The sequence below is a fragment of the Puccinia triticina genome, chromosome 17A, assembly GCF_026914185.1.
Source record: "Puccinia triticina chromosome 17A, complete sequence".
Classification (NCBI taxonomy): domain Eukaryota; kingdom Fungi; phylum Basidiomycota; class Pucciniomycetes; order Pucciniales; family Pucciniaceae; genus Puccinia; species Puccinia triticina.
The window spans coordinates 1,515,674-1,587,762 of NC_070574.1; the positions used below are offsets into that span (position 1 = coordinate 1,515,674).

Here is a 72,089-nt window from a genome sequence, read left to right on the forward strand (position 1 = left end):
AATCAATAAGAAGTTTGAAAGGAAATAACAGAGATAAAAGAAAGCTCACCCAATATGATCTGATAGATAATGTAAATAAACAACTTGGGATAAGGATTGGACACAAGATGGGATAACTGAATGAGAGTGAGGATTAGCTCAAGGACACAAGGATAAGAATAAGAAAAAAGATGAAGTAGAAAAACCCTATATGTAATAGGTAACACTATGACAGGATAAGAAGATGAGCAAAGAGAGATCAGGCAGACTAGGACTAAAGAAGGAGACTGAGTTAGTTTGATGATCAATTGGGGAATGAGTCGGAAATGCGTTGATGAATTTCTCACCAAGTTGGAAGCAAGAAAGGCGGTCTGAGTTAATGCTTTGCGGACTTGTTGACGAAGGCATGAGCAGGTAGAGGTGAGCCTTGATGAGTTAGTCTTGATCTTGATGCAATTCTGAGGAGCGTTGACCGGAGATATGAGTTCCCTAAGGAGTCAAGGAATTGGGTGGTGATCCAGTGAGGTGATAGCAAGAGCCGGAGAGCCAATACAAGTTATTGATGATTAGGTTCAAGAAGATGAGATCAGATTTGCGCGAGCATGAACTGCATGGAGCGCACGAAGCACGAAGTGCGGAAAGCGCCGGGCAAGATGAGTTGACCGCGAGTTTCAACACAGGTGCCACAGAGCTTCAGCCTAACCCAGGTCACACGCAACAACCAACAGGAATACAACTGATATCAATCTTGGCCTGTCAGAAGAACCAACCCAGTCCAACCACTCAAGCCTTAGCCTCATTTGGGACTCATGACTGCAACACTGGGCCGACCATAAAAGGACCAACACGTCCTTATTGCCCAATAATCATAAGTACAAACCATAAATCATCCCCACCTCTCACCCCAAAATAATGTATTCACAAACTGCTCAAAAAAGTTTTGTCTTGACCATTGATAACCTACCTAGTCACAAGCTTTGATTTGAAGGCGCACTCAAACTCACGGACGCCGTAAGCATCATAATTATCAAACATTACGGTCATACCTGGTTTATGTAGCTAACCAACCCAATATTAGTGTGATAGTTATTCATGGGAGGGCTTTCTGGAAAAGCATTATCTTGTGGATGTAAAATTGCCACCGACTATACGCGATCTTTATGTTGGGGCATCTGGCGCTTGGGAAAAGGTTCCCATTGAATTAATTGCTCCATGTCTCAAGGAATTTGGCCATCACTTAGAGGCTGGTAAGACCTATATTATAAGAGGTACAGTGGACAATGATCATTTTACTGGAGTCACTTGGCAGATCAACCTGTTGCTAGCTCCCTTGCGATCCCCGGTTATCTCTGATTATTCAGTAAACAGGGTGATCATTGACGGTGCGGGACTTGTCACAGATGTCTTTGAGTTATGCGACAAGACTAAAGGAATCATCTTCCAACACAAAGTTACCGTGAACATATCATATGACGTGAGTTATCTTCACAAGCGACATAATACACAACTGCTGACAACCACCAATGTAGAACTCCCCGTTAGGAATGAATGTGCAAGTCGTTATGCATCCTTCCATTGCGCCAACTGGTTTGAGAGGAGGCTTTGCCCCAGGCGTTCACATTTGATTTTGCGGCTATCTCACAAATAGTCAAAGTGACGAAGGCATGATGCGAGTTGAGGTACGCATCACCATGCAGATTTGGACTTTGAATAAACCAACAAGACAACTGACCGCCAATCCATTAGATCCTGACTCATGAACAGGTACGACAAGGCTAAGCCGCAAGCCACATTTTCAAAAATATCTCCTCACCTGTATTCAGCTTCTTGTAATATCCACTTTACAATTTAATCTCAGGCAGATCATCATTGTTGTCCCAATGTACATTAATTACACAAGCCAAGCCCCGTGCTATGAATTATGTCATTTAGACAATAAGTGCTCGCCCGCCAGACGCCTCATGAAATTTATGTGACTTCTAACAATAATTAAGACCATTGATTTTGATCCAGGGTGTAAGCACAACAAGAATGCTAACCAAAACCTTAAAACAAAGACTACGGCTCATTCTAAACCGTAAACTGGACAACACTTAAGGCAATATTGGCTCAGCAACATGCAAAGGAATAAGACGGTTGGGATATCTTGCCTATTCGTTGTCACCCACAAACTTCAAGTGGGACTCAAGCTGCTCACGGCCTGTCTTCCCATAAATTATCAGATTCAATTTTGAGAGCGCATTGGGAGGCACATTAGTTTATGACAAACCACTCACTACAATTAAGACTCAAAAATAGACTCATGCACAACATTGATTATGCCTGACCAATTTGCTGGCTTGACAACAAGCAGGTCATCAACATTTGTCACTTGCAATACGGCAACGTACAGCTGGCCGTGGGAGAAAACGTTGGTCTTGAGATAGACCCTAACTCTCCTCGAGGTCTGCCCTTGACTTTTATTCACCAACATTGCATAGGCGGGGGCGACTGGAAATTGGTACCTGTAGAATGATAATCCCAACCGACCGCCTGCCTTGTTGTGCAATTTTGTCCGCGGCAAAGTCACAACGTTATCGGAAAACGGGCCGGTCATCAGCCTGCCTATGATGTACAATTGTCTTACGTTGTCAACAACTATCCTTGACCCATTACACAGCCCCTTCTTGATTGCCATGTTTCGGATGACAAACAAAGGCATCCCAAGTTTTATTTCTATTTCATGTTCTGGAACACCGGATATTGAAATTTTGTTCAGGCACTCTTTGGGGAGTGTGCTGAACAAATCAGGATCCGGGGTATCCAACAACTTGATGAAAATAGACTGTCCGCGGCACATTCCTAATATTTCGGCGTTGATCTTCCGTACGTTGCGGTTGAGCGGAGTTAGTATACATCTTTTGTTCAGGTAAGTAACAGCCAAGGATTCACTACCAAGATGGATGAATTTGCGATATCGTATATTAATCAATATAGCGTATATTGATCAATTTATATTGATCAATTTTCTTTGTTATTCCTCTTGATACCTTTGTCTGTGCTCCATGTCTCCTTAATAATCTTCTATAATCTCTCTCCTTCCCCCTGTATTTGCTTCAAGCCACAGGAATTTTTTTTTGTCTGATAAAATTCATAAATTTTTACATACACCATTCAATTCTTCATGAAAAAAAGACATTGCAAGTTTTAGGATTAATCCAGAGTGGCTGAGGGGTCTCAATTTTTTTTTCTTTTTTTTTTACTTCAACACTTGATGTTATCAGGAGTCTCCAAATCTACTTTTTTTCAAAAAAGGAAAAACATTGACCCCTGACCTCTCTCATGATACCATCCTGCACACATTTTTAATTTTGTTGGTCAAACTTCCTGAAGATATTGCACATCATACTTGAAGTGCTAAATGCATAGGAGGCCTTTTTGGAATTAGTTTACCATGGTTTAGCATATTTTTGTCAGGGTTTTTTTTTATCTACTTTTGTTGTCAACCACAGATTAATGGGGAATATTTCCACATAAAATTTCTTGGGAAAATTGTTCTTCATATAAAACCCATAAATATTGTGTTTGGGGTCACATCCATCATGCAGCAGCTACAATCTGATCAGTTGCCAAATATCACTACTTTGGTAGTTTCTTGGTGTTTTTGCCACTATATCTCATCACAGCGTGGGAATTCAGCTGCCATATGGTTACCAAAATTCTTATAGACCCCCAAAGATTCATTATGTACCTTTAATGACCACAAAAACCCCAAATGTAGAAGCTAAAGTCTGATCAGTTCCCAAATATCACTACTTTGGTAGTTTCTTGGTGTTTCTGCCACTATATCTCATCCCAGCGTGGGAATCCTTCTGCCATATGGCTACCAAAATATTTGACGTCCCCAAAATATTCATTATGTACTTTTATGACCACAAAACCCCCAAATGTAGCAGCTACCACCAGGAAAAAAAAGTAGTCACTTGATGGCAAGTGACATGAGACAGCTTTGTTTTCAGCTCCAACACTGCTCCAATGCTGCTCCTCTCCAACAGAACATCTAGGGCTTGCATGACAGGTGTCAGGATCAAAGCACTCAATGTGACAAAACCAGATGATGCTCAGCTTTGGCCCTGGCCCAGCTGATGCTCAGCTTTAACCCTGGCTCAGCTGATGCTCAGCTTTAACCCTGGCTCAGCTTATGCTCAGTTTTTGCCCTGGCCCAGCTGATGCTCAGCTTTGGCACCAGCCACCTGATGATCATCTTTGACCCTGGCACAGCTGATTCTCAGCCTTGGACGTGGCTCAGCTGATGCTCAGCTTTGCCCCTAGCCTGGCTGATTTTCAGCTCTGTTCCTGTCCAAGCTAATTCCCATGTTTTTCCCTGGCCTGGCTCAGCTGACAATCAGCAAGCTGAGCAGCAGCTGGCCAACTGGCCCAGGATTGGATTAAAGCTGAGCATCAGCTGGGACAGAACCAGGAAAAGGCTGAGCAAGGACTGGTACAAAGCTGAGCATCAGCTGTGCCAGGACTAGTACAAAGCTGAGCATCAGCTAGGCAAGGACTGGTAAAAATGTTTTATTCCAATTCTGAGAGTGAGCTGAGTGAAAAAGCTGAGTATGAACTGAGCAAAAAAGCTGAGTATGATCTGGGTACCAAAGCTCAATATCAGCTGGATAGAACTGAGGATCAGTTGGGCTCATCAAAAGCTGAACAGGACCTTCTTGGTAAATTTTGGAAGTTAAGGAGACAGTTGGGAGATTGGGGTAGATAGTGGATAGATATTGGATAGATGTTGGGTGGCTGGCTGGAGCTGGTGTGATGTCACTTGTCATCAACTGAATATTTTATTTTCCTGGTCTACAGTGTGATCAGCTTCCAAATATCACTACTTTGGTAGTTTCTTGGTGTTTCTGCCACTATATCTCATCCTAGAGTGTAAATCCTTCTGCCATATGTTTACCAAAATGTTGATAAGCCCCCAAAGATTCATTGTGTACCTTCAATGACCACAAAACCCCCAAATGTAGAAGCTACAGTCTGATCAGTTCCCAAATATTGCTACTTTGGTAGTTTCTTGGTGTTTCTGCCACTATATCTCATCCCAGCGTGGGAATCCTTCTGCCACATGGTTACCAAAATGTTTACAGGCCCCCAAGGATTCATTACATACCCTTAATGACCAGTACAAAAACCCCAAATGTAAAAGCTACAGTCTGGTCAGTTTCCAAATATTGCTACTTTGGTAGTTTCTTGGTGTTTCTGCCACTATATCTCATCCCAGCGTGGGAATCCTTCTGCCATATGGTTACCAAAATGTTTAAAGGCCCCCAAAGATTCATAATGTACCCTTAATGATCACAAAACCCCCAAATGTAGCAGCTACAGTGTGATCAGTTTACAAACATCACTGCTTTGGTAGTTTCTGGGTGTTTCTGCCACTATATCTCATTCTTGTGTGGGAATCCTTCTGCCATTTGGTTACCAAAATGTTTACAAGCCCCCCAAGATTCATTATGTACCTTTAACAACCCCAAAACCCCCAAATGTAGCAGCTACAGTCTGATCAGTTCCCAAATATCACTACTTTGGTAGTTTCTTGGTGTTTCTGCCACTATATCTCATCCCAGCGTTGGAATCCTTCTGCCATATGGTTACCAAAATGTTTACAGGTCCCCAAAGTTTTCATATGTACCTTCACCAACCACAAAACCCCCAATTGTAGCAGCTACAGTCTGATCAGTTCCCAAATATCACTACTTTGGTAGTTTCTTTTTGGTGTTGGTTTTTTTTTGTTTTTTTGTTTGGGTTATTCATAGGGGGAAACCCTGGATTTTTGTTTTTGTGTTTGTCTGTCTTTAATAAACTTAAATAAACCTACCACTTTTAACAAATCAACTTCATCAACTTCTTCAGAACAATACATCAGGCTATCTACTTTTAACAACCATATCATCAGCTTACAGAACAACTCCCCAACTCCTTCTATCCACTCACTTAACAATCAACCCTTAACCATGCCTAAACCTGCCAGAAGTAGCTCCCACACTGGATTAATCATCAAGACCCTGGAAGAAATGATCATCCCTCCATTTAGAATAAAAAGTCAACAACCTGGACCTGACTTGGAATCCAATACTGGAGGAGTCTTCAATCAGCCCAATCCCACCCACTTTGGAGGAAACAACTTACCTCAAAACTTCGGACCAACTCAACAACCTGAAGCCCATACTGGAGGATTTTTCAATCATCCTAATCCCACACACTTTGGAGGAAACAACATACCTGCAAACCCTGGACCTATGAGAACTGGAAGTCCCTCTACTACTGGAAGCCCTGCTTTGGATCCTCTTCCTGATCTTTTCTTGCCCAGACACTCCGAATCAACTCCCATAAATCAACCATCTTATCGTAGATCAGCTATACCTACTACTAGTCATTACCTGGAAGGAGAACCTGCTATGCCAAGGTACTCCGGGGGAAATCACAAAGCAATCAAAATTCAACCACTGGATAAGGATCTTTGCTTTGATGGATCCAACATGCCCATAGAAAAAATTTATCAGAAGATATGAAGCAGCTGGAAGAACTGATGGAGCCACTCACTTAGACCTGGTCACCCAAATTTCTCCTTTTATCAAAGGCATGGATCTGAAGGATGAAGTTGAAGAAATGACTGGCTATGAGGATCAAGACTGGGAATTGCTAAAAAAGGAGTTACTCAACAGGTTTGGATCTTAACTTCCTTTAGTCAGATATACCAGACATGATCTTAAGGACCTAGTACACTCTGCCATTAAGGGAGGGGGTATTAGTACTACTGAACACTTTAAAATTTTTAGGACCAAGTTTGCAGCAATCACTAACTACCTGGTAAGAATGGGGTACAGTTCCAGTATTGAGGAATTCAGAGATAACCTGCTAGAAGCCCTTAGTGAGGAAATAGGGCAAGCTGTCACAAAGGAGCTGGTCAGAAACAATATGACCCTTACCTCCAGGGATGGTGGTGACATTCTGCCTGAAACTGAAGTTCTGCTCTCATATATCCATAAGGAAGTCCATCAGAAATCAGTAATGTCTAGGAGGAAGGTTTGGAAAGGGCATTGACTATGTCACTCCTACTACTAACAATGCTTCTCCCAAATACAAAACACAGGAAAAAGAAGTTGAGGAACTCACTAAAACCCTATCTAGCTGGCATACCCAGAAACCTTCCCCCTTCTTCATGAAAAGTCATGTACCATACAAACCAGCCCAGCAGGATAAGGAGTGGACAACTGTCAAGTGCAATTACTGCCACCAAATGGGCCACTCTTTTTCTAGGTGCAACCTGGCCAATCTGGATGAACTGAATGGAAAATTCAAGAAAGAAGGTAATAATGTAAGACTGCCTGATGAAAATATAGTCTCCTGGGAAAGGAACAGAGCTTACAAGTTTGCTGTAGACCAATACCACCAGGAACAGAAACAACCTGGGATACTAAACTTACCTGCTGGAACCCTCAAAGCTGGCAACTCTACTGAGCCTCAAGCCTCCTTTGGACAACTGGAAGAAATAGACCCAACTGAAGACCTATCCACCTATGACTATGACATTGGGAAAAGTACTAGAAGTGGTAAGGAATACCCAGAAGAGGTAGTTACCAACAAGAAGGTCAGGAAGGAAAAGGAAGACCACATGGACTTAGACATGGACCAACCTCTGGAATATGCCAAAAGGGACCCCATTCCCCTTCCTACTCTTCCAACCTCCCAAGGAAAAAACTCAGCCAAGAAAGTCCAGAAAGACTCCCAAACTCCCAAGGAAAAACCAACTAGGAAGACCTATGTAGAGAAACTATTAGCTAAGGAATACCCTGAGGCAGAAGAAAGGGTAGTTGGCAGGATGCTCACTGATGGCACATTGGAATTATTGTATGCTGAACTTTTGGCCATTTCCCCTGGAGCTGTGGATGTCTTAAAGAAGAAGATCAGCCCTAGAAGGATACCTCTGGAAAATCCTGCCAAGACAACCACCTCTAGAGATGTAGAAGAAGACCAGGACCAAGAAGAAGAACTGGAGCCAGAATCACCCCACTATGCTTGCCCTCTTGGATATGTAGATGCCACTATAAATGGAAAAAACTTTCAGGACCTCTTGGATAATGGATCACAAGTCAACTTACTTCCCAGGAATCTTGCAGCAAGAATGGGATTAATAGTCGCCCAAAGGAACATGAACTTAGAAGGAATTGGAGGCCATAAGAGTGAAATCCTTGGAATTGCAGAAGGAGTCACCATCAAATTAGGTAATACTAGAGCCCAAGGCGGCTAAGCCGCCGCAACTCCCGGGAGGAACGTACAAAGAGCAACCACCGCAAGTTTATCATCATGTACTTAGACTCCTGAAACGAGCTAGATAAGGAAATTCAGATCACCTGTCTCCCTTGTCAACATTTGAGACATAAAATGGATGTGCTGTGTCTTCCCTCTTCTTCTATTTCCACTGTTGATTGAGAGTTTCAAATTTTACTCCGCATACAACATTGAAAATAAAGAGCCTTAAATTCCTCAGTCAGCTGAATCCGACAATCTTCGACGGATATTCTATGCTGCCTCATCAAAAAGGCCCCCACCAAGCAAGCCCCCAGCAGAAACGGGACCTAAAAAGCCAAAGGTTCCGCCCGCCTGCAACGCGCAACACCCCTTGCGCGTTTTGTGCGTCACAAATAACACGCTTCTCCTCAAAGGTCAACTGGCGGCTACTTTTTTGTTCCATATCAACTCTAAGCAGATTGTCTGTGAGAGCTTTGAGATGTTTGTCAAACAGAGATTTTAGATCCAATGGAGGTGAATGAACACACATAATGGCAAACATCTGAGTCAACTGGTAACCTGACTTAACCAAACCAGCCTCAGCCAACGCAATGTTGTATAGAGTGTTGTTTGCAAGAAGACCCCGGGCGTTGCACGCGTCCTGGTAGCTTTCCAACAGATTCCCTTTGACTCGCCGGAAATTGTTGAAGTTCTGCGCCCCCTTCACATGTAGGAGTAAAAGACGGAGATAGAACTTTTCCCCCGCTAGGTAAGACACAGCGTAAATCCGGCCAACACATTCTGTCCTAGATTTTCAAGGCTTCCATTCTTTCTCCCCTTTGTCCCACCAAAAGAAAATTGGTATGTCGCTGTAGAGGAGTGATCTTGCCTGTCTCCCCTCCGCTCCAACGGCATTGGTCCGATTGAGTTCCAAAAATCCCATCAAGCATGTGCGGGCGGCCTTTCCGCTTTTGACTTGGCCCTTGGCCCCTTTGTCTTCGTTAAAGTAAACAACGTTCTTTTTCTCCTTGTGAATTGCTAACTGAGTCACCGCAGGTGACCTGTCAGAGAGGGGAAATTTGAATAGCCGCCAGGCAGCTGCAGTGGATGTCAGTTGTGATATTGGAGAAATAAAATTGAATGGGCTCACACCTTCCGGAGGAGATATGTATCTGGCATCAATGTCTGACCTTGTCTCATCATCAACGTCCAACGCCATGTAACTTCTGTTGTGGCCCTTTGTAATATACTTGTACAGATATTTGATTGCAGTTGTATTTACCGGTATTTCAACATTGATATGACACTGGAACATGAGTGTCAGGAACTTGTTGAACGGAACAACTGAACCGTTGTTGAACCTAGATGCTTGCTTTTGCACAAATCGTCCATCGTCTTGACGCAAGTAAACTGGATAAGCCCCATCAACGGTCACCGTCCTCGGAGAAAAAGGTTTTGGGTACCCCAGCTTACAACCATTCTCTCAGTAGCAACTTTTTCCCTTGCACAGCCTGTAAGGGTCCGGTGGACCCTCACTGGAGACAATGAGGAAAGCGGGCGAGTGGGACGAGGCCGGAGCCTTTTGAGCTTCTAGTTCCAACCGGTGGGGCTTTGGATTGCAGAAGGCTAGCCAGGAGAGATGTAGGGGGAAAGATCTCTGTGGTAAGTACAACTAGAAATAGAGGAGAAAAGGAGGAAAAGGAGGAATGCTTACCTAGCCGGGAGAGATGTAGGGGGCAAGATCTCTACCAGCTAGGATGTGGAAGGAGGCGTGGGCTAAATACTGGATTCTGTGATACTCTTTGTGAAAGCTTTGTGAGACCCCAAAGGAGGGGGCTTACACTCTCCCCTCCTATAAAAGAAAAGAGCTTAAGAGAGGGGGAATCATAACTGAAGATAGGGAAGGGAGGCAAGAGTTGATGAAGTCGAGATGTCACAATTGATAAGGTGTGAGGCTGAGGTTGAGGTTGAGGTTGAGGTCAAGGATAAGGTCAAGGGTGAGGTTGGTAGTGGGGTAGGTGTGGGGGACAGAGGATGACGGTATCAAACATAAAATAAAACCGGGTTGTTGGGAGTTGAAGTAGTGTTAGGTGACTTCTTCTTCTTCTTCTTCTTTTTTTTCTTTGAAGTGTTTGTGGTACTGGCAGGTGGGGAAGTGGGGATGTTGGCAGTGCAAATTTTCAACATTTCTTTGTCGACTTCTTCATAGCATAACTCTTCAGCATTATACTCTTTGAGGAGTTTGAGATACTCAGCGATGTTGTCCTTGTAGAAGCGGATTGTCCTTGCATCTTCAGATTTTTCAATTCCAACTGGTGAAATATCATCATCATCCACTATGGATATGCCTCCCATGGCAACTGTCTCCAGATAAGAAGTTTGAGAAGGAGCGGGCGACAAAGAAGATATTTTTGGAGAGATCGGGGGCGATTTGGGTGATGGAGCGGATTGTGGCGGAGATGATAAGGAGCAAGGCAAAATTGGCGAGGGCGATACGGTAGGCGGTGGGTGGTCCAAAGGCGGTGAGCAGGTAGCCGTGCGGTTTGACGAGCTAGGGGTAGAGACGGAAGATGGCCGTTTGGCGAGGGCGGGCTTGGGTTTTGGAGTTGGAGGCGGTGAGGGCGCTGAGCGGGAAAGCAAACCAGATCGTGCAGATGGTGCCAATGAGGATGTTGATGGGAGTGGTAACAAGGGCCGAGAAGGCCTGCTTAAAGACAGGGAGCTGGGCGAGGGCGATGAGTACCTTGACAAAGGCAAGGGTGAAAAGGAGGAGTTCGGCGGCCAGAGGGGCTGCGCGCAGGTTGTTGCAAGGCTGTCTGAGCAGGGAGGATTCTCTGATTGTGCTGGCGTGGAGATGGAGGGACAGGAGGGTGTCGATGGCGGTTACGAGCAGGCGCCGGGTGGTTGGAGGTGCAGGACGCGGCCGCAGAGGCGAACGGAGAAGGTGGTGAGTCTTGAGGGGCGGAGGAGCGCGGAGAGGGGCGGGAGAAGAGGGGGTTACTGGCTAGGCGGGACGGCGTCGATGACGAGGCTGGGAGGACGGGCAGGTCGGAGGGAAGGAGCGAGGCAGGGATGAGCGCGGCCAGCGGGCCGAGTTCGATGGATACATGTCCTAGTGTCGACGCCGGGGCTGCATGAGAGGCTAGCAGGGGATGGGTGACGTCCGAGAGCAACGGCACCAATGGAGGCGACAAGGGCGGCACCGGACGCTCAGGAAGCACTGCAGAAAGCGGTGTTGGCCCCGGCGGTAAACGAACCGAGGGCAGTGAGTTGGGGGATGGGGCCGACCGCGGCGGTAAGGCTGGGGATTGCGGCCAAAAGCTGGGCAGGGTGCTGGCAGGGGTTGTCGGAGCTGCGGACAACACTTTGGATGGGCTGTCAGGAACAGGACGGCCAGGAGAGACCGGAATGGAACGGCAAGCGGCGCATGTAGGAGATGGAGAAGGCTTCGGGCCAAGGGTATCAGCGACTCTGTTGTCAAAGGGGTCGGTTTTGGTAGCTGGATGGAGAGTGGTGGGCGGTAGATTGACCACAGATAAAGCATGACGACCAGCCGGGACCTTTGGTGGGATTTTCAGCCTGATTCCTTGCCAGTTGTCCTCCATAGAGTCCGCTGTTGCTTTGGGGAGTACTGGTACCAGACCCCGATCCTTTGAGTATTGGAACGATCCGACACGGGGAATCGTGGAGACGAGCGGAGATGTGTGGGTGGTGAACAGTTTGGTTCTAGCCATCAAAAGGCGTACGATGTCCTTGAGATGCCTGATGCGCGCTTCGTAGCTGTTAGTTGGATGGTTAATGGGCCTGTCGGAGCGGGACCCTTCTTTCCAGGGGGACCCCATTGACCCCCCCGAGGAAGAAGAACGCTGGGATTGCCTCATGTTGAATTCGCGGCCGGTTGATGCGATGCGATGATGGTGATGGTTTTGGAGAGAGGAGAGAAATTTCTAGGGATTTGGACGGATTCGGAACAGAATGGACGGATTTGGACGGAAGTTTCCGGAATGGAACCAAACAGGCGGGCAGGCGGAACGGGACAGAATCAGGCGGGCGGAGGGTTATTGGGCAGGCGGAATGGTAAAAAAAGCAGGGAGTTTGGGACTAGAAAAAAAAGTGTAAGGGTCCGGTGGACCCTCACTGGAGACAATGAGGAAAGCGGGCGAGTGGGACGAGGCCGGAGCCTTCTGAGCTTCTAGTTCCAACCGGTGGGGCTTTGGATTGCAGAAGGCTAGCCGGGAGAGATGTAGGGGGCAAGATCTCTGTGGTAAGTACAACTAGAAATAGAGGAGGAATGCTTACCTAGCCGGGAGAGATGTAGGGGGAAAGATCTCTACCGGCTAGGATGTGGAAGGAGGCATGGGCTAAATACTGGATTCTGTGATACTCTTTGTGAAAGCTTTGTGAGACCCCAAAGGAGGGGGCTTACACGGCCCATGCAGCATGAACTGTGAAACAAGTGCGTCAAGCTTAGGTTCTTCTGTTTTGTCTGGGATTTCCGCCGACACAAGGAGATCAATCTTTTCCGGTGTGGTTGGTTTGTCTTTCTTGTCCAGGGTTACCATCAAGTGCGCATGTGGAAGGCCTCTTTTTTGGAATTCAATTGTGTATACATAAGCAACAACGCGGCCAAGACGACCCATTTTCACAATTTTGTGGATGAGGCCTTTGAATTTCAATTGGAATACTCAAGCAACAATTGTAGGATGATCAAATGCCTTCTCTCCCTCTGGAATCATGGCTGCTATGGCGACCCAATCGGGGTTGGCCGTCATAGTTATAAAGAGCAAAGCCGGTCCGTATTTATTGCAGATTGCCATAGAGTCGTAGTAAAGCTGGCTCATTCCACAAGGGCTTACGATGAAAGTGGCGGGCAAGATAACCCTCCGACCTGTGTAAGCCTTTTGATTTTTGAGCCCTTTGATTAACTGGCTATATTGGCTTGCTTTCATCTTCACCTGGTTGTCTCTGATAAACTGCAGCCTCTGACGTTCAAAGCAGATGTACATATCAAGGACAAATTCCTGAAGCAATGACCTTCCGCGGAGAATTGGGGAGAAACGGCCCAGCCGCTCAAACAGTAGGTGCGCGTACCATTTGAGAGAACCAACCTTCCTGTTTTTGACTTTAAATGATGTCAGCTGGGAAATATCACATTGACAAAGAGGTCTCTCACCCCTTTCCGTCAAGCATCTGTACAATTTATGCCACTGCTGTTCACCCCTCGGAAAGAACAGCGGATAACGAAGGGGGAATTATGACAAATGTGTGTCCAAAATTGAAATCAACTTTTCATCCTTTCAGTGGAGCAAAATGTCTCTTTCTTCAAGAATTTCTCCGTCACCCGCGACAACTGCCGCAACTTTTCTGAGAGTGGGATCATTGTAACGTTTTGGATCCGCCCCTGGCCGCAAGATCCCTTTAAGCTTTAGCGTTTTTGCGTTCCTTTCTTCCAAAATTCCACGGGCCAATTTGAAAAGTTTTGCGTAGGGGTTATGTTCATACATATAGGTCATGATGGTCGACACAGTTGATGGCAGAATTTTCCCATTACTGAGGCTGACCCCCCCCCCCCCCCCCCCCCCGCCTTGTTGGTCCCGTGATCCCCCAGGACAAAAATTTGGGCAAAGCCTGGGTCTGCCGGCCTGACAGGCTCAATGCTTGACATCAAATGCGCAAGGCCACTGCTCATCCGGAAGAAGTTTACACCCAATGGTCCCTGAACAGAAGCGTTGACGTTGGCCCGGAGCAAGGTGAATGAGACGGCGTTGTTGTACATTTGCGTCAGCTTTTGGAAATTGCGGGCAGCTTTCAAGTTCTTGTGTCAGAAAAATAAATCAGTTCAACAAATTGAGGAGGTACTCACCTGTTGTGGAGAGTGTAAACAAGTTCTGAAGAACTTTAGGGTAGCACTTTGCACTTTTGTCAAATATCGGAAGCCTCACTTTGTTCTTACCGCAGCACATCGTATAATCTATTGCCGGTTTATGCTTGTCGGCAACGGCACACTTACCTGCCCAATGTAATGCCCTGCAAGAAGCGCACAGCCGATTGCACTGCTCAATGTTATACGGAATACTGACAAAATCAAAAGCAAGAATTTTCTTCTTGCAGTTCTTCGAGGGATTGTCAATTGCTTTACCTTGATCAACTCCACCATTGCGATTGAGGCAAACCGGAAGTGATAATGTTTTGAGTGTTTGATTGAAGTCGGACTTGATGAGGGGTATTAATCTCTTCTATTATAGCAAAGAAACTCACAAACCCACTGACCTGAGTGTCTCAAGCGTGAGTACCAGTTAAGACTGATCCTGGACAGTCAGTTTTAAAATATATCTAAGCAGGAACTAACTTGGTTTGAACTGTCATAGTTCAACCGATCCCCCCTAGCGCAGTCAAGAAGAGAACATAAATACGAACAATTAAAACCAACTGGTGCAGAACTGTCAAAGCGGCCAAATCATTGTCACCAAGTTTTTGTTTGTCCCATCAACCCAAAATGGCGTGCAGAAACTAAGCGGGATGCAAGACAATTGCTCGAGTTCAACTCAACCAGCCACTGCCGCCCATAAAAACTATAAGGGAGTAGCGGCTTGAGTACCTATTTAACCTCTTAAAGGAGCAAAGAAGTAACGCATCCCTCAACTTACCAGAGGTTGTCACACATGAGACCCTGCATGGTGCCGCTTTTGTCACATGGAGTGCCCGTTTTGAATCACGCAAGGGGTTCGCGCGTGTCCTTTGATCTGGTCAATGCTCAATTGTGCAGCTCTTTGGGCCTGAAGGCCGCAAATCAGAATATGAGACATTTTGTAACAAGATCAATTTCCCACAATGATTAAATTTTGACAAACAATCTCTCAAAAATGGAACCAATGTTCCAAGTATTCACAATGAAAATCAGGGAGAAATTGAAAAAAGGAGACAAGACAAAAAGGAACTTGCAGTTTGAGCGATGCAACATTTTGAAGAACGCTTTGCCAAAACACCCGTTGTGGTTGCTGTGGGGATGTAGCTGAACCGCCTCAAAGCTATTGATACCAGGGGCCACACAAGCTCTGAAGATGCCCAACAACTCACTTCCCTGTCATAATGACCACGGAGGCACCGGGAGACCCAATGTGAGACAAGGTAAGATTCTACGCGCTGGAATCAAAGCGGACAGACTTACAGAAAATTCAAAGTTTCTTGAGCTGCTTTGCCGCGTCCTTAAGGATTGCCTTACAAGGTCTACCGCGGGCAGGCTTAGCTCTCACTTCTTCATCTTTCTCTTCTCCCTCCGACTCAACTTCCTCGTTATCCCCAGCTTCTTCGGCGGATCCGTCTTCTTCGACGGCTTTCTTTTTGCCCTTTGGGTTGGAGCACCCCTGCTTGGGGACCGCGGGTGACATTTTTGTGAAAGTTCTCTTGGCGGGAGAGACAGTTGGCGTAGTCATTGGCGAGCAGAGCTCCTCTGAGCCCAATTTCAATTGATGCAATCAAACCGTCAACTCAGTGGGAAGGTCTGCTGATTGATCTTCAACCAAAGGAGGATGGCTCACATATTTCTTCCCTTGCCGTTAGAGCCAAACTTGGCTGGTGAAGTCGAACCACTGGTGCGGCTCATCTGGTGCCCACTGGTGATGCTGCAGTCGTTCACCTAAATAATAAAGTAAAGTGAGCAACAAATTATCAATATCAATTGAGGACGGCTTACAAGGACAACAGCCATCTTTTTATCAAGCTCAAAATCAGCAAGCACACCACTGATCTTGCACTCCCTCCCAATAACATAGAGGGAGTAGGTTTTTATGAAGTTCTTTGATCCTGGGATCACGTACTTCACCTTGAATATTTTGTGGCAACGCTCCTAAAAAAGAGTCAAAAAAAGCTTAGTACATTTGTCCGGCTGCGTGTCTAAGATTAATGCTCACTTGAGAGTCCCAATCACTGTGTTCCATGGTGACTTCAAGTTGGCTCTCATTTCCTACTGTGACTTCTTCACGACCAATGACAATGCCAAGGCCTATGATCGCAGATTTGTTGTAGAATTCAAAGGCTTCATCCCCAATGTCCCAAACGCGGGCTACGGAGTGTTGATTGTATGTTATGACGGGATTCTTGCCGTCGTTTTTGGCGATCATCTTGCTGGCCATTGAGTAGACCGTGTTAACCAACAAAATATTCCTGAGGGCTGTGTTCGTCGTAAGGGTGACCTCAAAGTCCCGCCGGGCACTGCTATCAAGCCCGGCGCACTGAACAAACAAGGCAGTTGTGAAATTGCCGTACTGATTGGCACGCACATTTTCCGGAACCAACTGCAATGGAAATAAGGACAATAATGTAAGCAAAAGGGAGAGTCAAGCAACAGCATGACAACACACTTCCTTGAGCTGCTCGTAGAGGCTCATCATGTGAACTGGATGGTTGGGGTTACGGTTTGACACCATTGGTAGTGGACGCTGTCGGACGATAATGGAAAAATTGGGAGAGTAGTGGAGCGATTGAACCTGTTGAATGATAACAAGTTATAATGGAATGTGAACAATGGGTTGGTGCTGATGGAGGTATTCCGCCGAATGGGAGTGTCAGCCTGCGTGATGCCAAGGACAATAATCCTTCTAGCTACACGAGCTGCAAAGTGAAATACTAGAGTTTTAAGGACTCTGGGGATGATACCCAAGGCTTTGGAGAGGTTGTGTGGCGTAAAAAATAGAGAAATAGTAGTTTAATTATATTAATAAAATTAATATAATTAAAATAAGAGGGGCCTGCAAGCAGGGGTGGTTTAGATCCCTCTAAGGTATCGTGCAAAAGCAGAAGATTTAGGTACCTGTTAGTACTGGGGCCTGCAAGCAGGGGTGGTTTAGATCCCAGCAAGAATGAAGCGGAGAATCTCAAGAGAAAGGGGTTAAACTTACTAGAATTAAGCCCTTAAAGTCTTGAGGTTCTTCAGGGGAGAATCTGAGCAGATTCAGACGAAGGAATTGAGCTAAAGTCAGCAACTAAGGATCTTACCAGGCAGAGAACAGGTGTTGAGCACGTGTTGGAAGCGGGTAATGATCAGAGTAGGTGTAATAGCATGAGAGAGGGTCTTTGGAGCGCACAGAGGGCCCTTTAAATAGTCATGAAAGCCCTCAGGGAGCGCTCAGGGAGCCATATAGCTGCTGGCCAACTTGTGGGCGTAATTCTGGCTCAATTTGGCGGTTGGCCAACTTGTGGGCGTGATTTTAGACCAATTTGGCAACGCTACAGGAGGACTATTCCTTTTTGGGGCGTGCAAATGGCTGCAAAAGTAATATTTGGCCGTATCAGGACTAGTCTAAAACACTTCTAACTAGTAGGGGTTGTTACGTGTGTCCTATCTTCTAGATTGGGCCACTTATGATGCTCCTGTATCATAATTAGTCTGAAACACATGGTAATTGTTTCAGGCTAATTTACAGGTTACATAATAGTAATTACTGTTTGGGACATGCAGACTGTCACGTGTGGCCAATTGTTCTGCTTTGGTCTACATAATGACATCACATGTACCAATTGGTTGGTACTTCTTATCTTTGTGCGTCAAGAATGTTTTATTTACATCATTACATATGTAATGGAACATTCTAGGCGCTCATGGGACTCAGAAGGTGTCATATCTTCATAGTATGGCGTGATCACGGCCTTTTTGGGTGTCTGTGGCGCTTACAAGCATATGTACATGAGCATATAAGCATGAGCGCTACCTTATCCGTGGTAACTGGGTATATTTTCATGTGTAATTTACACAGGGAAGGAGTAAGAGTTTAGGGTACGTTGCAGTGAGGTACCCTAGTTTATTTTAGGCGTAGATTAGGAATCTGAAGTAATATTCTACAATTTACATATGTAAGAGTGCGTAATAATGTCTCTTTCATAGGTAATATTTATACTTTTTATAGTGTTACATATGTAGGAGATTAGTAATAATGTCTCTAACATATGTAACAATTTATTATTTTTCTGTGATATTATGTCACGGTGGCTCTGACATAGTAGCCAGCTGACAGGGAGAGCCTACCTGCTTTTAAGCACGTCCAGCAGCCTTCAACTTCTGGGGAGAGAATGCAAAGAGTTGCCCCAAGAAGATGTTGCTGGGGCTGAGTCGACCCTGTGCCATGACAACTTTATTTGACCCTGGAAGCAGAAAGGCCTCGGCACAAACAACCATCAGTATCTAAAGCAGGGGAAACTCCTGGGCAAGAGGAAACTGACCCTAGTGATGCCAATGCCCAGAGGATGGGCTTGATCCCATGTTTCAGCAAAGCAAGATTTCCGCCAACACAAGAACAGAAACATTTGTCATGCGGCGCGTCTAAAAGTCCCAAGGCAAAGTGCACATGGCGTCGAGACTGCCAAAAATGACACAGGGTTGCCTCAGAGTTGGAATATATAACCATGTATGAGCAACGGGCGGGCTTCAAAGTGCAAGGTTGATATTGACGGAGAGGGAGACATACATGGTAAGTCAGACAAAGTGTAGCCTGCGGATTGGGAAAAAAGAGCTCCGGATTCGGTGAGTAACTCAACAACATGTCAACAAGTCAAAACAGTGTCAGTAGCTGATCATGTATTGAGTGTGGAAAGCTCAAAGGAGATGGAGCATAAAACACAAGCGTCACAAACTCTAGCCATCTCAATGGGAAAAAAAGGCGTCCAATTTCGGACACTGATTCAACAACACAACAAAAAGTAAAAAGGTTGATCTCCCCAATACGCGGCGAACAGAACTGGCTGAAACGAGTCTGAACTGAGAGTTGACTGGACTGACCGAAACAAGTCTGAACTGAGAGTTGATGGAGCCCAAACTATCCACGCATAGTGAGATAAACTGTAGCCTGATAAAAAGGGAAACAACGCGGCCGTACCGGTCAGTAACGTCGCAACATCATGAAGCGCCACAATATCAATTTCCCAAGTAGGGGGTGACCTGGAATCATAAATAGAAGGGAGCTGACCGCTTGGTCGGGCCTCACGGCTTGAAATCCCCTTTGCGGTTGCAAAAGTTGAGCAAGTCTGTTGCGGCCCCTCCGCTCCTGCACTTGCAGTAAGCCCGAGGGGCTTCACCCACAAAGTATCCAAGCCCTGTTGCGGTTGCGCAGGCTGAAAGTCCCCACTTTGCAATTGCGGTGTTTGGACACCCTCAACTCCCCCGTCGCAGTTGTGCAGGTTGAAACTACTGTACTTTATTGAATGGTTGAACTTCTGCCAAGTGGCAATTTTTGCCTCCCTTTGAGCTCTCGCACTTGCAACAGGCCCAAGGGGGTTGATTCCGGCTCTTTTTCATCCATGATTCATGGACTGGAGGGTCAGTCCAAGGCATTTATGTTTGGGGACTTCATAATTTTTTTGTGGTAGAAAGTCAAACGTACTCATACCTGAAAAAATGTGGGCATGGAGTTTGGGGATTGGACTCTTGATAACCAATCTCAATTTTTTGGCTTTTTGAGAAAAATGCAGGGGAAACCCTTGATTGCAATTTCCGCAAAAGCGTGGATTTAATATACTTGGATAAAACCACTGCGGTTTTTTTAGGAGCGCCCCGCTGCGCTGAAATTCAGCGGGGAAAGCGCTGCGCTAAATGCTGATTAAGTTCAAGGGAAAAAACTGATAAATCAGTGGTCATACATTGACCTTTGACAGCCGCTGACTGCTTTTTCAGCATCAGAGCGCTGATTTTGAGGCGCTCCAACATGGTCATAAGGACCAATTGAGGTCCCATGGGGGGCAAAGGGGTGGTGGGAAGGTTGATTGTGTGGATGAAACTCTGTAGTGAGTGCGCTGGCAGCGCCGCTGTCACTGCAGCCATGTTCAATTACCAACAGGGTGTGGAAAAATCAGCGCGCTGATGCTGAAAAAGAGGTCAGCGGCCATTCAGCAGTCATTCTGCTGCGCTGCACTGATTTTCATTGTTAGCGCCCTTCAGTGGCGCTGCGCTAATGCTGATTGACAGCAGGCATCCATGGCAAACCGCTGAATTCAGCGTTGTGAGACTCAAAAGTGGTTGTGAAACACTTTTGCTGAATGGAGAAGGGGATGACGGAGGTGAAAACTCTGCCCTTCTATAATACCAGCTACAAGATCCACCAAGGGCATGTTTCAAAAAGGTGATAGGAGTCAAGGCTGAAACTCTGCGCTGCGCTACAAAAAAGCGGTCTTTTAGCGCAGCGCAGCGGGGAACCGCTGCGCAGTCAGCCCAAAAAGCGGTAGCGCAGCGCCAGTCCCGCTGCGCTACCGCTGAAAATAGCGGGGGCCCGCTTTTTCCCCAACCCAAAAAGCGGTAGCGCAGCGGACAGGGCCTCTCCTTTCAGCACCGCGCAGCGGCCACCAAAACAGTTGCGCTTTGCGCTGCGCTGCACTTTTTTGGCTGGCAGCGGGGGAGCGCTATCACCAGGAAAAAAAAATGATCACTTGCCTACAAGTGACATGAAATAGTGAAAAGGGCCCTTTTTACTTTGCTGTGTCACCTGCAGACAAGTGATCATTTTTTTTTCCTGGTGTATGCGGCCAGGTCAAAGAGCGGTAGCGCAGCAATGGTTTTGCTGCGCTACCGCTGAAAATAGCGGGTCTCTGCTTCTTGCGAGACCCAAAAAGCGGTAGCGCAGCGGGCGGGGCCGCTACTTTCAGCGCAGCGCAGCGGCCACCAAAACCGCTGCGCTTTCACCCTTGTAGGAGTTGAATGCTCAAGATGAGTCTGTTCAAGACATATTATAATGATATATTGCTATGTAAGGGTTGTTATGAGTGTAGTAGTAGGTTGTAAGTATTGTGAGTACAAGCAGTGAGTAAATCACTGATGAGTAGTACACTGGGGAACAAAAATGGGGGGGGGGGGGGGGAGAGCTCCTTATATAGACAAATGTGAGGGAGTTTTGCTCCAGGGGGGGCTGTTCAAATACAGGAGTGGCTGTGTACAATTTATGCAAGGAGTGCGTGCATGAGTGAGGCTGTGCTTAATTTATGCAAGGAGGTGCATAAATGAGGCGGGGAACAATGGGGTTGCGGGGCACAGCCTGCAGGGGCAGTGCTACATGATGTAATGCAGATGGCAAACAAATACAAACTAATATATGCAGTGGAGCTAGAGTGGAGCGGAGAATATATGGGAATGTATGTGTAAGTGCGGGAAAGGTGGATTGAGATGCATGACAGGGGTTTGACAGGATGCTACAGATTGTCCAAAAGGGCTAACTTCCAGTGTAGTGGCTCTGGTTGTGCTCCCAGTGGTGAATAGGGGTGAGTTTGGCCTTAGATTCCATTTCTGGGGTCCATATGGCTTTACTGTGAGGCCTTCTATGACTAATTACGCAAATGAGAGAAAAACTTTTGATTTTTCTCATTTTCATCTACCACACCTGGGGGGGAAAAATATGTTAGCAGTTAATCTGCTACAATACTGAGGGGAAATAATCTGTTAGCGGTGAATCCGCTACGCTAACAGTTAGTGTTGCAATGTTTTTTCTGTGCTAACGCTGAAAAAGTGTTAGCACGGAAAAAACAAGTTACACTACGTGATTAGTTTAGCAGTGTAGAATCCCACTAATGCTGCAAGTTTTTGCTCAAAAAGGATTGCTCTACGCTAACGCGTAGCGGCCCTGTAGCGTTGTGGTGATTTATATAGGCAAGTGTGGTAGAATGTTCACTCTGGGATAACGCGGGCGGGAATGCACAGAGCGGCTCAGGTAGAGTGCATTCCGGTGACATAAGCACTGTGGATGATGTCAGGAAAAGCACACTAGGAAAGCTTACGGAAAGTCACGCGCAGACCAGAATGCACGAATTGTGTATTGCGGATTTCGGATTGGGTATTTGGATCTGAACGGAAAAAGACAGGGCTGGACTGCGGCGTGTTGAATTCTAGCGGTTTACCTTGCGGTATTTCTTTTTCGCAATGAGAGTGTGCGCCATGACGTCAAGGTCTCCAGTGTCAATACTTCATTCTTGGAGCTGTTGACCATCCCTCTTCTGGAGCTGTTGACCGTTGTGGTGAGCCTAATCAAAACCTTATTACATCACTCAGACACTCACCAGGAAGGGATCACCGCCCAACGCCCTCTAGAAATCACTCTGGTACATGTAATCCACGCCCACAGACACTTTATAATAGCCTAGAATCATCTCTACAAGGCGCCTCAACTTCTCAGTATTCACTTTCATGGATGGCCCTCCACAATGGGTAATAAAATATGTACAAAATCAGGTTCAAAGTGGGAGAAAGTCCACCATCAAACAGAGCCAGACTATTAGGAAGGACCCTGAGTGTTCACTAGAATTAACTCCTCTATATTCCAGCAAGGCGTAACTCTTTCTCAGATGCATGGCGGCTGATGCGCCATGGTTATTGTTTTCCTCTTATGTCATCCCAAGCCATGTAGTAGATGCCTTGTTGGTTTGTTGCCTTGTCACCTTGTTGGAGGCTTTTTGTACTCTGTTCCCATCTTTCTCTTTGTCTCAGAACCACCTGTTGTCCCCTCACTATAAATGTAGAGCCTTTTTGGCCCATTCTGTTTGTCCCCCATCAGATTGTCACTTTGCATCCCTGGTCACAGAATAAGAATTACGTAGCCTATTTTACCACATATTTTACAGTATATTTTCCCCCTTGATTTCGTCTAGAAAGCACTATTCTCAATACTTCATCAGCCACACTTTTCTTTAAGAGTCCATACTCTTATTCTTGTCCCATATTACTCTCCCAACCTGAGAGGCAGCTTTTCACGCACTCATCCCTCTCTAAACTCTATTCCCCCAAATAGTAGTTCCACACCGTTCATCCAAGTTCTTTTCCTCATCTCAACAACTCCATCAATTCCTGCGGCTCATCAACTTTTCATCTTTGATCTTAATCCGCGGATCCTTTGTTGAGGTCACCAATCTAGGCTGGCTAATCACTAGGTTCTTATCCTCATGTTTCCCTTTCTTTTTTGTCTTGTTGATCATTGTTTCAGAAAGTCTAACCCTATTTATTCATTTACTTAGCCCCAGTCCTAGTGTTTGTGATTGTGGTGGATATTTTATTTTTTCTTTATTGTTCTCATCAGGATTTGTTCCTGTTCTATTTAGGTGAATCTCTTTTTGTTGTTCTTCTTATTCTTATTTTCATGTTTTCCATTGTTTTCACTACAAACATGGATGAATTTGGGAAGGCATATATTGATCAATATGGCATATATTGATCAAATTATATTGATCATTTTTTTTTTTTTTTTTTGAAATTTCACCTTAATTTTTTTCCTTCCTGCAACATCATCACCCTTCTATCCCCTCTCTTTCTCTTGATTTCCCCCTGTCTTAGTTTTCAACCATAGTAAAAGCTTCATTTTGTTGCCAGATCAAATAGGTCATTTTTACATACTCATATGAATTATTCCTGGGAAAAAATAGCCTGTTAAGTCAGGCAGGGAGGGGGAGGGGGGGCAAGAGCAAGGTGTATATATGACTCATCAGATCCAATATCCAGAATTTCTACTAGGCCTGAGATTGATTTAACGTTTGTACCAGATTTGAGTAAGGTGTCTTGTGCTTCTGTTGTTCAATTAAAGACTAATGGAATGTGTTTCCCCAATATATTCAATGAGTAAACTGATTTTATCTCAGAATCTGAGGGTCAAAATTTTTTGAATCTAAAGAGATTGATTGAGTCTGGTTGGTTTGAAACTATCCCCTAAAATTATCAGGCAGTGTTTTTTGTGCTTCTGTCACTGTGTCTCAACCAGGGCTAGAATTTATTTCATGATATTGGAACCATGAGGATCAGCAATATCTGAACAATAATTTGAGAAATTTTTGGTCTATGAAAGTCCCAAAATGTTGCAGTTACAGTCTGATCAGTGTGAAATATTGCCTAATTGGTTGGTTTTGTTGTGTTTCTACAACTATATCTCAACAAACAATGGGGATGACTTCATGATATTGGTACCATAATGATGTGAACATTTGAAAGATTAATTTAGGAAAGCTTTTTGCTAATGAAAATCTCCCAATGTAGCAGCCCCATTTGATCAGTCACAAACTATTGCCTCATTTTTTGTGTTTCTGCCACTATATCTCAACCAGGAATGATGATCATTTCATGATATTGGTACCAGAATATTGATAAATTTCCAAAGATTATTTTGGTAGAGAGTTCATGGATTGAAATCCCACAAAGGAGCTGCTATATTAGTCTAATTGGTCTCAAAATATTGCTTAACTGGGCATTTTGTGGTGTTTCTGCGACTGTATGTGAAATGGGGCTAACAATTATTTCATGATATTGATACCATTATAATAGGAGATGTTGAGGGAGTAATTTGGGTCAGCTATTGACCATAGAAATCCCACAATGTGGCAGCTACAGTCTCATGAGTGTCAAAATATCACCAAATTGGGCTTTTCTTTCTGTTTCTGCCACCATATCTCAACCTGGAATGGTGATTATTTAATGATATTGGTACCAGAATATTCATCCATTTCCAAAGATTATTTTGGTATAGCTTTCATGTATGGAAATGCCCAACAGGAGCCGCTATAGTCTGATTAGTCTCAAAATATTGCCTAATTGGGTATTTTTTGGTGTTTCTGCCACTGTAATTGAACTGGGGCTAACATTAATTTCATGATATTGATACCATCATAATGAGACATGTTGAGGGAGTAATTTGGGTCAGCTCTTGACCATAGAAATCCCAGAATGTGGCAGCTACAGTCTCACAAGTGTCAAAATATCACCAAATTGGGCTTTTCTTTCTGTTTCTGCCACCATATCTCAACCTGGAATGGTGATCATTTCATGATATTGGTACCAGATTATTCATACATTTCCAAAGATTATTTTGGTATAGCTTTCATGTATGGAAATGCCCAAAAGGAGCTGCTATAGTCTGATTAGTCCCAAAATATTGCCTAATTGGGTATTGTTTGGTGTTTCTGCCACTGTATCTCAACCTGCAAGGGTAATGATTCAATGATACTAGAGGAAAAAGCGGCTCCACGGCTGCAGGAATCAGGGGTGCAGCTCAACTCTTTTACTCTGGGGCAGTAGTTCATGTGTTCATGTTTTTAAATTCTGAATTTATAGAAGGTTTCAAGATAAATATCATCATGGAGAATTTGTATGTGGTGCAAAAACCAATACCTTGACCATCAAAAAATTTCATTATCTATCATTTGCCCATTTGAGAGGTTCATCATTAAATTTAGGACCCATTTTGAGCTGTTTATGAACATTATTTTAAGTCAATAAGCTGCATAGATTCATTGGAAATACTCAATCGTGGGGGACATTCCAAAATTTCACACTTTTTTCAGATTTTCCATGAAGGCCTTTAACTCAACTGCAAAGTTTTGTAAAATTCAATTATATAATTGAACCCATTATTTAAAGATTGGAGTACTTCCCTCCAGATTAGAAGATGAGCTTCATGCTATTAAACCTGCAATAAAATACAAAGATAAACAATAAGAAACCTAGTGGACAAATGTAGAAAGGTAACAAAAAGAGTATTGGGCTTAATCTATGGCGTTTGGATATGTATAATCAATGTGCAGGGAGTGGTTAGCTTGCCTGTGTGTGTGGAAAACAGTTTTTTTGAAAATATTTCAGCCAAAGCACATTGATGAGTGATCAGTCTATCAGTACAGCCCCGTTAATCCATCTGTGTTTCCTCTCAATTCTGCATAAAGCAGTTCACCAACATTGGTATCAGGATTGTGAATACTCTTTCCCCATGCAAGCAAGCCATTGTAGCACCTGCAAGTCAACCACATAACACAAGTAAAGTTGTGCAAGTGGCATCTCATTGCGTCTCTGGAGACCACAGGTTCTGGTTCATAAACTCTTAGGTCAGGAGACACTCATCATCATCAGGCGCCGCGCACAAAGATCGTTGCCAGACAACAAAAGGCAATCAGTAAGGATCAAAAAGCCAAGCTCCAAAACAAAGCAATTGAGCTGGTGATTGCTCGCAAGGTTGAAGTCATAACTGCCCAGTACAAGTTGGCAAGTCTGGAGAGGGAGATGGAGGCTCTTGCAAGCATGAAGTTGCCGGCGAGGACGGCTAGCTTGCTGCCTGACTCCCGCAGGAGGGAGGGCTGGCCACTGCGCCTCTCGGCCTGGTCGATGATGATGTCGTGGGGCAGAGAGGAGAGACAGACAAGCTCAGCGATATCGAGCGCAAGCCAGCGTTGGTTGGGCAGGATTGGGCCGGCTCCAGGCAGTGATGACAAGTGTGACGGTAGGGGATGGGTGGGGTTGATGTCTTTGAGAATGTGGCATGAAGAAAGGGAGAAACTGACTGACAGAATACATTAATTATGTATGCAGTACTTGGGTTTTTCTTCACTCACAATCAATTTCCTGACATTCTTCAATTTGATAGGTTTTTCAATGAGGATGGGATAGCCTCAAGACACACGTCCAAAAAATAAAAGAATGAGTTTTCTGGTGGGACTGGGAGAATACTTAGATAAGAGAAGACATACATACTTGCATACCAGAGGAGGATGGTAGCATTTTTGAGCTGGTCGATATTCCAGAACTGATTGATAATTTTATGGGAAATGTTTGGGTAGAAGATGAAGGGACCTTTGCCGAGTCACTTGCAATGACTGAGCCCAGCTTTGATGGAGGGATGAACGGCAGCGGAGGGGGACTGGATGGTCTCGAGCTTCTGGTGCCATTATTTTAGGTGAAGATGTTGTTCACCCGGCGGATTTTCTTGGAGTAGATCCGACCATTAGGGTTGTCCTGAGCCAAGGAGGAGAGGATTGAGTGTGGAGAGGGTGACGGTCCTGACGGTGGACAGGAGGGTGTTTGTGGGCAGATTTTTGCTGGTCGGGGCGCGGGCTTGCCGGTCCAAGACTGTTGAGACTGCTCCTGCTGACTGGCTGGGGGGCGAATATAGCCAGCTGACATGGCGCTGCATGTGGCTATGTAGAGTTGGCTGGGGCTTTCTTCATCTTGCCTGGATGCCAGTGACAGTTGAGAAGCCAACTGCTTGATCAAAGAAGAATGGCCGAGGCGGCCAAACGTATCTAAGCCCTCATCCCCACTGCAGCCGGCTTGGCAGTGCCGTGGGCTTTGTTACGCTCAGGAGGCGGCGGAGACTGTGCGTGGTGGCTGGTTTGGTCAGTGGTGTTGAACTGAGCTGGAAACAGCATAGCTGTGGTTACCAGTACTTACTACTGGGGCTGGAACAATAACGTGGCAAGAGCTTGAGTGGATATATAGTGAGGCCACCATGTCAAGCAAGAATGTCCCCCAGGGGTTCCGGTTTCGTCCGCCCCCTCCCTGGAAGCCCCCTAGTTGCTTGATTAGGCCCCTCCTTGATGGCTCTTTTGCAGAGTCTTTTACAACCGGCCCTTTTTTGCTTGTTGCTCTGGCACAGCTGAAGGGTCATCCATAGGGCCTTTGGGTCTTTGGGGATATTTTCAACTTCTGTGTGTATTGTCCAAATTGTGTGCTCTTCTGTTGTGTTCTTTATAAATTAAAAATACGCCAAAACTTAGATCTGGGCTTTCACGTTTGTGTGGATTTAATGAACTTGGATTGATACCATTATGATAAGTCATGTTGAGGAATTATTTTAGTCAGCTCTTGACCATGAAAATCCCAAAATATGGCAGCTACACTCTCATGAGTCTCAGAATATCACTAAATTGGGGTTTTCTTTGTGTTTCTACCACTATATCTCAACCAGGAATGGTGATTATTTCATGATATTGGAACCAGAATATTCATCCATTTCCAAAGATTATTTTGGTATAGCTTTCATGTATGGAAATGCCCAAAAGGAGCTGCTGTAGTCTGATTGGTCTCAAAATATCACCTAATTGGGTTTTTTTTTGGTGTTTCTGCCACTGTATCTCAGACTGCAATGGGAATTATTTCATGATATCGATACCATTATGATAAGAGATTTTGAAAGATCAATTTGGGTCAGCTCTTGACCATGAAAATCCCAAAATATGGCAGCTACATTCTCATGAGTCTCAAAATATCACTAAATTGGGGTTTTCTTTGTGATTCTGCCACTATATCTCAACCGGGAATGGTGATTATTTCATGATATTGGAACCAGAATATTCATCCATTTCCAAACATTATTTTGGTATAGCTTCCATGTATGGAAATGCCCAAAAGGAACTGCTATAGTCTGATTAGTCTCAAAATATTGCCTAATTGGGTATTTAGTGTGTGTTTCTGCCACTGTATCTGAGCCAGGGCTATCAATTATTTCATGATGTTGATACCAAAATAATACAAGATGTTGAGGGAGTAATTTGGGTCAGCTTTTGACTATAGAAATCCCAAAATGTGGCAGCTACAGTCTCATGAGTGTCAAAATATCACCAAATTGGGCTTTTCTTTCTGTTTCTGCCACCATATCTTAGCTGGGATGGTGATTATTTCATGATATTGGTACCAGAATATTCATCCATTTTGAAAGATTATTTTGGTATAGCTTTCATGTATTTAAATGCCCAAAAGGAGCTGCTATAGTCTGATTCGTCTCAAAATATTGCCTAATTGGTTTTTTGTTGTTGTTTCTGCCACTGTATCTCAACTCAAAATGGGAATGATTTCATGATATTGAAATCATTATAATAAGAAATGTTGAGGGATAAATTTTGGTCAGCTCTTGCCCATGAAAAACCCAAAATGTGGCAGCTACGGCCTCTGAGTCTCAAAATATTACCAAATTGGGCTTTCCTTTCTGTTTCTGCCACCATATCTCAACCGGGAATGGTGATTGTTTCATGATATTGGGAGCAGAATATTAATCCATAGCCAATGATTATTTTGGCATAGCTTTCATGTAAGAAAATGCCCAAAAGGAGCTGCTATAGTCTGATTAGTCTCAAGATGTTGCCTAATTGAGTAATTTTTGATGTTTCTGCCACTGTATCTCAACCCGGAATGGGAATGATTTCATGATATTGATATCATCATCATCAGAGATTTTGAGAGATTAATTTTGGTCAGATCTTTCCCATGAAAAACCCAAAATGTGGCAGCTACAGTCTCATGGGTCTCAAACAATCACCAAATTAGGTTTTTGTTTGTGTTTCTGCCACTATATCCCAACCCGGAATGGTGATCATTTTATGATATTGGTACCAGAATATTCATCCATTCCCAAAGATCATTTTGGTATAGCTTCCATGTATGGAAATGCTCAAGTGGAGCTGCTATAGTCTGATTAGTCTCAAAATATTGCCTAATTGGGTAATTTTTGATTTTTCTACCACTGTATCTCAAACTGCAATGCAAATTAATTCATTATATTGATACCATTATAATAATAAATGTTGAGAGATTAAGTTGGGTCAGCTCTTGACCATGAAGATCCCAAAATTAGGCAGCTACAGTCTCATGAGTCTCAAAATATCACCAAATTGGGCTTTTCTTTCTGTTTCTGCCACCATATCTCTGTGGAAATGCCCAAAAGGAGCTGCTATAGTCCAATCAACGGTGGGCCAGCTACGCTAACCATAACGTTAGCGTGACGTAGCGTAACGGAATTCCGCTGAATTTTTGCGTAGCGTTAGCGGAATTGCGCCTTCTCTGCGCTAACGCTACGCGCAAAGGGTGCGCAGCTAATCTAGCTGTTAGCGTAGTGTTAGCGCAGATGCGCGCAATTGGGCTAACGCTACACACACAGGGCGCAAAAGAGCGCGCGCTACGGTGCGCCACAGTGCTTTTAGCTGAAAAAAAGGCCTTTTTTCCCGCTAAAATTGCTGTAGCGCAGCGTAGCATAGCGTAGTGACTGTAGCGGCGCGCTAACACTAACAAACAATTGGCGCGCTGTTAGCGCCAATGAAACGTAGCGCAGCGTAGCAGCGCTAACAGCGCGCTAACACGACTCAAAATGGGCGGGCCCTTTTTGCCGCGACGCTAACGCTAAGTGGCCCTGTAGCGTAGTGCAGCTTAGCGGCCCACCCTTGGTCTGATTAGTCTCAACATATCACCTAATTGGATATTTTTTTGTGTTTCTGCCACTGTATCTCAAACCTGCAATGGGAATGATTCTTCATGTTTATACCATTATGATAAGACATGTTGAGATATCAATTTGGATCAGCTCTTGACCATGAAAACCCCAAAATTTGGGAGCTACATTCTCATGAGTCTCAAAATATCACCAAATTGGGGTTGCATTTGTGTTTCTGCCACTATATCTCAACTGGGAATGCTAATTATTTTATGATATTGGGACCAGAATATTCATCCATTTCCAAAGATTATTTTGGTATAGCTTTCATGTATGGAAATGCCCAAAAGGAGGTGCAATAGTCTGATTGGTCTCAAAATATTGCCTAATTGAGTATCTTTTGGTGTTTCTGCCAGTGTATCTTGAACTGCAATGGGAATGATCTCATGATATTGATCAAAACACTATACCATAATAATCTTTGGAAATGTATGAATATTCTGGTACCAATATCATGAAATAATCACCATTCCTGGTTGAGATATGGTGGCAGAAACAGAAAGAAAAGCCCAATTTGGTGATATTTTGAGACTCATGAGGCTGTAGCTGCCTCATTTGGGGAATTCCATGGTCAAGAGCTGACCCAAATTAATCTATCAACATGTCTTATTATGATGGTTGCAATATCATAAAATGAATGTTAGCCCCGGTTCAGATACAGTTGCAGAAACACCATAAAATACCCAAGTAGGCAATATTTTGAGACTAATTAGACTGTAGCAGCTCCTTTTTGGGATTTCAATCCATGAACTCTATACCCAAAGATATTTTGGACATTTATCAATATTCTAGTACCAATATCATGAAATGATCAACATTCCTGGTTGAGATATAATGGCAGAAAAACAAAGAAAAACCTAATTTCCCATGAGACTGTAGCTGCCACATTTTAGGTTTTTCATGGTCAATAGCTGACCCAAATTAATCTCTCAAAATTTCTTATTATAATGGTATCAATATCATGAAATCATTCCCATTAGGGGGGTTCACAATAGGATAAAAATAAAACTTTAGAGCTAATTTTAAGGCCTTTATGAACAACTTTTTAAAAAATAAAGATGTTGCTCTGATTCTCAGGGGATATCCAGTCTTGTACACCTTGCCAGATTTTTAAAAATTTGTTGATAAAGACCTTAAAATGGACTGTAAAATTTTACTTTTATCCTATTATGAACCCCCCTATTGCAGGTTGTGATACAGTGGCAGAAACACCAAATAATACCCAATTAGGCAATATTTTAAGACTAATCTGACTATAGCAGCTCCTTTTGGGCATTTCCATACATGAAAGCTATACCAAGATAATCTTTGGAAATGGATGAATATTCTGGGCCCAATATCATGAAATAATCACCATTCCCTGTTGAGATATAGTGGCAGAAACACAAAGTAAACCCCAATTTGGTGGTATTTTGAGACCCATGAGACTGTAGCTGCCTCATTGTGGGAATTTCATGGTCAAGAAATGACCCAAATTGATCTCTCAATATTTCCTATTATAATGGTATCAATATCATGAAAAAAATGTTAGCCTTGGTTCAGATACAGTGGCAGAAACACCACAGAATACCCAATTAGGCAATATCTTGAGACTAATCAGCCTATAGCAGCTCCTTTTGGGCATTTCCATACATGAAACCTATACCAAAATAATCTTTGGAAATGCATGAATATTCTGGTCCCAATATCATGAAATAATCACCATTCCCGGTTGACATACAGTGGCAGAAACACAAAGAAACCCCCAATTTGGTGATATTTTGAGACCCATGAGACTGTAGCTGTCAAAATTTAGGTTTTTCATGGGCAAGAGCTGACCCAATTTAATCCCTCAACATTTATTATTATAATGGTATCAATATCAAGAAATCATTCCCATTGCGGGTTGAGATACAGTGGCAGAAACACCAAAGTATATCCAATTAGGTGATATTTTGAGACTAATCAGACTATAGCAGCTCCTTTTGGGCATTTCCATACATGAAAGCTATGCCAAAATAATTTCTGGAAATGGATGAGTATTCTGGTACTATTTTCATGAAATAATCACCATTCCTGGTTGAGATATGGTGGCAGAAACAGAAAGAAAACCCCAATTTGGTAATATTTTGAGACTCATGACACTGTAACTCCCTCATTTTGGGATTTTCATGGTCAAGAGCTGACCCAAATTAATCTCTCAACATGTCCTATCATCCGAGTTTCTTAAATCCACACAAACGTGGAAACTTTTGGCATATTTCTAATTTAAAAATAACCCAAAAGAAGAGCACACAATTTAGACAATACACACAGCAGTTGAAAATATCCCCAAAGACCCAAAGGCCCTATGGATGAACCTCCAGCTGTGCCAGAGCAACAAGCAAAAAAGGGCCAGTTGTGAGAAAATCTGTGAAAGAGCTGTCAAGGAGGGGCCTAATCAAGCAACTAGGGGGCTTCCAGGGAGAGGGCGAAGGAAACCAGATCCCCTGGGGGGACAATAGACACCAGCCCCTCCCTCCTTAAATATTCAAGCTCAGCCCATCCATAGGCGCCAGGCGATGAGTTGTGACTCTAGCAGCATCCAGCGGCATGGCCACCGTATCCTTGCCAACGCCACGCCACCCAGTTCCACCCAACCAAAACCCTCGCATCAAACTTATACTGGGCACTATGATGATACCGTCTCACTATCCTGGTTGCCTCGCTCAAATTATCTCCTGACAACCGTCTAGACAAGGTGAGGATGTAAATTTCCAATCTGGTCAAGGGCTACTGGCCACAACAATACCGTCCTTAAAAACTGGCTCATTGGCAACCTCACAGACCCAACCAATGAGCCCCGGGTGATCACTGTCAATAAAGATGGAGCATGTTTTGTGTGGATGAACAAAGATAGGCTCAATCCAGGCAATGAATCAGATGGTGAGTAGGAACGGAGGGCAAGTATTCCAGGCTAGAGCAATCATTGGTCCCAGACGTAGTTGAGTCGTTAAAGATCATCACCGGGAAGAAGTGCAAGCGGATCACCCGCTTTGCCTTTGACTTTGCCCTCAAGAACCACTGCAAACACGTCACCTGTGTCCACAAGGCTAACATTATGAAGCTCGCTGACGGCCTCTTCCTCGAGACTTGTCGTCAAGTCGCCAAGGAATACGAGCGCTCCGGAATCAATTTCAGTGACATGATTGTCAAAAATGCCTCCATGCAATTCGTCGCTAAACCCCAACAGTTCGACGTCATGGTCATGCCCAACCTGTTTGTCCCTCCTACGCTCTCCCTCTCTCCCACTTACGTCCACCAACACACTTACAATCTTTTTTTCTTATGATGTTCCCCAGGTATGGAGCTATTGTTGCCAACATTGGTGCGGCTCTTGTCCAATGACCAGGGATTGTTCCGGGGGCAAACAACGCCGGGAGTTTGCGTTATTTGAGCCAGGTTGTTGGCACGTAGCCAAGGACATCATGGTAAGCCCGGCGGCATTTAACTGCGTCTGACCCGTCTCCGGCCGACTGAAGCTGTGGGATTGACAGGGCCAAGATGTGGCAAACCCGATCGCTCCTGTTTGGGCCAGGTGTTCCCGCTGGTAAACAACCTGAAGGCCGCCAGCGCCAATGCGCCGCTTGTGGTCGTCACAGTTGGTCCTAATCTAAGAGCAAAAATTGCTAGCAATCCTCGAGTGGCACCGGGCAAAGCAGAACCTGCTGACAACAATGCTTTGAAAGCAGTACAGGAAGGCAAGCTGCCCAATATCTGTCCTCCCTGCTTGCTCCGACAGACAGAGAGAGAGACTAAACCCTACTAAACCGGGCTGCTGCTTGATCTTTCTGACTTGAAAGGTCCTGGGCTGAGCCTTGCATTCTACAACACCAGTACTCAGAGGGCTTCAGGTGAGCAGCCCGAATTCCAGTCCACCTGAAACTCTCAGCGGAGCAATCAAACATGCGGAATGCGCCGGAGGTGCTGTTCCTACTGAGCTTATCCCATGAGCATGAGCTGATGCTCGCGCAAGCGCTCAACCCAGCTTCTCAGCAGCCGCCTCCAATAAGCATCTTTTCATTGGACTCCAAGAGGCCATGTCCTGTTGGCTTTCCATTGTTGCCATCAACTCCAGCAGACCACATGAGATGGTCAGCCATCAGTGCACCGGCTTTGTCATCCCCCTGATCCCCAGAAACAGGCCCACCAAGTCCACAACATTCCTCAAATGGACAACCAACAATGACAAAAATTGAAAATGCTGACTGCAGCTGTATCCTTGAGCTCTTCAATGAAATCATGGGTAAACATGTTGAACTTGTGATCCACAATATCCTGAACCATATCTGTCAAACCAAGTTTGTTTGAAATTAATAAAGACAATAAGATTCACTAAAAATAGAACTCTTTTGATATGAGATTGATGCCTGTGGTGTGATGGCCACAAATAGAGTCAGCTGTCTGTTTCTCAAAAGGAATTAAGAGAAAAACATTTGTACATTCATCAATATCTGGATTATCAAAAGGCTGCTTTCATTGGTAAATATCTTGAGTAACAAGCAGGTTAGTAAACATCCTCATTGATCTAATTGTTTGCAATCTTGTTGTTTTCCATCAAGCAATTTTTTTTGAGTTGAATTGAATTACAATTTATCCTATCTCATCCCTTATTAGTTACATATGATGTGTGACTTGGAGTACCAATGTGTCAAGAAAGAATGCACAAAAAATCATTTGATGAGAACAGATTGTATCAAAATGGCTTGTTGTGTGGTGAATTGGGCCCTGCACTGCAAGAAAAACTCTAGAAGATGCAGCAAGCTTGAATCAAGCCTCAGCTCAAGCTGGAGTCAAGCACCCAAATTCCATGCTGGTCTTGTTCAGCATCTCAATGCTTAACATGCTGTAGAGCTCATGCAGTAGGCTGAGACAAATGTTCAACCTTGTAAATGAGCATCCCCCTGAGCACCCTTTTATTTTATTTTAGAAAACACTCCATGTGCCATTGAATTCAGCCAGAATAACATAAAAAGGGTATGTACACATGAAAGGGATATGTACATATGAAAGGAATATGTACACATGAAAGGGGAATTTGAAAAGATGCATTAACACATAGAAGGGATATGTACACATGATGAAAGGGGGATGTATGCATGAAAGGGGTATGTATTCATGAAAGGGGTATGTATGCATGAAAGGGGTATGTGCAGTGAGGGGTATTTGCACATGAAAGGGATATGTAAACATCAAAGTGGTTTGTAAACCTGAATGATGAAAGGGTTGAAAAGGATGTAAGAAACTCAAAGGGGACATGTAAACATGAAAGGGTCATGAAAGCATGATGAAAGGGGTATGTACACATTGTGAAAGGGATACACGCACATGAAAGGGATACAAGCACATGATAGGGATACACGCACATGAAAGGGATACACACATATGAAAGGGATACACGCACATGATAGGGGTATGTGCACATGTACACATTATGAAAGGGGTCAATACATACAAAAGGGATATATGCACATGAAAGGGGTATGTGCACATGAAAGGGGTATGTGCACATGAAAGGGGAATTTTCACATGAAAGGAGAATTTGCACAGGTATCAACTCCGTATTTTGGAGCCTGTACTCAGTTTTTTGTACCTTAGACTCCCTCTTGCGTAAATTATGCAATGTGCATGGAAATTGAGTCAACCAGTGCTTGATTCTTGCATGAGGCACAGCTTGCCTTGAGCTCTTGCATCTCAACTGCAAGCAGTTTCTAGAGTTTTCGTTGCAGTGCTGGGTATTACTATGGAGGCAGTTGGACCATGCCTTAGAAAACATAACAGAAGCGCAAAAATGTGCTGTAATTCCTCTTGTGCAGATGTACATCTAATTTTGCAGATTGGTTTTCAAGAAAGTTGTTGGCCAAAACAAATCATGCTGACCAGAGGATGCAGTGCAATGTGGCTTGCATGTGCCTTTGACACTTGGTGTTTCAGAAAAAACTTCAACAAAAACAACTTCAACAAAAACTCACAAAAGTGGATGTGAGGGGCATAAAAACACTTGAAACTGTGCTCATGGATTTGGTTCACTTTATTTTGCTTCTTCCTATTATTGCACATTTCACCCCCAATTTGCAGCGGCAAAGCCGCCTTGGCCTCTGGTAATCCAAGTTTATTAAAGCCTCTGAATCACAAAACAAAACTTCAAGGTTTTCCCCTATAAATCTCCAAAAATCACAAAAAATTGCAGGGTTTCCCCTCTACAACTTCCAGCAAAAGACATGAAGGGTTTTCCCTCTACAAATGCCAAAATCAACAAAAAAAAAAAACACAATTTTACAACAACCTGCAACCAGCCACTTAACATCAGCAAGCTGATGCACCGTGGCACACCGTCCATCCCTGTCTAGCAGGGTTAAAAAACGGTGAGAGGATGACCCTCAGCGCGCCGCATTTAAGGCATTATGCAAAGGGGGGCCAACAAGTTTGACCCCTCAAACTGCACAAGTGCAACAGCGGAGGGGGTGAGGACAAACTGCACACTGGAAGTACAGTGGCAGAGGACGCCTGGGGGATTATCCAAACACAAGAGCACCCCCCCTTTTATACACCATCAACCAGCAGTGCCAAGCTTGCCTCAAGCCTTCCCCTTGAATCCTACTGCATGTATCCTTGACAAAAAATCCTCCGCCACGCCACCACTGTATTTGACCCGCAAGGCATTAGCTACATCTGTGTTGCAAGGGCTCTCGCACCAACGACTATTCTCCCTCTCTTGCCTGCGAAAGGGACAGAGGAGTGCGCAAACAAATGCTCAGCAATCCCAAGAGCCTGCTCCTTGCTTTGCTCTCAATTACCTCCTCTTCAACACCATTAATGCCGTCAACTTCAAAGAGGCTGGCGGTCGAGGTGGACAATACCATGATCAGAGATACCCAAGAAGAAGAAGGTGATCCAGAAGAAAACAACAGTCGGTTTGGGATGGAGATGACGCAACCGGACCCCTTTGCTGCTCCATTCTCCACCCCACCTTGTCGAGGCGGGATCTTCTTTTCTCCCCCGAGGAGCTTGGACACGCTTACCGCCAAGCAAACCCAATCTGAAGACCTGACTCACACCATTCATTGTGTTTGACACAAGGACAAGACTGAGACCATGCTGAGCGCGGACAGCCACCTTCGCTTCTTATCCGCCTTCTTGCGGGTGGTCAACCGCGGCAATATGTGTCTTGATCTTGAGTCAGTGTCTCCTTGCTTCTTCTTTTGCACGTCTCTATTTCCATCCGGGGTTATGATAGCTGACCTCGAGCGCGTTTGCCCAGCTCGGCCGGATCTGCTATTTCCAAGGCCTGCAGAATCTCAGTCTCCGCTCGAACCAGCTCACCAAACTGCCGTCCGAGATTGGCAATCTGCAGATCTTGAGGGTCCTCAAGCTGGCGTACAACCGGCTTGAGTTCCTGCCCGCCTCAATCCTCCAACTTGTTGATTGCAAGCTGTTCCTGAACAGAAATCCCTGGCTCAAGCCCCCCTCTTGTTGCCACCTTCTTTGTCCCGAACATGATGATGACGGCGGACAACCGCCAGTTCCAATGGTTCTTGCAGTCCCGGGGCGTCTTTTACTTTGCCCTGCCCGCCAGGACGCTTGTCCCAGTCAACAATAAGTTGACGTCACCGCTGCCCAGCTTGCTCGAAACCTGTATCTGGAAGATGTGCATAATCAAGGATCTCAAGGGCAAAGAGGAGAGCCTGATTGGGGACAACGACGGCCTCCAACACCCACTTCTCCAGGCCGTCTTTTCCCACTCATGACTCCCACACCCCTCGCCATCAGGCTCCGGATCCGGCAGCGCTCCTGCCCGTACAGCTCCAGAAGATCCTCGCAGACCCGGGCGCATACTTCTATTGCTACGACTTGTGCATCTCCAGACTGGCCTTGAAGCCCGGCGCGCTTCCCCAGACCCGGCCCCATCCAAGACACGCTTTCCAGTTCATTGACCAACACGCCGGCCTTGTGCCCCTCAATGAGTGAATTGTCTTGAACCGTGCTGCTACCCTTTTCCAGCAATCAAACCGCTTGCTTTATCTCTGCACCAGCCAATCTCAGCATTGGATGGCGCGAGCAACATAGCTGTTGAGGATATTTGTGGAGCTGAACATATTGCTGATCATTTTTAAGCCCGCTCACACAGCCAAGGCTGAAACGCTGCGCTGCGCTACAAAAAAGCGGTCTTTTAGCGCAGCGCAGCGGGGAACCGCTGCGCAGTCAGCCCAAAAAGCGGTAGCGCAACGCCAGTCCCGCTGCCCTACCGCTGAAAATAGCGGGGTCCCGCTTTTTTCCCAACCCAAAAAGCGGTAGCGCAGCCGGCGGGGCCACTCCTTTCAGCACCGCGCAGCGGCCTCCCAAACAGCTGCACTTTGCGCTGCGCTGCACTTTTTCGGCTGGCAGCGGGGGAGCGCTACGCGGCCAGCTCAAAAAGCGGTAGCGCAGCAATGGTTCCGCTGCCCTCCCGCTGAAAGTAGCGGGTCCCTGCTTCTTGCCAGACCCAAAAAGCGGTAGCGCAGCGGGCGGGGCCGCTACTTTCAGCGCAGTGCAGCGGCCACCAAAACCGCTGCGCTGCGCTTTTTGAAGCGCAGCGCTTTTTGAAGCGCAGCGCTTTTTGAAGCGCAGCGCTTTTTGAAGCGCAGCGCTTTCACCCTTGACACAGCGCAAAACCACCAGGGCGGACTTAACCCACCTTCATTTTGCTTCATTCCTTTCCAAGCTTGATTTTTGGTGATTACAGCGCCTTTGGCATTGCTCTCAATGCTCTCATGAGCAGAAGAACCGCAAGTTGGGCCAATATTGACAGTAAGTGGGATATCTGAGCATCTTATCCCAAGGAGTGTATACTGAATCAAGGCCCATCCCCTTGTCATAGAATCATATTGCAACCAACTAGGTACTTCCCTCATCTCTGTCAGTGCAAAAACCATGAACTAATATGAAATAATCTTGCCTCACAAACAGCTGTTCTAGGCGGCCAACTTGGGAGCCTCAACAATGACTTGAAATACGCCTTCGCTACAGTGGTTGGGAACACCGGTGACCGTATCAATAGCTTACTCAAAACCCTCACAACACTTGTGAGTCCAGAGCTTGGAATTGAAAGGCCGGGCCAATTAATCTGAGAGCTTTGGATGTGACTTTTGCTCATTTCAAATTACAAGAAATTCACTTTTTCCAGCCAAGTTTGGATATTTTTAGTCAGTTTCTCCCTGAATTTTTCTGTATTGCTTAACTCCTGAGCCAAACCAATGAATCATCATGAGCAGATTTGAACTCAACAAAGCCCCTCTCTGCAGTGGGCATGTGATCTTCCCAAGCAAGCCCATGACAGCCCTTGGCAGGAGGTAATTGCGCTCTACAACACAGGTCTGTTACATTTACCCATGACTTTAACATATCATAAAATCATATAAAATAAAATAGTCAGCTAATGGTAGACTTGAGGGATAAAAGAATACCCTTGCCAACAGCAGTTACAGGTTGGTTTCTTCAAACACAGCCTGAAACACATTGTAAGGTATTGTGAAGTACTGTAGAATTGATGATTTTTTTTATCTTATAACAGGAGAAGAATTGAATTATAAGTGATATGCTGTAGGATTAGAAGGAAAATGACTGCTAAGATGTATGAACAATGTTTTACACACCCAAACAGTCCAAAACTCTCAGTAATTCTTCAATGTTGCATATTATTTGAGCTGTGAAACTAGGCAATGATTTTTTTTCACCAGAGAATGAAATTTAAGGGGCGGGCAGAGGGCTCATTGGGCAAATGACTGCCAACTGGATACATTTTTCCATAAAGAAGCAAGTAATATGGGGAAAGAAATTTCATCAATTGTGCTGATTCAGGAGGTATTATTGATTTTCCGATGGTTTCGCCAATTAGATACCGGTGCAGCAAGACAACCAGTTTTCTTAAGCTCTGCAGCGGCACAGCCGCCTTGGCCTCTAGTTGTATCAATATCATGAAAGAATTTGCATTGCGGTTGAGATACAGTGGCAGAAACACCAAAAGATACCCAATTAGGTGATATTTTGAGACCAATCAGACTATAGCAGCTCCTTTTGGGCATTTCCATACATGAAAGCTTTACCAAAATAATCTTTTGAAATGGATGTATATTATGGTACCAATATCATGAAATAATCACCATTCCTGGTTGAGATATGGTGGCAGACACAAAAAGAAAAGCCCAATTTGGTGATATTTTGAGACTCATGAGACTGTGGCTGCCTCCTTTTAGGATTTTCATGGTCAAGAGCTGAACCAAATTGATCTCTCAACATGTCTTCTTATAATGGTATATATTTTAGCCCCGGTTCAGACACAGTGGCAGAAACACCATAAAATACCAATTAGGCAATATTTTGAGACTAATTAGACTATAGCAGCTCCTTTTTGGGATTTCAATCCATGAACTCTATACCAAAATATTCTTTGGACATGTATCAATATTCTGGTACCATTATCATGAAATGATCACCATTACTGGTTGAGATATGGTGGCAGAAACAGAAAGAAAAGCCCAATTTGGTGATATCTTGAGACCCATGAGAATGTAGCTGCCACATTTTGGGTTTTTCATGGGCAAGGGCTGACCCAAATCAATCTCTCAAAATCTGTTATCATAAAGGTATCAATATCACAAAATCATTCCCATTGCGGGTTGAGATACAGTGGCAGAAACACCAAAAAATACCCAATTAGGCAATTTTTTGAGATTAATCAGACTGTAGCAGCTCCTTTTGGACATTTCAATCCATGAACGCTATACAAAAATAATCTTTGGAAATGGATGAATATTCTGGTACCAATATCATGAAATAATCACCATTCCCACTAGATATATAGTGGCAGAAACAGCAAGGTAACCCCATTTTGATGATATTTTGAGGCACATCGGACTGTAGCTGCCACATTTTGTGATTTTGATTGTCAAGAGCTGGCCCCAAGTAATCTCTCGGCATCTCCTATCATAATGGTATCAATATCATGAAATCATTCCCATTGCGGGTTGAGATACAGTGGCAGAAACACCAAAAAAAAAACCAATTAGGCAATATTTCAAGGCTAATCAGACTATAGCAGCTCCTTTTGGGCATTTACATACATGAAAGCTATACCAAAATAATCTGTCAAAATGGATGAATATTCTGGTACCAATATCATGAAACAATCACCTTTCCCGGTGTGGTGGCCCATTTGGTTGACCGCTGGTCAGAAGCATTCTTGCTGCTGCTGCAAGCAAGATCAGCAAGTCTCAGATTCATTCTCACCCTTCAAGATTTTCAAGATTCAAGACTTCACACCTCAAGACCCAAGATCCTCACTCATTCCTCAAGATCCTCAAAGTTTCATCTTATAGACCCTCAAGATTTCATCCTGAAGGCTTCAAGAATTCACTCCTCAAGACATCTCAATCTCAAGATTTCCCTCATTCCTTCTCATCCTCAAACTGCTCTCTCTTCAAGATCCTTTCCTCCCTCCCTTCTTTCTTCTTTTTCCTGGTTGTTGTTCTTTGTTTCCTTTCTCAGTTTTATTTTCTCCTGTCCTCCCCTGTTTGCTTGTTTATTTCTCCTCTTGCGCGCGTTGGTAGGGTTCAGAGTGGAGGGTTGGTTTTGTTTTGTGTTTTGTTTGTTTTGTTTGTTTTGTTTGTTTTGTTTGTTTTGTTTTGTTTTGTTTTGTTTTGTTTTGTTTTGTTTTGTTTTGTTTTGTTTTGTTTTGTTTTGTTTTGTTTTGTTTTGTTTTGTTTTGTTTTGTTTTGTTTTGTTTTGTTTTGTTTTGTTTTGTTTTGTTTTGTTTTGTTTTGTTTTGTTTTGTTTTGTTTTGTTTTGTTTTGTTTTGTTTTGTTTTGTTTTGTTTTGTTTTGTTTTGTTTTGTTTTGTTTTGTTTTGTTTTGTTTTGTTTTGTTTTGTTTTGTTTTGTTTTGTTTTGTTTTGTTTTGTTTTGTTTTGTTTTGTTTTGTTTTGTTTTGTTTTGTTTTGTTTTGTTTTGTTTTGTTTTGTTTTGTTTTGTTTTGTTTTGTTTTGTTTTGTTTTGTTTTGTTTTGTTTTGTTTTGTTTTGTTTTGTTTTGTTTTATCTTTGCGGGCATCATGACAGGTCCGCTAGATGTCACAAACCCCAGACTCTGAGTTCAGCCCAAACTCAGAGGATGGGGCGGCATGGGACTTGCTCTGATCCAAGAGAAATTCCATCACCCTTTTCTGATCCGCTGGCAGTATCCCCAGCACTATTCTTGATCCTTTATCCCTGATCCTGATCCCTTATTTTCATCTGATCCTCAACAAACCAACCACCGCCCACGGTATTCCATCCCCGTTGTGGTATACAAAATGGGAAAAATCAAAAGTTTTTCTCTCATTTGCGTAATTAGTCATAGAATGCCTCAAGGTACAACCATATGGACCCCAGAAAAGGAATCTACGGCCAAAGTACCCCCTAGTCCCCACTGGAAGCGTAACCAGAGCCCCACTACACTGGAAGTTAGCCCTTTGAACAACCTGTAGCATCCCATCAAACCCCTGTCACACATCTCAAGTCACCTTTCCCTCACTATACACATACACACCCATATGTTCCCCGCTCCACTCTAGCTCCACTGCATATATTATTTTGTATTTGTTTGCCATCTACATTACATCATGTAGCACTGCCCCTGCGGGCTGTGCCCTGCAACCCCATTGTTCCCCGCCTCATTTATGCACCTCCTTGCATAAATTAAGCACAGCCTCACTCATGCACGCACCCCTTGCATAAATTGTACACAGCCACTCCTGTATTGGCACAGCCCCCCTGGAGCAAAAATCCCTCACATTTGTCTATATAAGGAGCTCTCTCTCCCCCCCCCCCCCCCCCGGAGTTTATTACTCATCAGTGATTCACTCACCACCTTGTACTCTTGACACTTACAACTTACAACTATACTCATAACAACCCTTATATATCAATAACAACTCTTTATACGGTTCATCAAACAAACTCATCTTGAGCATCCACTCCTATCACCTTATTGAAACTTGCCAAGCGGAGCTTGGTGGGTCTTGTAGCTGGTAGTATAGAAGGGCAGAGCTTGCAACTCCTTCTTCCCCTTCTCCATTCAGCAAAAGGGTTTCACAACCTCTTTTGAGTCTTACAAGGGAGTCCCCAACGTGATAGGATAACTTGTTTGATCAACAGCGTATTACCAATTTCAACGACTCAAAGTAACGTCAAAGGAAAACGACTTACAACGGCGAAAGGATCAAATTCATTGACAAAATCTACAAACTTGACGGCATATTCAGTTATTCTGTTGGACAACTAGCCAAATAATAGACACCATCTTACAAAAACAAATTACGAACCTCTGAAAGGAAACGTTACAACCACTCTGAGACGAGAATCTTGAAGAAGCAGCATAACTTATTAAACCAGGAGACAGGCAGAACGACCTTAGGAATCTGGATAAGTTAGGGGTCTGTTGAAGAGAACTCTGGAACTACTTGAGGTACAGCTTGATTTATTTTTGAGAAGACGGGAAAGAGACCCTACCTTCTTGATAAAATGGTGAACCGTTGAAAAGTACTTCCTATAGTGTTAAGTAAATTTTGATATTTAAAGAAAGAAATCCCTCAATTTGCCCTGGTAAAGAAACCAGATACCAGATATTATTGTTTCTTTTTCAGAGCACAGTAAAACCAGTTATCAACAGATGGTGATATTACAAAACTAGGAATCAACAAGACAACATGAGTTTACCGTTCAGCGCACCAGATTTGAAAAATGGATTTTCTCCTCCATTGACCCCTTTTAGGAACAGACCTGCGGCTGGAACTTCAGCTTTGAATTGGAATACGGATACAACAAATCCACCTGCACCACCCAGAAAAGACAAAGGAAAGGGAATCGACCTTCAACTCAGAGACCAATATGAAGATGAATTGTCAGATTCAGATGAAAGCCCTCAAAACACTTACTTACCGCAACGTAACAATACTCCACATCAACCTATATCCGGGTACGGAATCCACAACACGGAAAATATTCGAGAACCTATGTATCAACCTCAATTTCAACAACGACATCAACCAGTCCCACCCCAACTGTTTCAGCATCCACAAGCTTTTTATCCGCAGTAATACCAACCACCAGCGGTCCAACAAGTCAAACCGGTCATTATTAAGGAACCTGGTCTCTTCTATGATGGCAACCAATTCATGAAGTTCTTAAAACGTTTTGAAAGAACGGCCAATGCTTTCCAAGCAACGGATTACGATAAGGCACTTCAAATTGGACGATTTGTGCGGACGGAGGAACTCAAGAGCGAACTTGAGGAGATGGACGGATACGACGACTGCGACTGGAAAAAATTACGAAAAGAAATGGTCAAAACGTGGGGGGACTTAGATAATACCATTATGTACACCACCAACGACCTAATCAAATTGACTAAACAACAAGCCAAGAGCGGGATTACAAACTACCGAGACTACAAATCTTACCTTGGAAAATTTACCTTAATCCTCAAGTACCTTGTCAAGAATGATCATATTAGCAAGGAGGAGGACGCGGCCCTGTTATTCCTGAGTGCCTTTTCAAAAAAAAGTCAAAGAAGCATTAAACGAACCCTAGTCAACAAAGGGCAACTCCCGAAAGCCAAGGACGGAAGCAACAAGGCACCCAAATGGGAAGACCTTGTAGCAGCGGCAGAAACCAAAATCCACATTGACGAAGGCTATTTTAACTTCTCAAGCTTTTCCGAATCAAACCAAATAATGCAGAAGTCTCTGGACACAAAGAAAGGCAATAGTCAACGACAAGATTGAATGGTTGCGGAAGCTCCCACTGCAAAGGTGGTAGACAACAAAATGGATGAAGTTATGCAAGAGCTTGCTATACTGAAGCAACAACTAAAGAGTGTATTACCGGTCTTGTATAATTGATCCGGACCTTCTGACAAACCCAAATTTGCTCGTGGAAACACTCAACCAGCAAAACCGTTATACAAGAGCAAGACTTGCTTTTATTGCCTTCGGGATGGACATCTGACCTACAAATGCCCAGATTTAGCCAAGGACGAAAGTCAGGGTTTAGTTGCTCGCAGGGGGAAGGACTATTACCTGCCAAACGGGCAACAGATACCTTGGGTATCCTCCCGACCTATACAATCAGTAGTTGCAACAGCTTCGGCAGATCCCCAAATGCAAGATGCAATGAAGAATTTGGTGGAATCCAGACAAAATGGAAACACCGCAGCAGGAAGTACTCCAGTAATGCAAAGCTCAGCACAGACCATTGACTGGCAACCACCACAAATTGGGGCTGAGAACTATTTGAAAACTCACGCAATTACTTGATCGGAAGCCCAGAAGGGTTGTCGTAACGTCAGGATTCAGGAACCAGACAAAGATGATACGGATGTTGATCAGGAAGATGAGATAGCCCACCTCACTCAAAATGAAACTCCTAGAAGAGCGCCAGAGAAAGTTTGGAGTCAAGCCCACACTCCACCTGTTATCAAGAAGGATTCACCCAGAAGACGCCTTGCTACAAGACTTAGATCATGTGAAAATCCCAACAACATTTGCTCAACTCACGGCAATTTCACCGTCTTACACGGAGCAGGTCATTGCTAAACTACAGGGACACCTCCAAGGCAAGAAAAACACAACTTACATGGCTACGGAAACTACCAAGGTTGCCGCAGCAATGGCCAATTCCCCACAGGAAGAAGATCCGTCAGACCCTTGCTACTACAGCTGCGCCTTAGGATACGTATCAACCAAAATTGGAGGAGCTAAGGGAGTTTATGGTTGATTCAGGATCCATGGTTAATGTCATGCCTCAGACAGTAGCGGATGACTTGGACCTAGAGATAGTATCAGTCAACATACCAATGAAAGGGGTTGGCGGAGCTAGGTGTGATATAACCGGTGTAGCCAAAAACTGTCCAGTAGGAATTGGACGATTTTCTGGGCCAGCTCATCTTTTTGTTTCGCCAAAAGCACAGGACTGTATTCTAGGACGACCTTTTTTGTTTGACTACAATTGCACTTTGGAGTATCACGAAACTGGTGAAACTCTCTCCTTCCAGGGAACCAAAGGCAGGAGAATCTCTGTGCCTTTAGCCAGAACTGGACAAGGAAGAGGCTGGGACAACCGCAAGGACCTTAGTGCCAATGTAATAAGGCCATTTACTCAATCGACTCCTAACCAGGTGGATAATGAAGAACATCAAATGTTTACAAAGAAATCTATTCAGCATTTTTTATGACCACCGGTGTTCACTTAGGGAATAACTCACTAAAGCTAGTTGAGCGGGTTATATCACGAACGCCGGGCTTCCTAGACTGGCTCAAAACTTTTGTTCTTGACTTATTCAAAAAACTACCAAAACAAACTAAAAAATATTTCTTCAAATTGATGCTATTGAAAAAGAACATATTGATTATTTTCCTGGAACTATTAAAAACCTGTAAAACCAGCATTACTCAACTTACCAATACAAAAACAATAAAACACAATAAAAAAATTCAAACTTGCAAGCTCTCTAGACCGATTTCATCTATCAATACTGTAAAATTATCTCCACCAACAAAACCAATTAGCTACCAAGAGATGGGAGGTCTATTTGCGAAAGGCCTAGGATTAACTGTTCAAACCAAATTATGTCAGACATGGAAAGATGGAAGCCTATGGTGCATGACCAAGTACAAGCCTGTGGCAAAGAAAATCCGACCCATCAACCAACCCATTCCACAAATGCTAAACCCGCCTCTTCAACGACCACCACTTTCACGAAATCCTTATAAAACACCACTCACACCTAATCCTCCGGAATTTCAGCCAACGGCCAGGATTACGGAGGAACGTCTGAAGGTAGTCAGCTTTGGACCAGACGGATGGCTTTGGGAAGAAGAATTGAAACTCTTCAAGCACCTAATCATAATCCAAGAGAAGGCTATAGCATTCACACCAGAAGAGAGAGGACTTTTGAAGCATTCCTATGGTTTACCTTATATTATACCAGTAGTGGATCACCAACCTTGGCAGAAGAAGCCAATTCCAATACCTGCAGCAATTAAGGACGAATACGTGGAACAAGTACGGGAACGTATACAAAACAAACTTTACAAACAATCAACATCCAGCTATTCTAGTCCAGTTTTCTGTGTCCTCAAGCATGATGGATAATTAAGAATAGTTCACGACTTACAAGAAATGAACAAGGTTACCATCAAGGATGCTGGGCTACCTCCTGCAACAGAAGAATTTGTGGAATCCTTTGCGGGGTGTGCTTGTTACGGACTAGGCGATATCATGGGTGGCTATGACAAACAAGAATTAGCTCCAGAATCAAGACCTCTGACCACCTTTGATACACCACTAGGAAGATTTCAACTTACAAGACTTCCCCAGGGAGCTACAAACTCTGTGGCTGTTTACCAAGCTCAGATGATGTGGATCCTTCAGGACGAGATACCGGAACATGTAGGTGTATTTATTGACAATGGTGGAATCAAAGGACCGGTTTCAACATACAACAATGAAGTGCTAGAAGAAAATCCCGGAATACGGCGGTTTATTTGGGAGTACGCTTAAACTCTGGAAAGAGTTTTATTTTGGATTGAAGAAGCTGGACTTACCATCTCTGGCAAAAAGTTTGCGTGCTGTGTACCAGCTCTGGACATTGTTGTGCACGTGGTCTGCAGAGAAGGACAAAGGGTATCATCTCAGAAGAGAAACAAAATCTCAACATGGCCTACTCCGAACAATGTCACTGAACTCCGAGGTTTCATGGGAAAAGTGACCTATGTCAGAATTTTCATTAAGAATCTGTCAGAAATTGCTGCGCCTCTCAGAAGAATCACACAAAAGGATACTGAGTGGGCCTGGGACAAGGACTGTGATCAAGCATTCAACCGCCTTAAAGAAATTATCAGAGAAGACATTACTCTAAAAAACCTCGACTACTCTAAAGATTCAGGTCTGATCGTCTTAGCCGTGGATTCAAGTTTTATTGCGGCCAGAGGAGTACTTTCTCAGCAAGAACTAGAGACAGGACTTATCCGACCAGTGCTTTAAAAATCAGTTGTCTTCTCACCAGTGGAATCAAAATATTCCCAGCCTAAGTTAGAGCTCTGTGGCGTAGCCAGGATCCTCAAGAAATTACAGACACTTCTTTGGGGCCAACACTTTGAGTTACAAGTGGACGCCCAATCCCTAATCCAAATGATCAACTCTCCTTTGCTTCCCAATGCACCTATGACCAGATGGGTGGCTTTTATTCAGCTATTCTCATTTGATATGGTACATAAGCCAGGGAAGACGTTTACTTTACCGGATGCCTTATCAAGACGGCCAATAAGCGATGACGAGGACGAATTTTATAATGATTCAGATGACTTTGATGAAGAGGAACCACTGATTAAAGTCTGCTCACAATTTAGAACATTCTCAATCTCCACAAATATTCTGGAGTGGGAACGACCTGGATTTTGGAAAGATCTGAAAGACTATTTACAAACCCTGCGTAAACCACAAGGATTGGATCCTGAAGAATTTCAGAAACTCAAACAAAAATCAGCAAATTATTTTATTCAGGATGGACGACTGATGCTCTGGCACTCTCCAATGGCGCAACTAGTAATCTCTAACATCTCGTACCAAAGTAAGCTCTTACGGAAGGTTGAAAAGGAACTCGGTCATTGAGAACTTGAAGAAACATACCAACACCTAGTCTGCCGATTTTGGTGGCCAAGTCTAAAGAAAAAAGTTCGCTTATGGGTACAAAGCTGTGAACCGTGTCAAAAACGGGACCCACTAGTACCTAGGGAAATTCGAAACCCAACTGGTGAAAACACTTTATTCGGACGAGTAGCGTTGGACGTCTGTCACATCAAGGCAGGAAGATATAAATATTTACTTGTGGCTCAAGATGACTTATCAGGATGGGTAGAGGCAGCTCCTTTGGTCAAACTCACAGCGGCAACAATTGGAAAATTTCTCTTGGAGGAATGGGTTTATTGGTACGGGGTCATCAAGACGGTTACGGCAGACGATGGACCCAAATTCAAAAATGAATTTATCAAAGCTGTGGAAAAGATTGGTGCAACTTCTAAACCACCTAAACCTTATTACCCGGAGGCCAACGGCATGATAGAAAGAGGACACCGACTAATTAAAGACACATTGATCAAGATGTGCGGCAAGTCTGGAGGAAAATGTAGAGAATATCTACCTTTAGTGCTTTTTTCAGACAGGATTTTGACAAAACGTACAACAGGTTTCTCACCATTTGAACTTGTTTTTGGACAAAAAGCAGTGCTACCTGTGGATCTAGAAATGGACACCTATCTAGGAATTGATTGGACAACAATCAAAACTACAGAAGAGCTCTTGGAAGCTCAAACAAAGCAGTTGGAACGACGGGACAATATTTTGGCAATAGCTTACAAGAAACTGATGAAAGTCAGAGAATCCTCTGTCAGGTACTGGGACCGGAAAATGGCGGCAAGGCTTTGAAATCCTCTTGAACCGGGCGAACTAGTTTTAATTTACAATAAAAGCTTGGAGGACCAATGGGGAAAGCTTTTTCTTAATCAATGGAATGGTCCTTTTAGAATCACTAAGCAAGTACCAAAGGGGTTGTATATCTTGGAGGAATTGAATGGTGTAGAACTTAAAAGGGCTTACGCAGCTTCTCATATCAAACGCTTTTACCCACATGGACGTGAACTTGAGGAGATTCAACAAGACAAGGATCCAGATCAACCTGCTGATTTGTTGGATGAGGACAACACAGGTGAAAATTTGCATGAAGATTCTGATGAAGAACTGGACAACAATCTGAATTGGTGCCCATCTCAAAGTTGGGGGAGAAAACAACATTCTATTTAAGCATGTTTTAACACTCTCCCTAGCACAAGTATTATATTTAAATTTGAAATTTTTCTCTTTGGATTATCCTTGGACAACACATTTTCTTTATTTTGAAGTCATTCAGAACATTAAAAGCTCACTTCTCAAGCAAGGGTGAGGACAACCTGTTTAAGTTGGGGGAGGGGTGTTGGTATATATATTTCAGGCTAATAATAAGAAGAGAATAAAAAAAAAAAAAAGAAAAGAAAAAAAAAAAAAAAAAAGCCTACTTTACAAGAGATAAAAAGAAAAGAATAATACATTTTTTTTGGTTTTACCTCATATAAGTTTTTTATTATTGTTTTTTTTTTTTCTATTATCTATTGATTTTTTTAGATTTTGTGACAATTTTTACCCCAGGAAAGACACAGCATAGGCGTTCAAAGAAGCAAAAAAAAAAAAAAAAAAAAAATTAGCATAAAGAAGAAGACATAAATAAAATAAAAAAATAAAAGATTCACCTATTGTCATCAGTCATTGACAAACGTAGTGATCAGCGGAAAGGTATCAATCGGCCCAGGCCTGGAACAAACAAATACGCTCCATGCAATCGAAATCGTTGGGAGATGGGCTGCGGTTTGAATATGCGATGAAGTCCTTGACTAGCCCGGTATAGAAATGAAAGAGTACAGCCGGCTCAACGGTGATGGGAGACGCGGGAACAGGATCGTGGCAACGGTTGAGAAGGGCCTCAATCTGGTGAGGGCAAAGAAAAGCGAACTCGGTGATACCGTAATCACCACAAACTGCCGGCAAAGGAATGCGAGGGTACTCTGGGTTACTACGGTAACCATCTTCCGATAACTTGTCATGCTCTTGATCGGAACTAGTCGGAGCAGCCTCTTTACTGCTCTGAGGAAGGTCAGGCTGATCATCAACCTGGATTGGCTGATGATTGGCAGGCTCAGACTCGTGAGGAGCCGTTGGTTTGGACATCCAGCCTGGCAATTGGGTCCAAGAATCGTCGAAAACAATCCTGTTAGACAAAAAATCCTGGAGAAGGAAAGAAATCAACAAATAAGCATCACATTCTGCAGTCAAACCGCAAGCAATAAAAATTCTACTTACTGGGACAGCAGGACTGTCCAAGACCTGGGCTCGATAGACCGGAGAATCAGCAGAAGAACGACGACCGGAAGTTTGAGGTTGATAAGTGGGGGACTCCCACATGGAAGCGGTTGTATCCGCAGAGATGGCAGGATATGGGGTTGGCGTTCGGTATCAAGGATGAAGGCCAACAAGGCCGGGCGGTATTGCCAAGCCGTCAAACTCTGAGGAAGGAGAGGGGTGAAGCACCCTTTCATTGCTTGAGGGAGCAGGGACATCTTGACCTGAGTTCACAACCTGAAGAAACAAAATCAGCACCCAAAATCATAAACAGAAGTAAGGTGGAACTTACTCTCTTCAAGGTATCCATTGTTGCATCGCCAACAATGATCTCGCAAAGAGCCTCTGGGGAATTGGAGCAAATATTGGACATCACCAGCGACTGGGTGAGGTAGTCACAACGCTCTTGGGTCCAGTTCATACGGCCAGACGATGCGTGAGCTGCTTGCTCAACGGGGGTAGCATCAGCATCCTGGGAGAAGAGAGATCATTATCAGTTTTTTCTCTCTAAAAACAATAACAAAACATGAACAACTTACCCCAGGGAACGGCTGCCCTAATGGATGATGATTAAGTAAATTGCAATCAAAACCAAGGGGATTGATGGACGGGCAAGCAGTCTATGAGCAGGAAGAGCACCTCAGCATCAATCAACAAGTTGGTTGAATAAACAATGTACTCTAGTCGTAACGGAACTCGCACAAGGGCGCAAACTATAAGGATGAGACACATGGTCTGGAAGAGAAAAAATGACTGCTAGTGAAGACTTTGATGCGGAGGCAGTGTTGAATACTGCTGCGAATGAACAAAGGATGATGAGCTGCTCTGCTTCCCAGGAAAAGAGGCCTTTTTATAAGCCAGCCCCTTGAGCACACACCACAAAGCAGAAACACAACTCACCCAGCAGCATGTCAACGACAAAGGGCTGTTTGGCGACAACAAAGGGCTGCAGGCCCCGCAATCTGGACCTTTGATCTTGAAGAGGCGTGGTAGTTTTGAGGTAATAAAGCCAAATGCCTCTGCAGTTAAGCAGGGCATGACCTTGACAAATCAACCTGGACATAGGGACTATGAAAGGGAAAATCAGCAGGGTTGAACAAGCAAATAAGCAATATAAACAGATAAATACGTACGTTGTGGTGCACCCGGCTCCGAATGTTTGGGATTTTCAGCAGAAGAAGTCAGTTGTTTGGTTCGGATTTGTTGGAATCAGACTGGTGGAAGGAGGTGGTGATTTCGGCGGATTGGCTCTGAGGCACTGCGGGAACCTCAAAGGAATCCGCCCCCCGGAGATGGTAGAGGTGGTCCGTTAAGTCGTCTATGTAGTGTGGGTCGAGGTCGTTTGGATTGAGAAGTTGGCGGAAGATTGGGAAGTTTGGGCCCATGCAGCTCAAGGCTGCAGAAGCGAGCTCAGGTGCCGGTTTGTTGGGATCAGTCTGGCGGCAAAATCAATGGATCGGCTCTGAGGCACCAAGGGCGCCTCAAAGGAATCCGCCCCGGGAGATGGAGGAGGCGGTTGGTAAAGTCGGCTACTTGTTCGAGGTCATTGGGATCGAGAACTGAGCGGAAGAAGGGGTACATACATATGTACATAACCCCCATGAGGTATGGCCAATATGCATACCCGGTCGGATTCCGACAGAACAGGCGGGCGCAATCAGCGCAGAGCACCCGGGCCCAGGGCCCGATTACTTGGTACGGGTCCCCAATCAATACTTGTCAACCGAGGCTTGCGGCTCCAGGCGTGCGCTCTCTAGCGGTCCAGCGCAACAGCTACAGACAATACAAAGACACAACGTCGACTGCTGCGCAACTGCGGACTGCGCGCAGCGCCACGGCTCCTCAACAACAGAGAAACTTTTTCCTCAAGAAAATCCAATGATGACAAAAGCCAATTTTGGATCAAAATTGTTGACCCCGCTCAACCACTCCGCAGCGGCGTGCATGGACATCTGGTGGCCAGCTATTTAGAAATCTGAGGAATTCCGGCTGAAACTGCTCAAAATTCAGCTTTCAAACCTCAAGATACAGAAGTAGACGTGGTAAATTGTCTGAGGACAGACAATAAGTTGGGGGAGGATGTGGTATACAAAATGGGAAAAATCAAAAGTTTTTCTCTCATTTGCGTAATTAGTCATAGAATGCCTCAAGGTACAACCATATGGACCCCAGAAAAGGAATCTACGGCCAAAGTACCCCCTAGTCCCCACTGGAAGCGTAACCAGAGCCCCACTACACTGGAAGTTAGCCCTTTGAACAACCTGTAGCATCCCATCAAACCCCTGTCACACATCTCAAGTCACCTTTCCCTCACTATACACATACACACCCATATGTTCCCCGCTCCACTCTAGCTCCACTGCATATATTATTTTTTATTTGTTTGCCATCTACATTACATCATGTAGCACTGCCCCTGCGGGCTGTGCCCTGCAACCCCATTGTTCCCCGCCTCATTTATGCACCTCCTTGCATAAATTAAGCACAGCCTCACTCATGCACGCACCCCTTGCATAAATTGTAAACAGCCACTCCTGTATTGGCACAGCCCCCCTGGAGCAAAAATCTCTCACATTTGTCTATATAAGGAGCTCTCTCTCCCCCCCCCCCCCCCATTTTTGTTCTGGAGTTTATTACTCATCAGTGATTCACTCACCACCTTGTACTCTTGACACTTACAACTTACAACTATACTCATAACAACCCTTATATATCAATAACAACTCTTTATACGGTTCATCAAACAAACTCATCTTGAGCATCCACTCCTATCACCTTATTGAAACTTGCCAAGCGGAGCTTGGTGGGTCTTGTAGCTGGTAGTATAGAAGGGCAGAGCTTGCAACGCCTTCATCCCCTTCTCCATTCAGCAAAAGGGTTTCACAACCTCTTTTGAGTCTTGCACCGTTGTCTCTCAAAAATCCCCCCCCCAACGCTATCACTTTCTGATCCTCATCTCATTTGCCGGACCACTACAAGGGCAGCCTCAACAGCACCCATCCCCTCAACGCTCTGCCTACCGCCTGGCACGGTAGGAGTTCCACACCAGTTGAGATATGTTGGCAGAAACAGAAAGGAAAGCCCAATTTGGTCATATTTTGATACTCATGAGACTGTAGCTGCCACATTGTGGGATTTCTATGGTCAAGAGCTGACCCAAACTACTCCCTCAACATCTACTATTATAATGATATCAATATCATGAAATAATTGTTAGCCCTGGTTCAAATACAATGGCAGAAACACCAAAAAACACCCAATTAGGCAATATTTTGAGACCAATCATACTATAGCAGCTCCTTTTGAGCATTTCCATACATGAAAGCTATACCAAAATAATCTTTGGAAATGGACGAAAATTCTGGTACAAATATCATGAAATAATCACCATTCCAGGTTGAGATATGGTGGCAGAAACAGAAAGAAAAGCCCAATTTGGTGATATTTTGAGACTCATGAGACCGTAGCTGCCTCATTTTGGGTTTTTCATGGTCAAGCGCTGACCCAAATTAATTTCTCAATATGTCTTATCATAATGGTATCAATATCATGAAAAAAAATTTAGCCCCGTTTCAGATACAGTGGCAGAAACACCATAAAATACCCAATCAGGCAATATTTTGAGACTAATTAGACTATAGCAGCTCCTTTTTGGGATTTCAATCCATGAACTCTATACCAAAATAATCTTTGGAAATTTATCAATGTTCTCGTACAAATATCATGAAATGATCACCATTCCTGGTTGAGATATAGTGGCAGAAACACGAAGAAAACCCCAATTTGGTAATATTTTGAGACTTATGAGACTGTAGCTGCCTCATTTTGGGATTTTCATTGTCAAGAGCTGACCCAAATTAATCTCTCAACATGTCTTATTATAATGACTTCAACATCAAGAGATAAATGTTAGCCCCGGTTCAGATACCGTGGCACAAACACCATAAAATACCCAAATAGGCAATATTTTGAGACTTATTAGACTATAGCAGCTCCTTTTTGGGATTTCAATCAATGAACTCTATAACAAAATAACCTTTGGCACCTTTTCAATATTCTGGTCCCAATATCATGAAATGATCACTATTCCTGGTTGATCTATAGTGGCAGAAACACAAAGAAAAACCTACTTTGGTGATTGTTTAAGACCCATGAGACTGTAGCTGCCACATCATGGGTTTTTCATGGGCAAGAGCTGACCCAAATTAATATCTTAAAGTCTCTTATCATATTGGTATCAATATCATGAAATTGTTCCCATTGCATGTTGAGATACAGTGACAGAAACATCAAAAAATACCCAATTAGGCAACATTTTGAGACTAATCAGACTATAGAAGCCCCTTTTGGGCATTTCCATACATGAAAGCTATACCAAAAAAATCTTTGGAAATGGATGAATATTCTGGTACCAATATCATGAAATAATCACCATTCCCAGTTGAGATATAGTGGCAGAAACACAAAGAAAAACCTAATTTGGTGATTGTTTGAGACCCATGTGACTGTAGCTGCCACATTTTGGGTTTTTCATGGGCAAGATCTTACCCAAATTGATCCCTCAACATACAATTCTATCAATATCATGAAATCATTCCCATTGTGGGTTGAAATACAGTGGCAGAAACACCAAAAAATACCAAATTAGGCAATATTTTGAGACCAATCAGACTATAGCAGCTCCTCTTGGGCATTTCCATGCATGAAAGCTATACCAAAATAATATTTGGAAATGGATGAATATTCTGGTACCAATATCATGAAATAATCACCATTCCCGGTTGAGATATGGTGGTAGTAACAGAAAGAAAAACCTAATTTGGTGATCTTTTGAGACCCATGAGACTGTAGCTGCCACATTTTGGGTTTTTCATGGGCAACAGCTGATACAAATTAATCTCTCAAAGTCTCTTATCATAATGGTATCAATATCATGAAATCATTCCCATTGCGGGTTGAAATACAGTGGCAGAAACACCAAAAAATACCAAATTAGGCAATATTTTGAGGCTAATCAAACTATAGCAGCTCCTTCTGGGCATTTACATACATGAAAGCTATACCAACATAATCTGTAGAAATGGATGAATATTCTGGTACCAATATCATGAAACAATCACCATTCCCGGTTGAGATATGGTGGCAGAAACAGAAAGAAAAGCCCAATTTGGTGATATTTTGACACTCATGAGACTGTAGCTGCCACATTGTGGGATTTCTACGGTCAAGAGCTGACCCAAATTACTCCCTCAACATCTCGTATTATAATGGTATCAATATCATGAAATAATTGTTAGCCCCATTTCAGATACAGTGGCAGAAACACCAAAAAATACCCAAATAGGCAATATTTTGAGACTAATCAGACTATAGCAGCTCCTTTTTGGGATTTCAATCCATGAACTCTATACCAAAATAATCTTTGGAAATTTATCAATATTCTGGTACCAACATCATGAAATGATCACCATTCCTGGTTGAGATATAGTGGCAGAAACCGTCAGCCTGTAGGTAACTAACCGTGTCTGAGAGGGTTGTTAGAGCATCCGCCACCGTCTCTGTAAACCCGCTCGGTAAGGCAGATTTACAGAGTATGTAAGGGATTTTACACCCCCGTGCCCTCTTTAGGGCTCTTTAGCTAAATGGTTGTTCGGTAAATCTTTAAGGCTCGCTAGATTTACCCACCGCTAAAGAGACTCCGTAAGGAAGATTTTGCAGAGCCTACATAATCCTACATAGCTGCATGTGTATAACCCTTACCCACCTCCCCCCCTCCGGGCCTCCACCAACAAAAAAAAACTTGGATGACCTGTCATTGATAGACCGGCATGTACATAACAACTATCAACAGGAGGACCGGCCATTGAAAGACCGGGCATCAATAGGATGCCAGGGCGTCAATACGATGACCAGTCATTGATAGACCGCTCATAACATAACGGTCATTGATACAACAACCGGTCATCAATATATTGGTCAGACCGACTGGTAATCGATAGACCGGGTATTAATAGGATGCCCGGTCATTGATAGACCGGGCATCAATACGATGACCAGTCATAACAAAACTAGGATGACCGGTCATCGATGTGACCGGTGATCAATAGGATGACCAGGCATCCGATTGGATGACCGTCATGTTGTTCAATACAGGATGACCGGTCATTGATGTGACTGATACAATGACCGGTCATTGATGTGACCGATACAATGACCGGTCATTGATGTGACCAATACAATGACCAGTCATTGATGTGACCAATACAATGACCGGTCATTGCTGTGACCGATACAATGACCGGTCATCAATGCGACCGATAGGATGACCGGTCATTGATGTGACCAATAGGATGACTGGTCATCAATGTGACTGTCGATACAATGACCGGTCATTGATGCGACTGATAGGATGACCGGTCACCGATGTGACCAGTAGGATGACAGGTCATGATCAATAGGATGACCATTGTGTGTGTTGCTTAAAGAGGGGTGTACATATTTCTGTATGTAGACACCAGGGTGGCGGTGGTGTCTTTATCTAAATTGGTGTTGTCTACCGAGCCGCTACCTAGCGATGAGGGTGAGTTTTTTCTTTAGCTAAGCAACCAAGCCTCGCGGGACTCGCTGGCTACCTAAAGATTTACCTAGACGGTGGTGGATGCTCTTACTAGCAAGATGATAGTGTAAGATGCCAGGGATGGGCCAATGGGTTCGTGGTAAGACCTGTAAAAGGTTTCACTCTATCAGTCATCTTGACTGAGAGGCTTGCCTAATTAAGGCGCATCCAGATCAACACAGGGTGTTAATAGGCATCCAAGGAATAACTCAACTTGGGTTTGTGGTTTTACCTACAGAAAGGTAATGGTAATTAAGAGGTGATGTTATTCTTGAAGTGAAAGATGGGTGAGAATGAAGGCACTGTTTAACTATGTATGTGTTAAACCTTACTATAATAATATTCTGATGGATAAACAGTCCTGGGGGGCGTGTTTATATAGAGGGGAAAGAGCAGGAGGGAACATGAGGCGCTTGGAGGCCCTTCAGGACCTGGGGGAAACTGGAAGCGCTCAAGGGAAGCAGATCCTCATGGGGATCAACATTGGAAATGATCAAGGCAGTGTAATGATCAGTACTGATTCTAGATCAGTAGCAGTGCACACTAGCTGATCATAACCAATCATTGATTCCATTCAGTGCTCTTTGAATTGGATTACATCATGTATTTTTATGTATTCATATCATAACCAATATGTTATGTGGATAGGGACTGAGGCGTAAAAGGGGATAAATGAGTGATACCTGTCTTGGGGTATTTCATGTGTGCAGTATTATTATACAATGTATTGTAATCTTACTGTTTGCACGTAACTTAACTCTTATAACAACAGTACATTATGGTAACTGTATTTAACTGTGGTTATCTGTAATGTGATGTATAACAAGAGTACATTCTTAAGCTTGTGTCTAATGATATACATATGTAATAAAGTTGTAAAGGAATGTACTATAAGTAATGTGAACAATTGCAGGTACTTGGTACGTGTAAGGTACTGTGACATGTACTCTGTGGCTGACAGAAACACAAAGAAAAACCTAATTTGGTGATTGTTTGAGACCCATGAGACTGTAGCTGCCACATTATAGGTTTTTCATGGGCAACAGCTGACCCAAATTAATCTCTCAAAGTCTCTTATCATATTGGTATCAATATCATGAAATCATTCCCATTGCGGGTTGAGATACAGTGACAGAAACACCAAAAAATACCCAATTAGGCAATATTTTGAGACTAATCAGACTATAGCAGCTGCTTTTGAGCATGTCCTTACATGAAAGCTGTACCAAAATAATCTTTGAAAATGGATGAATATTCTGGTACCAATATAATGAAATAATCACCATTCCCGGTCGAGATATGGTGGCAGAAACAGAAAGAAAAGCCCAATTTGGTGATATTTTGACACTCATGAGACTGTAGCTGCCACATTTTGGGTTTTTCATGGGCAACAGCTGATCCAAATTAATCTCTCAAAGTCTCTTATCATAATGGTATCAATATCATGAAATCATTCCCATTGCGGGTTGAGATACAGTGGCAGAAACACCCAAAAAATACCCAATTAGGCAATATTTTCAGGCTAATCAGACTATAGCAGCTCCTGTCGGGCATTTACATACATGAAAGCTATACCAAAATAATCTGTCAAAATGGATGAATAATCTGGTACCAATATCATGAAATAATCACCATGCCCGGTTCAGATATGGTTGCAGAAACAGAAAGAAAAGCCCAATTTGGTGATATTTTGAGACTCATGAGACTGTAGCTGCCTCATTTTGGGATTTTCATGGTCAAGAGCTGACCCTATTTCATCTCTCAACATGTCACATTATAATGGTATCAAAATCATGATATAAATGTTAGCCCCATTTCAGATACAGTGGCAGAAACCCCACAAAATACCCAGTTAGGCAATATTTTGAGACCAATTAGACTATAGCAGCTCCTTTTTGGGATTTCAATCCATGAACTCTCTACCAAAATAATCTTTGGAAATTTATCAATATTCTGTTACCAATATCATGAAATGATCATCATCCCTGGTTGAGATATAGTGGCAGAAACACAAAAAATGAGGCAATAGTTTGTGACTGATTAAATGGGGCTGCTACATTGGGAGATTTTCATTGGCAAAAAGCTTTCCCAAATTAATCTTTCAAATGTTCACATCATTATGGTACCAATATCATGAAGTCATCCCCATTGCTTGTTGAGATATAGTTGTAGAAACACAACAAAACCAACCAATTAGGCAATATTTCACACTGATCAGACTGTAACTGCAACATTTTGGGACTTTCATAGACCAAAAATTTCTCAAATTATTGTTCAGATATTGCTGATCCTCATGGTTCCAATATCATGAAATAAATCCTAGCCCTGGTTGAGACACAGTGGCAGAAGCACAAAAAACGCTGCCTGATAATTTTAGGGGATAGTTTCAAACCAACCAGACTCAATCAATTTCTTTAGATTCAAAAAATTTTGAACCTCAGATTCTGAGATAACATCAGTTTACCCATTGAATATATTGGGGAAACACCTCCCATTAGCCTTTAATTGAACAACAGAAGAAAAAGACACCTTACTCAAATCTGGCACAAACGTTAAATCAATCTCAGGCCTAGTAGAAATTCTGGATATTGGATATGATGAGTCATATATACACATTGCTCTTACCCCCCCTCCCCCTCCCTGCCTGACTTAACAGGCTATTGTTTCCCAGGAATAATTCATATGAGTATGTAAAAATGACCTATTTGATCTGGCAACAAAATGAAGCTTTTACTATGGTTGAAAACTAAGACAGGGGGAAATCAAGAGAAAGAGAGAGGATAGAAGGGTTATGATGTTGCAGGAAGGAAAAAAATTAAAGAGAAATTTCAAAAAAAAAGAAGAAAAAAAATGATCAATATAATTTGATCAATATATGCCATATTGATCAATATATGCCTTCCCAAATTCATCCATGTTTATAGTGTTTACTAAAAATTCAATTTCTATTTAGCCAAATCTTATCACATTATCAGTACGGTAGCTCTGAAGAACAGGAACAAACCACAAAAATGTTGGACATTGACGTTGAAGACAAATCAAGCCGATCTTCAATTGGGAAACTCGATGAACTCAACTTTCCGTTGTGGTCAATAAGAATGAGAACCTATCTTAAAAGTAAGGACCTCTGGGAAGTCGTCACGGGCGAGGGAACCAACTCTCCGAGCAAGAAAAAGATTAAGACCACCGCGAATATCTTGGTCAGTCACCTTAGCAAAGCTGCATTACAGGCTGTCGTGACAATCAAAAATGAAGAGAAACCAAAAGAAATCTGGAATGCTATTGTTGATTGTTACGCTTCTTTGTTGGTGAACAATAAAGCTCATATTTGGTTGAAATTCATGCGCTACGAATATGGCGGAAATCTTAAGGACTATCTTCTTGATTGCCAGAAAATGATTTGAGATTTCGCCGTAGTTCAACTTGGAATCCCAGAAAATATTATCTCAATCTCGGTCCTTGCAAAATTATCCAGAGACTATTGGAATGTAGTCGACAATATCATCATGAATGAGTCGGTAATTTTCTTTCCTAGCCGTACTCTTCAAAAATTACAAGAACTTGTCTACATGAAAGAGACTCAAGCTGTTGCTACTACTTCCACCTCTAAAACCAATACAAACTCAAAGGTCAATAAGGATTTGGTTTCTGCCTATAAGTCCAAAGCTGCCAATAAATCCAAAAGACCAAAACCCGCTCATCCGTGCTCTCCCGGGAAGCATAACCCATTGGCGTATTATCCCGCTTGGCAATGTTTCAACTTGTCAGCTGCCGAGCAAGACACATTAAGACCGGCCAATCCAGAAGCTCATTTGGTTTTGACTGAGGCTTCTGACGACAATTATATTGATAATGAGTACAATGTAATCGAGGCGTTGGCGTTTATCAATAATTTGTCAAACAGTGGCTCCTCTCCCGTTCTTGATTTGGGGGCATCTCACCACATGGTCAATGATTTGACCATGTTTACGAAACTCAAGGACGTTGATGTAAAAATTTACACGGGTAATCAAAACCATTGAGTGAACGCTATTGCTCTTGGTGAGGTTATAATTTTGGATGACTCTGGAGCTTGTGTTAAGCTCAACAACGTTCTCTACGCCCCCACTCTTCATAGACCATTAATTTCTATGAATCAACTATTTAATAAATTACTTCTCTCTCTAAAGATTCGAGTAGCTTTAAAATTAACTTCAATGAGAAATTTAGTTTCTCCGGTACCATTAACAACAACATCTTAGAGTTATCGAATCCCTTTGAAATGAAATCGTCTGTTTCTTAATACAACTTGGCCGTCAAACCACTTGACTGGCATGCAAGACTTGGACATCCCAGTTTCTCTTACCTTAAACGGATCATACCGTCTTGTGAGGATACCAATTGCAAGACTTGCAAGATGTGTAAAGGAGTGAAGAAGCCGTTCAAGGGCTCCTTTACTCCTACATCCAAGATTCTGGAAGCTATACACCTAGATTTGGTTGGACCATTCCAAACTCGGTCAGTTGCCGGTGCTCAATACTTCCTGACAATTGTCGACCAACAATCTGGATTTAAGAGTATCAAGCTCTTAAAACATAAGTCTGAAACCCTAAATAAGTTCAAAGAATTTGTTCTTTGGGCCAAAAATCAAACGGGCAAGACAGTCAAGCGCATTGTTTCTGATAACGGCGGCAAATTCAGGAATATTTTCCTTGAAGAATTCTACCAAAACCGTGGCATTAGTCAACACTTTGCACCTGCCTACACACCTGAAAATAACGGGGTTGCCAAACGTTCTAATCGTGCAATCCTAGATAAATCAAGGTGTCTCTTTGCTCAGGCAAACCTATCCCCTTGCTTTTGGGCAGAAGCCGTAATAACAGCTACGGACCTATGTAACCTATTACCTTCAAGCACACGGGACTTCAAAATACCGTACGAGTCCTTCTTAAATAAGAAGCCAGATCTCTCTAGACTTCGTCCATTCGGGTGTTTGGGATACCTATTGATTCCTGAGGCCTTGCGTGTCAATAAACTCAATCCTAGATCAGAGAAAGCTATCTTTTTAGGTTACGCAAACGACTTCTTGACCTATTGTTTTGTCAGAATAAAATCAAGAACCTTTTGCACTAGTAGAAATGTATTGTTAGACAAAACTGTTTTCCCTTTGCTGGCAAAAGAAAGTCTGGATCAGTCCAGTTTCTTCTTCAATCCTTTTGAAATCATTCCAGATTTGGATGAAGAAACTGAAGAAATCTTTGAGCCTTATCCAGATCAAGAAGTCTTGCGCTCAACTCCTGAAGATGACGTTTGTCCTTCAAATGAAATCGTCGGAGATATATCATCTGAAAATATTTTGTCTCATCGTCGGAGGGGGGTAACAACAAATAACGCCAAAGTCTCTTCCAAAAATGAGACATTATCCTACGATGAAGTTATGGAAAGAGCGGACAAAGAAAAATGGATGATGGCTCTCTACAAAGAAAAGACAAACATGGAGATTTATGATTTTTGGGATGTGATCAATAAAAGCTCTGAAGATAAACCTTTAAATTGCACCTGGGTTTTTAAAATCAAACCAGAATCCTCGAATCAGTCTGAGGAATATAAAGCAAGACTCTGCGTCCAAGGCTTTAAAGAAGTTTTTGGTAAAGACTATTGCTTCACCTTTGCACCAACGGGGAAACTAGTCTCATTACCAGTGCTCATCAATTTTGCTCTTCAAAACAATCTTCAGTTCCACCAGATTGATGCGAAATGTGCTTTTCTCAATGCTCCTATACAAGAACGGATCACACTTAATCCTCCTCAGGGATTTGATGTACCACCCGGCAAAATTTTATTGTTGAAGAAGGCGCTTTATGGACTTAAAAAAGCTCCCAAGGAATTTCATCTAACGCTTTCCTTGTGGCTTTTGTCTGTCGGATTCAACCGAAGTTATGCCGAGCCTTGCGTTTTCTGGTCAGCTAATACATGGCTCTACGTGCATGTCGATGATATCGCTATTTTTAGTCAAGAACCAGAAATCTTCAAAGATCTCATTTGTAAATTTTTCAAGATTAAAGATCTTGGTAGTGCTATGCATCTATTGGGCATGAAGGTCACTCAATTGCCAGAATCCTTTCATCTAACGCAAACTCACTACATAGAAGAAACTCTAATGAAATATGGTTGTGAGACTCTTGTTCCGTTGGCCACTCCAATGAAACCGAATTTGTGTCTTGTGAAGGCTTCAAAGTTTGAAATTGAAGAGCTCAACAAACTGAATGTTTGATACCGCGGTCTTGTTGGAGCACTAAATTACTTAAGTGTGACTACTCGGCCCAACATAACATTCACTGTTGGATGTCTCTCTCAGTTTTTAAAGTCACCTGGAATCCTCCATTGGAATGCCGCAATACACTGTTTACAATACCTGAAGGGCTCCAAAGATTTTGGTATAACTCTTCAAAAGACACCAATCAATCAATCCAGTTTTATTTCTTAAGTCGATGCCAGCTGGGCAAGCTGTCAAATTACCGGTAAATCAACTACCGGGTACTTAATTCTATGGAACAATAATCTTATCTCATGGCGCTCTAAGAAACAGTCGACAATTTCACTATCTTAAACCAAAGCTGAATATATTGCCATCACAGAAGTCACAAAAGAATTACTTTGGTTGAAAATGGTCGTCAACTCTGCTTTGAAAATTTGAATCACCTCACCTTTTGAAATCTTCAAAGATAATCAAGGGGCAATTATGCTGGCAAACAACAAAGCCAATCACTCCGCCTTCAAAACAAAGCACATGAATTGACACTATCATTTTGTGCGCACAGAGATCATAGCCGAAACAATTAGTCTAGTGTTCAAAAGAACACACTTGATTTTAGCCGACTTCCTAACAAAATCAGTTGGACAGTCATCAATTTTCAAGGTACTCCAAGTGTTAAGAGCTGGTATGCCCCCTCCCTAACGGGCTTGGTGCATGGGGGTGTGTTGAATTCTAGCGGTTTACCTTGCGGTATTTCTTTTTTGCAACGAGGGCGTGCGCCATGACGTCAAGGTCTCCAGTGTCAATACTCCATTCTTGGAGCTGTTGACCATCCCTCTTCTGGAGCTGTTGACCGTTCATCCAAGTTCTTTTCCTCATCTCAACAACTCCATCGATTCCTGCGGCTCATCAACTTTTCATCTTTGATCTTAATCCGCGGATCCTTTGTTGAGGTCACCAATCTAGGCCAGCTAATCACTAAGTTCTTATCCTCATGTTTCCCCTTCTTTTTTGTCTTGTTAATCATTGTTTCAGAAAGTCTAACCCTATTTATTCATTTACTTAGCCCCAGTCCTAGTGTTTGTGATTGTGGTGGATATTTTATTTTGTCTTTATTGTTCTCATCAGGATTTGTTCCTGTTCTATTTAGGTGAATCTCTTCTCGTTGTTCTTCTTATTCTTATTTTCATGTTTTCCATTGTTTTACTAAAAATTCAATTTCTATTTAGCCAAATCTTATCACGGCGGACCACACACGTGGACTGGTAGCAGCGGCGCGTCAGCGGGTGAGCCACAACAGCCAAAGAGGGCTCCACCAGCGGGTGGAACAGGGGTGGAGGCTTTAAGGGTTCAATCCCTTCACTAGAGCCAACAACAAAGGAGCAGGGACACGGAGCGCGGAGAGAGACTTCTAGGACCAAACTCTGGGTTTTGATTGCAACTAATCCAGAGAGAAGTCAGTTCTCTCTGTGAGGGAAACAGAGAGAACAAGAAGAGAGAATGACAAGTTGAGGGAGTGAGCTTACCTGATCCAGAGAGAAGTCAGTTCTCTACTGAATCAGGGAAGGGGAAGAGCTCAGACTAAGTACAAGCTTGTGACAGGGCTTGGTGTTAGAATTAAAACTTTCAGACACGAGAAATAAGAGGGCTAAAATGAGTGTTGATAATAACTCAAGAATTGGGGCAGTGAGTATGACTCTCTCACCGGATGCGGCTCAGCGGGGCGCGGAGAAAGAATGAGGAGAACCGATGAGTGTAATTTCTTGTTGTAGGCTGGCTTTAAATAGACTAAAAACAAGCGGCCAACAATTGGTTGGAAAACAATAGAATAATGAAAAATGTTTGATCAAGACAAGTTTCATCTATACTATCTCTGAGACTATGCGTGATAACAAGTATGACAAGATATTATCTACTACTCCCGGTTCAATGACTACTTGGTGTGATAAAATCTGTACTAACAAGGATACTGGCAATGCTTTTGAGAATGACATGAAACAATGTTTTAGAGGTGTAAGTAAGAGGAAATGGCAAAATTCCAACACTTGGTAACCTCTTGTGAACCCCAAGGGAGGAGGGGGGTTTACAGAGGCAGTGGTGAGGGAATGACTGGCGGGGGCTAGACAGAGGACGGTGGGAGGTCAAGCGTTGGAGATGAGCGGAGTCTGGGAGAGTGACGTGCGGAAGAGTGGGCAGAGCTGGAGGACTAGTGCGGTAAAGTGTTGGACATGTGGGATTGGGTGGGAACAGCAATGCGCGTGGAGGGAAGGACGGGAAAAGGGGGCTCATGGATTTTCTCTTCTATCTTTATGCGATTATCCTATCATCTTAGGGATTACTCATTATTGTACTTACAACTTACGGATGTACTAGAGTTATTAGGAGATATATTTGTGACCTTATCTTTACTTTCAGAGCTACTTGCGGATTCTGTGCTTACAGAGTACGGAGCTGTATTCACTTGCGGATTATTACACTATAGATCAGGCTCAGAGAGGAGCGCTGAAGGCTAGCGGATAGTAGCAGTGCGGAGCCGAGTAACCAACAATCACACAGCCCTGACACTAACAATCTTGAAGAAGGCGGTCAGCGGACATTTTCCACCAACTAACCAGCTTTTATTCTCACAGCTTAGTGGCCCAGCCTTGCCAGATGAATAAAATACTCATCATACAGGATCAAATTTGACTGAGCTAGTAGAAGCAGTTGGTGGCTGAAACTGATCAGTTCATCTTCTTCCCCCAAGACTGAATAAATTTCAAACTTTTTGTAAACCCCCACCCCTTGTGGGGTTTCACAAGTCCTGTAACCCGCTTACATCATCCCCAACTTGCCACAAGTACTTAGACTTGTCTCCTCCTGCTCCTTCCTAGTGCGGCAGAGACCAGGCATTTTCCAGGAATTTGCCAGGCATTTCCAGGCATTTCCAGGCATTTGACATGCATTTTACAGGCATTGCCAGGCGTTTGCAAGGCATTGCCAGGCGTTTGTTAGGCATTTCCAGGCGTTTGTTAGGCATTGCCAGGTGTTTGTTAGGCATTGCCAGGCGTTTGTTAGGCATTGCCAGGCATTGCCAGGCATTGCCAGGCATTTGCCAGGCATTGCCAGGCATTTGCCAGGCATTGCCAGGCATTTGCCAGGCATTGCCAGGCATTTGCCAGGCATTGCCAGGCATTTGCCAGGCATTGCCAGGCATTTGCCAGGCATTGCCAGGCATTTGCCAGGCATTGCCATGAACAGAGCTAGCAGGTCATCAAGGCCACCTTGATCATTGATGAACGGAGCCAGACAGTCATTAAGGCATAGAGAATGACGAAATATAGTATTTGTGTTTGTAGGAATATTTATTATGGATAGTAAAAATGGAAAGGGATTTGGAAAGGATATTTATAAGAGAGGAGTATCCTATAACCTTTTGTAAGGGTAGAGAGTTTGAACTTACAGAGGAAGTACCTGGTAGCAATATCTCTATTGAGTACAATGGCTTAACAAGTTCTAATGGATCTGAGAAAATGGTCACAAGATATTCATATCAATAATTCTCCTCTTCCAATCGCTAATGTAGAGTAAGGAAGATACTAGATAAAAGAGTCTGATGTGTGAGTACTAAAATTCAGCAGTCTAGTACAGAGTCATCCTAAGTAGTATGTTACTTTTTGTTTACGATTTTGGGTAGGAGGTTGAGTAAAATTATTGATCTGTTTTTACTCTGATGGGGAGCAGAAAATCTCTCCAACTATTTCAAAGAGAAAACTATTCTCTCTTCTCTGGCTTTGGTTGTGATCTTCTCACCAACATGCATGTCAAAGTTTTTCTTCACTATTTGCTTTCTTGGTTTGTTAATTCTTGATTATCATTCCTACAGCTTATGGTTGTTCTTACCTTAAGCATATATGCATTATTCTGTTTTCTTGCCTGCAGCTCTTGCGCTCCATAGCACTGCACTATCACATAGCTTATCATTACACATTCTTTAGCTCTACGCTCTGTGCTCTGCCTTCACATTTAATTAGAACAGTTGAATCTCTGCGCCTGCGCATCTTATACAATTTTATATTATATTAGTAGTTATAATATTTTGCAACCCTCTTGGACGTTCTAAATGTCTCAAGGGTTGACACCGCCAGTACCCGCGTCTTTTTTACCAAAATTAGGTACCCGGCACCGCCGGGAGGGTACCAGCGGTACCCGCCGGGGTTTTTTTGATCAAACCTCACTCCCAAGCCCCTCACAATGGTTTCATCGTTGCTGCTCGGCAAGCAGCACATCCCTGTACCTGCTTGGCAAACAGGTACTTGTTCCCGCTTTGCAGCGGCTACAGGTATCTGCTTGACAAGCAGGTAAACCTGCTTACCAAGCAGGTAAACCTGCTTACCAAGCAGGTAAACCTGCTTACCAAGCAGGTAAAAGCACCTGCTTGGCAAGCAGGTCATCCTGATGGCCAAGCAGGTAGAGGTACCTTTTTGGCAAGCTTTTACCTTCTTGGCGAGTAGGTCAACCTGCTGGCCGAGCCGGAGCAGCAATTTACCTGCTCGGCGACCTCGTCATCCTGATGTCAGAGCAGGTAAAAGTACCCTCTCAGCAAGATTTTACCTGCTTGGCCAGCAGGATGACCTGCCGGCCAAGCCGGAGCAGGTACCTGTAACTGTACCTGCTTGTCATGCAGGTCATCCTGATGGCCGAGAAGGTAAAAGTACCCTCTTGGCAAGCTTTTACCTGCTTGGCAAGTAGGTCAACCTACTCGCCGAGCAGGTACTGTTACCTGCCTGGCCAGCAGGATGACCTTCTGGCCAAGCCAGAGCAGTTACCTGTAACTGTACCTGCTCAGCGAGCAGGTCATCCTGATGGACAAGCAGGTAAAAGTACCCTCTTGGCAAGCTTTTACCGGCTTGGTGAGTAGGTCAACCTGCTCGCCAAGCAGGTGCTCAGGTGCCTGGCGACCAGGTACTGTTACCTGCCTGGCCAGCAGGTTGACCTGCTTGTGGACCAGATACCTGAACCTGCTCAGCCAGCAGCTTGGCAGGTTGACCTACTGGCGAAGCAGGTATGAGTACCTGCTTGGCAAGCAGGCTGACCTGCTCGCCAAGGAGGTACCTCTAAGTGATCGGCCAGCACTGCTCGCCAGTCTGAGCAGTCTGCTTGGACCAGCAAGTCGACGTCTTGGACCAGCAAGCAGGCTCCGTCCACTGTGGTTCGACGTGCTAACTGCCGGAGGGCTCCTCCCTGAGAAAGTTATCCAAGGAGGGTAACTTCTCCCCGGAGAGGCTTTCTTGACCAGTTTGATTTTTTCGGATGAGCTAACAACCGATGATTCAAAATCATTGGCTGTTGACCCACCGATGATTTGAAATCATCGGTGAGTTAACAGCCAATATTCATTTTTGTCAGATTCTAGGCCCGGGCCCGCCCGAATCAGGCGCAGGCCCAGTTCAGCCTGGCCCAGTGGAACCAAGCAGCCTCATCGATCCCACCAACAGCCACACAGAAGCCTTGGAACATCCCTCCAACGGTAAGTAAGAGATCCCTCACAACAAACTGAACCAGGTCAAGAAATACAACCGACCCTGATGATCCAGTCAAGATACTAATAAAACAACCCTTCCTGATTACTTTGTTGTACAGATCACGAGAACATGAAGGAGAAAACCCAAACCCGTCGAGACCAAACCGCCGCGATCACGTCCCTGTTTACCCGGACAGGCTTGATGTAGTCACAACCAAGCCCTGGTACGTAGCAACAGCAATTCACCTGTTCTGCACGAAAAACTCTATAAAAGGAGTGCTAAATCTCCCACTTTTGTTTTCCTCTTCATCCGCTTCCTTTCAGATCATAGCCCAGAACCTCCTTCACTCAGAACCCAATACTCAACCTCACTGTCTCAATTGTTCTCCTTTTTTCTCTCATCGTTATCATCAGCCTTAGTGCGACGACCTCACTCTGCACCATTGCCATCCCTATTTCCTTTTTCTTACTATTCCCTGTCATCAGAATAAGACCTTGTTCTTCTCCTATTCCTTCCTCGTCACGTTCCACTGACAGCCTAGAAACCTGCCCTTAAAGGTATATTTCTCCTTTCCCATTTTCTACCTCTATGTCTCGTTCATCTTTACATGTAAAATAGTTTTCTGACTTAAAGATGAAATAAAACCTTAAAGTCTTGTCATTCTCACAATTTTGCTCGGTGGGTCCGCAACCAAGCTTTCATATGATCGGTTATGAATGACCAATCATATGAAAGCTTGGTTGAACTGTCAACCAAGCTTCCATTGCTCAATTGGTGGCGGCCAAGGTTAACTTGGCTGGCCACTGATTGAGGAATTTAATTCCTCAGCCAGACAGCCTGCCAATTTTGGCTCGGCCGCGGAGCAGCCAAGTTTCAATTGGGTGGCAAAACCCTTGGGTTACTGTCCCCCAATGTCAAATCGGATGCAGATTGCATTGGATGCACGCAACCAATGTTAAATTGGTTGTGTGCATCCCAGATTAACGGGGATGCACACATCCAAGGCTTATATGCTGGCAGTGGGGGTGTAAGTTATTGGTGTGCTGGAAAAGTGTGACTTTTGCTGAAGCAATCGTTCCTTGAACCAAGCCTTCTAGTGTTAGCTGGTAGGTAGTCCAAAAGCGTCAGAACAATCTGATTCTTGGGTTTTGACGTCATGATCATTGTAGTCACTGTCCTTGTTGGATTCTGCGGTGGACATGTTTGAAGGAAGGAAGGTCAAATATTGTGAGCTGGGTCTTACAGTGGGCCGGAAATGGAACGCAAGAAGGAGATCACTGAAGGGCACAAAAGTGACCATGAGGAAGCGGGGGAAAATTCTTGCCCACAACATGCATTTTTGCTATGTTCTTCAAATACCAAGGTAAGCCGTGTTTTAAGGATCCATTGGAATTTTCAATTAAAACACGGAGACGTGTTTTATTACTCTGTTGTGTTGCAAAGGATGTAAATACATACACCCTAGTGAAACTGCAGAATGTTTCTCCTGAGGGGGAATATTCCCCAGCAGTATTTACAAGGCTTTGGTTTCCAAGGCATACCTTGTAGGAGAAGCCTTTTAAATTTCAATTATTCCCCAGTTGCCATGTATTTTTACAAAGCATTGACATTCCAAAGCTTAACCCTTGCAAAAGGTACTTTGTAAAATTCTCCTGCCTGCTTTTTAATAGGGTGAAACTCTGAGTTAAGTCAGTTGGATGGACAGAGACCGGACCCGCAGGGGGAGGTCTCCTAGGTCCAAGCACGCAAAGGAGGGTGCCCGGGCCAGGCCGGGGGAGTTGAGGCTAGATTATGAGTGATTAGGTTCAAGACCGTGTTGAGATATGCTTATATCCATTATGTAGTATGCTTCAATCCATAACACTAACAACTTGTATATAGTCTATACTGAGTTGTTCTAGGAGTTTCTTCCCCTAGTGAATCAGAACCATATCTTTCTCTCACTCCTGAGTGTCACAAGACTGTTTGTCTGTGAACTTCAGTATTCATCCCTTGTTCCCTTCAACAGACCGGGCCCATGCGCCAGTCACAACAACCTTCATAATCTAGCTCCTTGAGACTCGCCTGTCCCCGCACGAAGACTCCTCCCAAGCTCTCTCCATCATCTCTCTGAAACTCATTGGCTCTGCACCGGCAGTTTCCTTTCCAAAAAACACTACTATCTTTGATTTTTCTCAGTTATCACATTTGAATTCAAAAGTTACCATAGAAAGACATGGTAGAAGAAATGGTCAAACAAACAAACAAGATAATCAACAGGACACCTGAGGCCGCAATAGCAGGACCAATTACCGGCGGAGCTGAAATGTCTGAAGAGCAAGGCTTACCAATACCTACCAATGAGGGGATACGCAAGCCGTTCATCATAGTACAGGAGAACTTGAGTCGTTAGTTCTCCTAGAGAATATTCATGCAACCTAAGTGGATGGTTAGCGCTGATACATACGTTTTTATTCTATGGCATTCATTGCGTTATTTAAGGAGAAGCACCCG

General features: G+C 43.6%; 4 protein-coding genes across 4 annotated transcripts; 3 read left to right on the forward strand and 1 right to left on the reverse strand.

The window, feature by feature from the left end:
* Nucleotides 1-15,428: 15,428 nt before the first annotated feature.
* Nucleotides 15,429-15,641, reverse strand: PtA15_17A120 (uncharacterized protein; the record flags this gene model as incomplete). The annotated part of the gene is made up of 1 exon (XM_053164203.1): nt 15,429-15,641. The coding sequence occupies one exon, from the start codon at nt 15,639-15,641 to the stop codon at nt 15,429-15,431; it is 213 nt and encodes a 70-aa protein (XP_053028193.1).
* Nucleotides 15,642-33,306: 17,665 nt separating this feature from the next.
* Nucleotides 33,307-33,593, forward strand: PtA15_17A121 (uncharacterized protein; the record flags this gene model as incomplete). The annotated part of the gene is made up of 2 exons (XM_053164204.1): nt 33,307-33,464; nt 33,548-33,593. The coding sequence occupies 2 exons, from the start codon at nt 33,307-33,309 to the stop codon at nt 33,591-33,593; spliced, it is 204 nt and encodes a 67-aa protein (XP_053028194.1).
* Nucleotides 33,594-37,061: 3,468 nt separating this feature from the next.
* PtA15_17A122 (uncharacterized protein) lies at nt 37,062-37,319 on the forward strand (the record flags this gene model as incomplete). Its single annotated transcript, XM_053164205.1, has 1 exon — nt 37,062-37,319. One exon carries the CDS (start codon nt 37,062-37,064, stop codon nt 37,317-37,319), a length of 258 nt encoding a protein of 85 aa, XP_053028195.1.
* A 21-nt stretch (nt 37,320-37,340) lies between these two features.
* PtA15_17A123 (uncharacterized protein) lies at nt 37,341-38,213 on the forward strand (the record flags this gene model as incomplete). The annotated part of the gene is made up of 4 exons (XM_053164206.1): nt 37,341-37,423; nt 37,494-37,637; nt 37,708-37,975; nt 38,016-38,213. The coding sequence occupies 4 exons, from the start codon at nt 37,341-37,343 to the stop codon at nt 38,211-38,213; spliced, it is 693 nt and encodes a 230-aa protein (XP_053028196.1).
* Nucleotides 38,214-72,089: the final 33,876 nt, after the last annotated feature.